The 72,089-nt window shown below is 46.8% G+C and overlaps 1 long non-coding RNA gene across 1 annotated transcript; it reads left to right on the top strand.

Moving 5' to 3' along the window:
• Window positions 1-25,377: 25,377 nt before the first annotated feature.
• On the top strand, window positions 25,378-66,017 carry LOC146870555 (uncharacterized). The gene is made up of 3 exons (XR_014959409.1): window positions 25,378-25,470; window positions 51,780-51,946; window positions 65,399-66,017. It is a non-coding gene; the product is annotated as an uncharacterized LOC146870555 (long non-coding RNA).
• The last annotated feature ends 6,072 nt before the right edge of the window (window positions 66,018-72,089 follow it).

Here is a 72,089-nt window from a genome sequence, read left to right as displayed (position 1 = left end):
CATGGAGACTTTTTGCTCTCCAAGTTATGCTTTTACACAGAAACAGCAACTCCTCATCCTGGTAAGTTTTTAACTCTGTGGGAATAGTTCCTACTATTAACTCTTCTAATACCATTCGTAGTTTGGCTACATCTATTGATTGTGATTCTTTGTCTTTTCTCTGCAGACTTCTCAACCATTCACTCAGTTCTTCTGAAGATGGGCCTACTGGTTTCTCTACATTAGTTTGTTCTAAGTTCCTTTGGTTTTCAAATACTGATTCTATCTTCACATTAGGTTTGTCTGCTATATTTGGGCCAAGAAAAAGGTTATTCGAGACATTTGGCTCGATTGTACCCATTGTCTGTCTCCATTGATTCTCATTTAAGCTCTGCTTTGGCTTTTCAATTTGTTTATTACTGTTATAAGGAACCATTAGACAATGTTCACTATCCTTCTGTTTGTCAAAAATAGGCATCACAGGTCCTATTGTCACCGGAACAGTTACAGCTTCTAAATTTTTGGTCAATTCTCTTATCTTTTCAGTTAATTCTAAGGTTGTTTTTGCTAATTCTGCTGAATTTTCACTATTCGTTTTCTCATCTGATTTCCTCTCTATCTCCCCCATTGTTTTACTTTCCCTTAATTCTTGAGGTACTTGTTCTGTTTTAATGACTCACAAAGTTTCTCTCATTGGGGCACTTGGTGTCAACATTTCAGATTCTGGTTGATACGGAGGTGGATTTTTATAAAACATATCATCAAGAACATCATCCTCTAGTTCGTTCACTCCGTACCCCTTTGGTTCTAAATTATGTCTTTTTTCTGTACATTTTTTCCCTCCTACTCCTTCAATCATTCTTACAGGAAACAACCCATCGGCCATACTCGCACTCCGCCACCTTCTCATTTTCTCATCATGGGTATCATGCCCGTATCTGTCAAACATGTATTTATACCTTCCGCCACTCCTCTGTCTTTCTCTGTCATACATCTCATTTTCCCACTCTGTCAGTGCTTCAAACTGTATTGGTCTAGGTCTTGGTTCTAGATTCATCATTCTTTCTCTCAAATTTCTCAAAACCGCTAAATTAAATGAACCATGCTCTGGAAATGCTAAAATTCCGTCACTCCTGGTATACTTTACCCAATTGTCTAACCAAATACAAGTGTGATATCCGTATTTCGCAACCATAAAGGATGCAGGGGTTTTCGGTGGGGGAAGCAACTTTCCTTCCCTAGTCACAATTGGTTTGTCCTTTTTAAACCACTTCTTGATTTTTCCAAACCAGGACTTTTTCTCTTTTTCAGGTGGATCGTAATACATCATTTGGTCTTTTCGTGTATCACTAGTCTCTCCTTTACGACTATTCTGTTATTTTAGCCAATCGTAGCGCGACTCACACTAACGCACCAATCCAGAGCGTCTACGTCACCTTGTAATTCTCCACTCCTAGCGCGACTCACACTAATGCACCAATCAGGAGCGTTTACGTCACCCTGTAGTTCTCCACTCTTAGCGCGACTCACACTAACGCACCAATCAGGAGCGTTTACGTTTCTAGCTGACTGGCCAATCCCAGCGCGGTCTTTCTGATGTCAGCAGCCGCTGCTCATACTCCGGCTTCCACTGACCCCTCCTTTTAAAAAAAAATTTTTTTAAATCTCGGTAAGCTGTTTTCGCTTTTTCTAACTTACAAATCTGTTAGTAACAACATAAAAACGCCACCATTGTCCGCTTCGCTAACCAAGGATAGTTAATGACCTTTTTCACAAGAATTCCGTCTTTCCCGAGAGCAGCGCTTACCTCTGCCCTACTACGGAATCGTTACTTCCGTTGATAAAGTAGCACATCCCTCTACCTTACCCTTCTAACAAGCATTAGCTAACCGTTTCTCCAGAATTAAGACACCTAGTTGGAGACCCAATGCTCCTGAGAGATAAAACCAGAGTTTCACGAATAACCCGAATGCTTTTTCATTCACGCCCTTTTTATACGGAAAACGTAGTACATTCACACAGAATTCTGTCTTTCCCGAGAACAGTGAACAGTCTGTCCTACTACAGAATTATGACACACGTTAATAAAGTAGCACTTCCCTCTACTTTATCCTTCTTTCAAGCTTAGGGAGCACCTATTACCTTTCTAGTGATAAGCGTTATTGGAGTGCCATCTGGACCCCTGGTACCTTAGACCAAAATTTCACAGGTGACCTTCGCTACCATACACTTTTTTCATAAAGGAGATATCTCTAATGGCAACACACGACGATGTTACCGAATCGAACCCAGACAATGCGTCGTGCAACTTCAATCGTCACACGTTTTTCCCCGTGTACCTACAGGGCAACAACAATTCAGTCTTTCCCGAGAGCAGCGCTTACCTCTGCTCTACTACGGAACCGTTACAAACTTCCGACTTCCTACATCCCAGAAGTCGTGCAAACAACATAGAACTCGACGCGACTCAACATAGAGTGTTAATACATAAACCAATACCTATCCACAATCAATAATCAATAAGCTATTTACAAGCAATAATCACCAAACCAAACAATAAAAATCATCATCCTGCTACCAAGAAAAACTGCTCCAGCGTGGAGTTTCCTATCCTCCCTTTGTCACAGACCATTTATCATACTAACGCTTTCACTCAATACATTAATTGGTGGGGCCCATAACACCAACACACACACACTCTCATTTGGTCTGCTCTTTCTGGAGAGATAGATGTTCCAAACGCTGGCGTGAAAAGAATATCTTATAGTCTCATGAAATTTTATTTACATAAATATACACTAAATATCCTTAATCCAGCACATCTTGAGCCTGAATCTCAAGATATTCCTTCCACTTAGTCGATGGATCAATTTAGTTGAATTTGGAAAAGTGATTCTAATCCTTTTCATTTATACTCAAATGATAATAAATAACCCAACACATTTGCTTGTTAATAAATAATATTTGTATCTAATAAATGCTAATTTTTAGTAAGAATTTTTTAATCAATCCACAGAACATCATAGTAACCTAATCTGGCTATTAGTCGTCCTCTTAAGTCAATCAATTCGAAATGCAGCACGCTACAGTCCCAAAGATTGGGTCTGGACCATAAACGTGCCCGCATCAATCAATGCCCATCAGTATAAGTGTCTTCAGTTCATCAGAAAAAATGGGCAGCAATCTAGTCTGTCAAAGATTCAGGGAAACAGCTGTTCTGCAGTGTCACCGTCCTCTCCGTCAGCATAACGTCAGGAAACAGGAAAAGAGCGACACACTCACTATTCTATTCTCTTTTTATAATGAAATTAATGACAAAATGTAGCAAAAGTCAGTTTTAGGCACTTCTGATTGGATGGTTAAGATCGTCCGTTCCGGTTTCCCATAGTCCATGATGTCACACTGTCAGACATGATCCATCCGGTTTTACAAAGATTGACCATTGTTAAGGCTCTTGGCAGTAATCCAGTCACGACCTTGTCAGTGGCACAGGCTGTGTGAGTCATCTTGAGGCCACTTGTTCAGGAGCCTGGAGCATGCGCATTTAGTCGGAAACCTCGTGGAATGGTAGCTGTTTTGTCGAGTCTGTAGGTCGGCCACTTTAACATAGGCCAAATTGGTCAACTTAAGCAAAACAAACACAAAAAGTAATTAAAACATGGAAATAACGAATAAAATGTTTAACCCTCACTAATTCCCGTATGTGTGTGTAATTATTTAGCATATTGGCAACATTTAAAGCATTTATACTCACCCAATGATGTCATCTGGTGCAACTTACAATTACATCACAAAAGCAACACATACCACGTAATATTCTAGTTTTCTAGTGTTAGTATGCATATGTATATTAGTTTACAAATTATTTTAGCCATGCAAATGCAAATCCCGCGTGTAATTCATACATTAATAGGGTTGATTAGATAGCAAATAAACACATTAATACTTAATATAATTAATAGATTATTCAATTTAGTATGAACATGCGGAATGGGGGGGGTATACAAAATTTTGTTTTACCCGCTCCATCAGTACTAGAGGGCCTGCAGCACTGATTGTGCAACCCACACAAGTAGCACTCTAAAACATGTCTCAGGCCAACCACTGCAGAGCCTGTGGGTACAGTACACACTACCATGTCGACCTGGCTTTCAAAATCCCATACCAAGCCTTAAACACCCATTATATTACATATAAGTCACCCCGAAGGTAGGCCCTAGGCAGCCAATACAGCAGGGTATTGTGTAATTAAAAGGTAGGATATGTACATTTAGGTTTTGCATTTGCTGGTAGTGAAAAGCAACCAAATGTATTTTTCACTACTGTGAGGCCTACCCCTCTCATAGGTTAACCTACAGAATTCCTTATTACATATAAAAGCTATAATTCCTCATTGAGAAGGAGTGGTTCTGTCATGTTTCATATAATTGGGATGGTAATGATAAATCCTCTTTGCAGGCAAAGCTGAATTTATCATCTTTGTTTAGAAATGCCACTCTCAGATGGCATTTCTTAGCTCTGTGTTCCTGCAGCCTGTCTCCAATGCACGTCTTGGGTGGGGGACAGCTGGCCTTTGCGTATTCCCTGTAGCCAGCCACACACAACGCGAGGTTAGGTGTGACTGAGTGACTATATGCTCATGGGGCATCCTGGACAGGATGGGAGGGAGAAGCTGAAACTTACATCTGAATAGGCTGTGCCCTGTCCCCACACAAAGGGCTGCATGCCCCCTTAGTGAGGTTGGAGCCAGAGCTGGGAGGGAGGACCTCTGTGCACTTCCAAGCCCTTCTTTGAAGCCACCTACACTTCAAAGGCACAACTGGGTATAAATACTGGGTCTCTGACCCCACCAAATCAGATGCTACTGGTCCTGTGAAGAAACTTTGTCAGGAGGAACGACTGCTGGGCTGCTGCAAGGACTGCTCCTATCCTGGACTGCTGCTCTGGAAGAACTGCTTTTCTGCTGTGCTGCCCTGCTGCCTTCTACCTCTGCCCTACTGAGAAAGGACTGGACTCTTGCTGTAACGCAGAGTGATCTCCAAGGGCATGCTGGCCTGCCTCCTGTTTTAAGACTAAGGCTATCTTACCCCATGCTCCTGGTTCATTGGAAGTGGATCCAGGTGCTTGCTCCAGTGGAACTGATACATCCTCAGCTGTGTGAAGCAGAATCACCACATCGCCGCTGTTACGGGAACAGAACCAGCACATTACCCTTTAGTCCAGCACATTGCCTTTCGGAAATGATGCATCGGAACCACCGATTCGCCTACACTGCACAGAGACGATCGATGCATCTCCCTGCCTGCTTGGAGGAACTCGGCGCATCAGCTGCAGAACCAACGCATCTTGAATCAGATGTATCGTCTTTGGAACGGGCGCATCAGCCTCATTCTGTGGAGAAAAATCGATGCATCACCTCTACTGCGGGATCGACACTGACTCATCGCTCGGCTGCATCCTAAATTTTGCTGGTAGGACAAGGATCTAGGCACTTTTGTTCCACAGGCCTTGTGTGGCACCTGTATCTGGCCTGTGCTCCTGACTTTGCCCCAGTCCAGTGTGACCCCATAAGCACTTAAGGCTGCTAAGCATTATTTTTACTTGTAATCTTTAAAGTTCATATCTTGAATTCTTTTTATTGTATGTTTATTGTTTTGGTATTGAGTTATTTATAAAATCATAATCTATTTTTCTAAACGGGTGTAGAGGCTTTTTGTGATGTTTTCACTGTTACTGTTTGAAGTGTTGCACAAATACTGCACACATGGCCTGAAAAATGAAGGCTGCCTGCTCTGTGCCAAGCAGCCAAACTGCAAACACAGGTTCATTTATGGCGTGTATCTGACTTAGAATTGTGGTTCCTGCTTGGACAGGGTCCATACCTCTGCCAGTCCCAAACTCAAAGTCTAACAAAGAAGCATATATATTTACATTACAATCTGCTTTGACGCTTTTTGAAACCCAAAAAATGTGTTGGGGCGTATGGTTCCGGTTAATAACATCTCTTCCTGCTGTGCCATTTTTGTTAATTCTCGAGCAAGTTTGGAACCCACGCCTGAGTTTGCGGAAAAGCACAGTTATTTTCGAGCTATTCAAGGGTTAACCAGTCTACACGCTCAGACAAACACATTTGACTTGGCATGCAAAGCTACGTGAATACCAAGGTATACTGAGCTGATCTAATCACAGTAATTACCCTTTTCAAATATTAGCTCAGTGTAGACAGAACCACACATAATGCTCAAAGAATGCATTTTACAAGGAACAAAGTCTACAGTAAAGAAAGTGTGATAGCATGCACGTATTGCTATTGCTCCTATGTAACTGGGTGGACAGCAAGCGGTAGGCCTAGTCATATTTTAGATAACCGATACTGATAAATGATTGTGTATTTCACGTGAATTTACTGTTAATGACTGTCTCCAATCCAAGAGTCTCTCAGGCTCGAAATTTTCAAAGGACACATTTCGAAAGAGCATGATTCCTGCTCACAAAACAAGGCTGTCACATCAATAAGACAACAAAGGAAAACCACCTTATTGCACCCGCCTACAAGAGACAGCAGCACGCACAATATTGCAGCTAGAAGCTGTACATATACTCGTTTTGCTCGGACAGTCCTAAATATGTTTTTTCTATTGAACTGATCAGTTCCTGCAAAAAGTGGCTTGGTAAATTACATGGACGTCGATTCACCAAACTTCCAGAGATAGCTGAAGTGACCTACACTCTCTTTGACATGAATATCAAGGAAACTGACATCATATGACCTTTAACTCTGAAACTTCCTAGGAAGTCATATCAGATTTCCTTAACCCTGAACATATCACAGGAATTGACATCCCTGAAGTTCCATAATAATTGCATGATTAATACCACAACCCAACACAGACATATGTTTATGTTTGATACGGACTGTTTTTGGTGCGGACATGCTACAAGGAGATTATACCTCATTTGATAACATGGAAACAATATGTGTTCCTCTGAAGAGGATAGAGCCACATACATACACTAGCACTGGAATCATAAATTATTTATGCCACAAGCTTCACTGACGCTTCCAAGGAGTAGGACTTTGTAAAAAAGATTCCAAATGTACCCTCCATGGTGCCAGGGCGAGCATTTTGTAATTGGTGCTCCCCATGGGACATATGTTACATACAATATGCCAGTGCCAGAATTTTGCCATTTGTGACGTCCACAAACCATGGATGACCCCTAGGTCAAAAATTACATCTAATAGTGAGGGTCAACATTTTGTCATGGTTGCCACCCTCCCATATGCCACAGTTGTTTTCCCTTATGCCAACATTTCCTCCAATGTGCCAGGACCAGCATTTTGTCATGGGCGCCCTCCATGACAAGAATTCCCTTAAGCGTGCCAGCACCAGCATTTTTTCATACATATCCCTATGCCAGAAATTACCTTCAGTATGGTAGCACTTTCTCATTGGTATCCTATGTCAATAATTACCTCTAGTATGCCAGTGCCAGCATTTTGTAATGGGTGTCCCATATGCCAGGTACTATCTCTAATATGTCAGTGGCATTATTTTGTCAAAGATGCTGCAATGGTAGAACTTTCCTCCAGCTTGCCATTTTTCCATGGTTGCCTCTATCAGTCAGAAACAACCTTCAGTGTGGAAGGGGCAAATGGCAGACCTGCAAGCATAACGCCACATTCTCACTCATGGTCATTTACATTAACTGGTACATCGCGATTCTATGGCAGGACAGGAGGCGAGGATTATGCTCTACTTTCTTTATTTTCCATCAACAGCAGTATTCAACTTTAACAGGAAAAACTCTCTTTCCCATGGAACACCGGGAAAGGTCAGTCACAGAGGTCAACCAATAGGCAGCTGTACACGTCCTGAAAGGTCCGGGCGGCTGGAATACTTGCTCCACCAGCAGTTAAGTTGATTTCTGTATTCATGGCTATTGTGGCTTGATGCTGTTTATTTCTGCTTGCTTGCATTGTGTACTGCCTTTTTCATTGCAGCGCCAGCGCTTTCCTTGTCAGCCGCAATCTCGCCGCACTCTTCGCATGCGGGAGTGTCCCTCATCGCTCCTTTTACGGCCGTGTTCTTGCAGGCTCTGCGGTAGTGCAGACGGCCGCTAGAGGGCGCCCATGTATCGTGTCTCATTGTTCGGCGGGAGCGTGTCTTCCTGTCAGGTTTTTCCTGTCAGTGAGTTCCCCGCCGAGCTGCAGCCCGCGCCTGGAAGCCTTTATGCTCTGTGTTCATGGGTCTGTGTTTAAGCAGCCTGACGCCCATACCGGGTCCGTAGAGGTGACTTTAGAAAACGAGAGTGCCCTTCTGAGGTAAGTACACATTTAAGGCTCGGCCCAGGCACACTATTATCCCCTGATTAGTGGGTGAGAAGCCCCTAGGGTCCTTGTGCCCCATATTCCTGCACGTGCGCAGCCCAAAATAGAGGGTTTTCTGGCCCACCAAAGCTCTAGAACCACTGGTTCGCTAAATTTCTGTGCTGGGTGTATGGCCAGTGTTGGTACATAGTTTGCCATGGAAGAGGATTATGTTACAGGTCCTGCCCCTAGATGATGACTTTTGCGACGCTGTGGATGCCTCTATCCACCAGACAGTCGCAGCGGCCATGAGGCCCTTTGAAAGACGCATTATGCAGATTGCTTACTCCTATGCAGGAGTCTCTGCATCAGGGGAACACCCCCCCTTCCCGCACCCCCCTAAGCAGGAACAGGAGTCTGCTGTGGATCTGGGAGCATTTGAGCGCCTTAAAAAGGCCTTCCATGCGTGCCCTTCTCTGGAGCCACTAGGGACACTAGATGAGGTGGTTCTCTTGTCCCCGCAGGGGGATGATGAAGGTGATGACACCTCTACCGAGGCTACTGAGGAACCGGGCCCTTCCAGGCCCTGGTGTCGAGCCACGAGTGGTGCGGAGCCTCCACCGGACATGCTAGTACCGGAGGATCTCCTGCACCCTCATTCCATGGAGTGAACTCCGGGAGATAAGGTGGCACAGTTTGTGGCGAGCTGCATGAGGAAACCCCTAGAAAAGGAGGTTAGGGCCTGTCTAAGGGGCAGAATGCCCGCATCCCGCGTCACACCTGAAGTAGATGCTAGAATGACCACGTTTCTTCACAAATATATTTGCGATCCCAAAAAAGGGATTGATAGGTCCTGGAAAGCTTGCCAGGACAAGCTTTTGGACACTTGTGACCCCCTCACGAAAATCTTGGATCTTGCGGAGGAGGCCAAAGCTTCCGGTTCCGTGCTTTCTCCTGAATCCGTGTCGGGCTGGGCCCAGCATGCCATTGTGTTCCTGGGCAATGCTAATTGTGCCCTCTCGGCTGAGAGGAGGCACTCCTTGTTGCTGAAAGTGGACCCCAAGCTTGGGGATTTGGCTTCCTCGGAGGTGGATGCTGTGGCTGACAGGGGACTCTTCGGAGAACCTTTTGTCAAGGAACTCACTAAGTTTGTCTCAACCTTCACCACTTTGGATAAAGCGTAGGCTTCCATTAAAAGGGTGTTCCACCCTAAGGTTTTCATTGGGGCCGGTCGTGGCAGTGTGCGCTCGTCCAGTTCTTTCTACACCCAAGCCCCTGCCAGAGGCTTCAAGAAGACGCAATAACAGCCCAGACAGGATTTCTTCCAGTCAAGGAGAAACAACAGGGGCAGAGGCTCCAAAGGCACAATCAGAGGTCATTTCCAGACCCAATCAGGTGAGACTCCCCCTTTACCCCCAGTTGCAGGGAGGGGGTAGGCTGGCACTGTTAAGAAACAATTGGGAGGCTATCACTTCCGACTCATGGGTTTTGCAAACCATCAGGGGTTTTCACATAGAGTTTTACGGGACCCCGGTACAAAAGTCCCGCCCCCATCCCCTGGTCTTTAAGGCAACCCAGAACACCCTTGTAGACAAGGAGATACAGGACGTATTAAACAAAGGGGCGATTGCTTACTCCTTTCTCCATCCAAGGAGCTTTCTAAGCAACATTTTCTTATTGGACAAAACAGATAGGGGTCAATGCCCAGTAATCAATCTAAAGGAGTTCAACAGTTGGTTGGTGTACCGCCATTTCAAAATGGAGGGGATCCACCTGCTGCGCCACCTCATGCGCCCAGACGAATGGATGGTGCGACTAGATCTAAAGGATGCATACCTGGCCTCCCGATTTTTTCACCGCAGGTTTCTTCAGTTTCAGTGGAGAGGGTAAGTTTACGAGTTCACAACACTTCCTTTCGGTCTGTCTTCTGCACCTTGGTGCTTCACCAAGGTACTCAAGCCTGCAATAGAGTACATCAGGGCTCAGGGCTTCCGCCTTATCATATACTTAGATGACCTCGTCCTTTTGGCTCAGTCCACATCATTGCTTAGAGACGACGAACTGTAAATGACTGTTGCTCTGTTGCAGGACCTCGAGTTTGTTATCAATGCGAAGAAGTCCCTTCTCACCCCGGCCAGTCAAACTACGCTCCTGAGCTTTGTCATAGACTCAGTCAACAAGACGTTAAGTCTCCCTTCCAGGAAGGTTTCCAAGATTCATCGGGAGCTCAGGAGAACCCTGGCCAGATCCACCATTTCCCTCTGGCAATTCGCCAGGATTGTAGGCCCCCTATCGTCCTCCATATAGGCCATCTTTCCGGGGCCTCTCCACTACAGAGCACTTCAGAGGCTCAAAGCCACCCACCTCAGGAAGGGCCTGCAGTATGCGGAGCAGGTTCCTCTCATGGACGAGGTAAGGTTAGAGATGCGATGGTGGCTCGACCATCTGGAGACCTGGAACGGGCGGGCCATCTTCGGCTTGGTCCCGGACATGGTCATAGAGTCAGATGCCAGCAAATCAGAATGGGGAGAGCGCTGTGGGGACTCCTTTATAGGAGGAAAGTGGTCCATGGATGAGCAATGGCTTCATATCAATTGCCTAGAACTGTTGGCGGGCTCCTTCGCCATCAAGTGCTGGACGAAAGACCAGGTCAGCTGCAATGTCCTCCTCAAGATGGACAATGTCTCTGCTCTCTGCTACATAAACCACCTGGGTGGCACAAACTCCAAGGTGCTAGCGGATATGGCCAAGGAATTCTGGACCTTTTGCTTTCAGAACAACATCTCTGTGACAGTGGAGTACCTTCCGGGAGCATCCAATGTGGTAGTGGATTGGTACTCCCGGGTATGGACATGCGTGAGCCTTTGGCAACTGGAACCCATAGTTTTCCACAGGTTGCACGCCCTTTGGGGTCCCTTCTTGGTGGATCTTTTCGCATCTCGCCTGGATCACCAGCTTCCCAGGTTTTTCAGGTGGAAGCCGGACCCTCTGGCGGTGGCCACTGACGCCTTCCTTCAGGACTGGTCGACGGAGGTGGGTTACGCCTTTACCCCATTCGCCATGATATAGCGCCCCTCAGCTCATGTCCGCTGGCAGCAAGCGAAGGTGGTGTTGATCACGCCTTCTTGGAGATCGCAAGTATGGTGTCCAGTTCTTCTGGAACTTTCCTGGGATTCTCCGATCCTTCTACCCCGCGATTAAATGATTCTCTGCGATCCCCAGGGGGGCCTCAACCCCTGATCCTGCAGAATCGGATGCCCCTCATGGCCTGGCGGATTTGCGGCAACGTTGGAGACTTCGGGGCTTATCAGGAGAAGCTCAAAACATCCTGGCAGCAGCATGGGTGGACGGCACCAACAAGCGATACAGATTAGCTTGGTCCAGATGGGTGGGTTGGTACCCTGGGACGAATCAGGATCCCATGGGGTGTGAGGTATTCCACATTTTGAACTTCCTAGCCTCCCTGACTTCAGAGCGTTTGGCATACCGCACGATTAATTCTTATAGATCAGCAATCTCAGCGGGCCATGACCCGGTACAGGGTAACACGATAGACGAACATCCATTTGTCTGCAGACTGATGAGAGGCATTCGCTTATCCCTGCCTCCTCTGCCTAAATATTCTAAGTTGTGGGACGTCAACAAAGTGTTATCCCTTTTAAAGTCCTGCCAATTGAATAAGTACCTATCCCGTAAGGAGCTATCGGCGAAGTTGGCCATGCTTCTATGCCTGGTCTCTTGTCGGAAAGTCTCTGACATGAGAGCCCTGGACCTCCACAGGCATGTTTTTACTCTTCAAGGGGTCACCTTCCATATTTCCTGCTGCACTAAGTCGGACTCCAGAGTGATCTTGTACCCGGCTTTTGATAGGCACCCTAAGCTGTGCGTTGCCTGAAGGCCTAGGAGAGTATGATGAACGAACATCGCCCCCATGAAGAGAACGAGTTACTGATATCTCTTAGGAAACCCTTCAAGGCTGTCTCTTCTCCCACCATAGCATGATGTATCAGATGGTACATGCGGGAAGCAGGCATTGACATTTCACACTTCGATGCTCACTCGGTCAGAGGAGCAATGGCCTCCAAGGCCTTTTTTCTCGGGGCACACCTCGAAGATATTATCAAGGCTGCAGACTGGTCATCAGACTCCATGTTTAAAAGGTTCTATTTCAAACCAGTCGTAGACATGGCTTCCCTGGGGGTGGACAAGCTTTGAACGAGCATAATCCTCACCTCCGGTCCTGCCGTAGAATGAAAAATTTCCTAGTAGACACAAAGGAAAGTTTCAATTCTATTAAGGACACGGAGGTGAGGATTATTCCCGCCCGGAGTTTCCTGAGGATTCAGTCATCACCCACCCTTGTACATAGATCAGCACTCTGTATGGTATAAGTATGAATCAGTGTTTATCCTCTCATAAAGTGTTGTATTTAATCAGACAGAAGTTTGCACTTCGACTTGGCATGTGGTTGTTTCCTAATATTCTAATCTTCCTTATGTACTATGTTTCTTCTGTAAGCTTCTTGTAAGATCTAAGCCTGCTAAAACTGACTAGTTGAATTCGACGAAGGCCTGATGGTCGCAGTCAAGAAGGAGGACGTATCCCAGCAGCCCCAGATCTTTCAGGACGTGCACAGCTGCCTTTTGGTTGACCTCTGTGACTAACCTTTCCCAGTGTTCCATGGGAAAGAGAGTCTTTTCTGTTAATGTTGAATACTGCTGGTGATGGAAAGTAAAGAAAGTAGAGCATAATCCTCTCCTCGGTGTACTTAATAGAATTGAACCTTTCCCTTATGTCTACTAGGAAATTTTTCCTTCTCACACACATTCATTCTTGCTCATTATCACTCAGTTGCATTCACTCTTTCATACTCACTTTCTTGCACAATTGTATTCTCAATTATTCACACTCATTCACTCTCACTCACTCGTACTGAGACGTACTTGAACTTTCTCACTCACACATGCGCACATTCTCCTAGTCTCACTCATTCTTACTCATTCAGCTACATTCACTCTTACTCACACTTTATCACTCACCTACTTGTGTCCATTCTTAGTCTGATTCACTCATTCTCACTGATTGTGACTCATTTATTCTAACTCATAATGACATTCAGTGTCACTATCACTCATTCCTAATCATTCGCATTCACTCTCACATGCAGTCCATCTTTCACTCAGTTATTCCCATTCACTCTGATTCACTCATTCTCACTTACTGGCACTCAATCTCACGCATTCACTCTCATTCTCATTCACTTTCACTCACACACAGTTGTTCACGCATACAAACACAGGCTCACCCATTAACAAGCTTTCGCTCAAATAAACACACTTTCACAGACATGCATGCACACAACATACTTATCTTAATGACTTCAGCTGCCAGCAAAGGTCCAGTTCTAACTCCTGGTACTTCATTACTACATACACGGATAGTGAATAATAGACAATTATTATTTATTAGAATAAAGAAATACTAGGGGAGGAAATAAGAAGAGCGCAGCCCTGACACCCAAAAAGGCTGTGTTATTGGAACTGATATTGCCACTTCTGAGGCCACTGGTTGCAAAGTCAGTGCCAGGGGGTGTAAAGGGCAAGGGCAAGCCAGGGATCATAGTTACGTCCCCCCTGGTGAATTCCAAATGATGTCCCCGATAATGCCTAAAATATGGAGCCACAGCATACTTCATCAGTGAGACATGATTTCTTCATGGAAGGTTTCCTTGTCAAGGTCTTCATTTGCTGTTTACTTGGAGATCACTTACTTATAAATTGCAGGGTGCATTACATCAGCACTTTTAAACGTTTTCCTTGCTTTCCATTGATGTGGAGAGAAAAGACCTGTCTTCGCTAGTTAGAACCCTAAACTGAAATGATGTCCATTTGTGCCGTATGTAAGTAGGAAAGTGACTTCTAAAAGCCACCATGCCTTTACATTTTTCGGAGGCTAGGCACATCACAAATCGTGCGCACCCTGAATATCAACCCCAGAATATTGATGAGATACAATATCCAAGAAACATACAACAGGTAAATAAGTGTTGATTTTCTACAACGAATTCCACATATATGGACCTACACTGTACTTATATCTTCAAGGTACATAGATGAGTATGGACAACAATTGAACAAAATGGTTCATAATTCAGCCGAAGAAGAGACGATTGTTCATCCCTTCAAGTTCGTTCAGGAAAACAATTGTCTGCTTAAAAAAGATGATTTCAGCTCTCCCAAGAGAATAAACGTCCCTTTCTCCGTAGGACAGAGTGGCCACTCTTTGGAGTAAATCCAGGCTTCAGTCTGCTAAGTCACAGGACCAGAAACCTACATCCTGGCTATATTCTACTATGAGGAAGACTAGGACATGTTATGATGAATGTGCTATGCAATTCCAGGACAAATGCGCCCTATTGATAATCCGAACATATTATTTAATGGAGCTAAAAACAACTTCCACCAAAATCATTGCTCCGGAAAACATCTGTCCTGGAAAATGATTTTAGAAGGGTATTTCTCCTTCAAGGTGTTACATTTCTGGACCAGAAAGGAATGGTGGTTCTTGTGTCCTACGGTCAGAGAGAAAAGGGCCTCTATTCAATTTTGTGTTTTGTTCCTAAACAAGTCCCGTGTTGGATTGGAAGATACTGAACAGATTTGTCATTTATAAACCATTCAGAATGATTACTCTCCAGTCAGTGATTCCGCTAATGTCCAAAGGAGAATTTTTATTAAAGCTAGATTTGCAAGATGCCTGCTTTCATGTGCCTGTCCACCCAAACAGTCAGTCTTTCTCACCTATGATTTGCAGTGAGGGAGCAGCACTCCCAGTTTCAGGCTCTACCTTTCGTACATTCATCTTCAAAGAGTCTTTACAAAGTTACTAGCTCCAGTAGTTGTGCCTTGCAATTGACAAGGGTTTAGATATTTCCGTACATTGACAACTTGCTTATATCTCCTTCTTGTTTTTTGATGGCAGAAGAAAGTGTGCAGAAGGTTTTCAACTCTTTAGAAGATCTAGTGTTCGTCTTAAATCTTTAAAAGTCCTAGTCAGTCCCTGCCCAGCAGAGACTCTTAATAGTGGTGTTTATTGACATGCAAGTGGATAATATTTATTTGCCAGAAGCAACAATATCAACATTGCAAACTTGCCTTTCAAGTCTTCTATCCATGAAAAGTGCATTGGCCAGTACTTAGTTAAGGAATTAAGAACCTGTGGCGGCAATTAAAACAGTAGAGCCATGGGCTCCACATGCATAAAAAAACTTGAGGTGGCCCCCTTGCAAGGTACAATACGTGCTGTGGATTTAATCCATTCCAGACCTCTCAGGCCAGAATACTGAGCTGAGGGGGCCCCCTGCAGCTCAGGGCTCCCCTGCAGCTTGGGGGGCCCCCTGCACCACAGGGGCTGCGGGGGCCTGTGTTACGCCACTGATGGGCTCGTCCACGTTTGAAGCCCCTTGTAAATCACTTGTCGGGTCATTGATCTCAAAAGAATCAGGACTATGGGAAAATGATACCTGTTTCTCCACAAGTGGTTAACAGCTGGCGGCGTTGGATGATGCAAGTGAATTTAAGCAGATGGCTTCTCCTTCAGAATCCCGCCCTTATAGTACTGACAACAGATGTGAGTGTTTGGGGGTGGTACTCTCCAAGATCTTGAGTGGAAGAGTTTTCGTTCTCCGATCGACAGGCCGTGCTCTTCCAACTGTAAAGAGATGCCAGCAATATGGAATTCTCACCAGAGCTTACATCGTCAGTTGAAGGGCAAGCCTGTCCTGACCAGGACGGACAATGAAGTGGTGAACAGTTATATCAATTGCCAATAGGAAACAAGGAATACAGAGATGCACAGGGTAATGCACAACATCTGCAGTTGGCCGGTGGGATGTTTGTTGTCCATGAAATCAATGTATATTCAGGAAAAGGAAAATGGACGTGCAGACAGCCTGAGTCACACCATTCCCTACATAATGTCATTCTATTTAATGCTGTCTGTGTTCAAACAGATAATGGCTTGATCTACTTGCCTCCCTGCTAAATGCAGCACAAACACTTTGTGCTCTTAGGCTTGAGCAGGGGATGCTCTGACGATCCTTTCGCCTCTGGGAATAGAGTTTGCTTTTCTTCATTACAAGCTTGCTTTGGCCCAAGTGTGCTACAGAAAATGCAGGGAACAAGTTGACAGCAGTTCTGGTAGTGCCCTTTTGGCCACTTCATTAATGGTTCTCTCTATTGGTCCAGCTGGCTTTAGATTACTATTTCCAACTTCAGTGATTCCTAATCCAGTCCCTACCTGGGATCTTTCCATGGTTCTTAGAGGTCTACATGTGAAGCAGTTTGAGCCTTACGAGTATGCAGAAATGTCCTGGTGTTCTGCAAAAGTAGCTTTTCGTAATGAGATTACCTCTGCTAGAAGGTTGGGTGAACTGAGAGCCCTTGTCATTCAATACCCATGTATCAGAATTTTGCTATACAGGGTAAGTCTTCTTCTGGATCGAAAGTTCCAACTGAAAGTACAATAAATGTTTCACTTATCTGAGGAGAAAGTTTTGCCAGTATTTGAAGAATCACCTGTTGATTCTGGTATTTCATCTCTGGATGTTAAGAGGACTTTGTTAATTATTTTAGACAGGTCCAAATGTTTTCATCAGTCAAAATGCACTGTTCGTGTCCTTTGGGGCAGCCAACAGGGGAAATAAGGTTTCTGCTTCCACTTTGAGTAGGTAGGTCCGTCATATTAATCAATGGGAGAACCTATTCCAGACGATAAACAGGGTCGCTCTACATGGACAGTTTCTATATCTTTTGCTGAAGCCTGTTGTGTCTTACTGCAGGAGGTCTGTAGGGTGGACACATGGTCTACACAACATATGTTTGTGAATCATTACAGATTGCCGTTGGATGATTTTACCTCTAAAATATGTGGTGAAGGTGTTAGCAGTGAATAAATCTCACATGATTGTCTTAATAATTGTCAGTGGCTTTGTTGTAAGCTATGATAAATCCTCAAACAGTGACAACTGGGATTATGAGTATGGGCGAAGTGGTAATGAACATATTACTTTTGGGTAATCTTCATTATCCTGAGCCATAGCCCTCATCCCAGTCCTATGCCCTCCTTCCCTTCTTCAAAAACCTCCAATTATTCTAAACAGCTTGTTACTGGCATGCCATCTTATACGTCAGCATGTCATAAATTAAAGGAAAGACTATGCAATGCATAATCAGCTTTTTTTCAATGTGGGGAAAGCTTTCTAGGGGTGGGAGCTCTCCTCTAACAGTGAGGACTGAGAAGAGGAGTACCGTGGCTTGGAGTAATGAAGGTTAATAGGTTCACTCGGTTTGATCAATAGAGGCAAATAGAAAAAAGCACACATGAGAAATGTCAGCATTTCCTGTTTACTGTTATCTATTTAGTATTTTTAGGTGAAAAACACTTTATTTAAAACACTACACTACATAGACCAAGTAAAATGGCCACCAGATCCAACATTAAAAGTGTCATTAAAAATGCTTGACATAATTAGACAAAGCAACTGTCACAACAGACCCAGAGCAGATAGTGGATGCACTAGCGGCCCACTACAAGAAGGTATACACGCCTACAGCTTCATCCAGTATAACTGATAACCTAGCCTTCCTATCCGAATGCCTACATTAACCCATAGTGCAGTACAAGAACTGGAGGCTGAACTGACCTCAGACGAACTAGCATTAGGTGCACTACACACTGGGAAGGCCCTAGGACCCAATGGTATACCTGTTGAATTCTATAAAAAGGCTGCCACACCATTCATGCCATATCTGCCTAATATGTATGAAGATAGCTTGAAAAGAGGAGAATTACCAAGAGACCAGTGTCTAACAACGATCGTAGCAATACACAAACCTGGCAAACTGCTGCAGGACTGTACGTCGTACCGACTGATTTCATTAATGAATGTGGAAGCCAAAATACTGGCACAAGCATTGGCAGTCAGGCTGCAACCACATCTTACAACACTGATACACCCGGACCAGTTGCGGTTTATGCCGGGCCGTAACACGGCACTAAATTTGAGGCGATTATGCGGTGTGATGGCGCGCGTACCCACTATCCGGACTTTGACAAGTGACTGTTAGAAATTGGGATATTAGTTGAGAGGGTTGAGAGTCCCATTCAAATAATAACCACAATCCTTGGCAAGGTGAACCATAAAAAGTCACTGAATAAACCTGTGCTGAACCCACTGGTAGCTTCGCACAAAAGCAGTCAGGCTTAACTTAGAGACCATGTGTAAAGTATTTATGCAGCACCATAACAGTAATAAAGTGAAAACACAAGAAAGATCTCAAACCAATTTAGGAGAACAGAGAAACTTTTAATAAATACAATGACACCAAAATGACAAAACCCAATAAGTAAACCCGGATATATGATTTTTAAAAAGTTTTAAATACAAATTGCTCTTAGAAGCACAAAGTGCCAATCGCTGTTTTCGGGACACAATGGACCAGGTCAAAGTCAAAAGTTCAGGCGACTGAAATGCAGGGTGGATCATATGCAGTGGCAAGCCTGAGACATGGTTTACAGTACTACTTTAGTGGGGGCACGCTGATTGCTGTAGCCCATTTGTAGTATTTAAATTACAGGCCCTGGGTACATGTAGCACAATTTTCTAGGAACTTATGAGTACAATTAAATGTACCGATCAGGTGTATACTAATTTAATGATGTTTGGAAGGAAGAGCATTAGCAATTCGTCTCTGGTTATCAGGAGTTAATTGGGTAGAGTCCTAATGCCAACAATAACGTATTCAGCAAAGGAATGCAAAAATATGGGGGGACCTTGCAGAAACAGCCAGGTCCAACAATGACCCACCAGTTGTGGATTTATCCCATTTACACACATTACAACTGATTCTCAGAAAGCACAAACATAACATTTTATAAATATTTGCTTTATCCACTGTCTGACCTCCACACTCAATGGCAGACAGGAACATAGAATTTAGCTCATAGATTGAAGTTTACACACAAAATCTACATTCTTTCCTGTCCCCATTGATTTATCATAAGCTAGGGGAACCAATATAAATTTAAACTTATGACAATCAGTAACTGAAAGTGAGACGTGGAATCAAGTCAGTAGAACATCATTGGATGCTAGCATATGATCACAATGTGTTTTCATGGCGAATTGTTGAAAATCATACTCAAAACTTTTAATTGCAGGTTCTGCTGTTATCTATTTAACAATTAGAGTTTCTGTCAGGCTGAGCAAAGCTCAAGCTCAGCCTGACAGACACTCTTTGTCTTCAGGTCAGAAACCCACGAGCAAGACATGTGCTAAATGCACAGGCTCCTGGCTGCCAGAGATGTACTTTGCCATGCTGAACATGTCACAGCTCCTGTGGTCATGACCCTTCACCATGGCAAAGCACCTCGAGGCCTTCCTCCCCGCGATGAGGGAAAGCATTACTGACTGCCTTGGACCTGGGCCCTTCAGTTTAATCCCTGAAGAGCCCAGGGCCAAGTGTCAATCACTGAAATCCCATCACAGAGTGGGATGGGGTCAGCAACTCTCACTGAACCCATCCCACTGTGTGATGAGATAGGGACCACTGCCTCTCCCCCCCCCCCAGTCAATGAGAAAAGGCAGCAGCCACAACCCTCCTGGGACCTCTGCAGCAGAACTGCACAGGAATGTGTGATTTTTGTTAATGATTGGTGCCAACGTGGGTGTATGAAAATATTGGGAGTGAGTGTTGTGAATGGATGTGTGTTTGCAAATGCATCGGTGTGAGTGTGTATGTGTTCGTGTTTCGCCACTGCTACTAAGCTATTTTACTATCACTGCAACAAGCTATCTACATATCACTTTAGCTTCCTCAGCCTATCTCTTGGAAATTGTTGGCCTACACAGAGGAGCTGGAGCAATTTTCAGAGTGGGGTGGTGGCCAGTGCTATTAGTTCACTAAAACCGCAGGGAGTTAAAAAAAATCCCTGTGTCCCTGCGTCTATGTAGTAGGGGACGTGGATAGTGATTATCTGATATTCAAAGATAATTTACAAAATCGTTGTCCAATGATGCATTTAAAAGCATATACTCCTGAATATATAAGTAAAGTTTGATAGAAATGTGATTTGACAGCCTATGGTCCTCTAGAGTAAGCACATTGTCCATTGAGATTACGTCTTGGGACTGATACCAGTCATCAAAAACAGCCAGAGCACAATCATCACTGATTCTTATGTGTGGAACAGCCAGGTCGTAGTAATGTTTTCACATTTTCCACCTGTTCATTGTATCTATGCAGGCTAAGATAAAATGCTCAACTTCTCGAATGTTCAACACTGTGACAACCGAATGTACTATTAATCCTTTTTCTAAATTAATATAAAGTTGTTTTATTCTTGCTAATACCTAAATTAACCTTTAGCTTTACACTTGATAATACAGTGACACACTGAAGGTTCTGGTGTTAAAACTACCAGAAACCGTAACGATCTAACATTAACCATAAACAGGAAAATATCTGTCACTGACCTCTTGTACTGACAATACCCAGAGTCACTCAGATCTCTGCTTTTGATATTAGCAGACTCACTGAGGCCTCTCTGCTTTAGGTAAAATCCAGACTCGTATAAGAATTATCCTTCTTACAACACCCATTTTTGTACACTCGATTTTCCTATATATTCCAAAATCTATTCTTAATACTGCCTATAGTACAGCAAACATCTTCTGTTAATATTACCCAGAGTAACTCAAAGCCATATCCTGTGGATTAACTCATAACACTGATATTAATAATCACCAATTTAAAAGTCATTGAGTCTGGAAAATAACAAGGATATTAAATACAACGGTGTCTACCCATTTCCTGGAAACCAGTGGCTCTTAAGGATAATAGGCACCACCATCTGGAGAGCTATTCCGGTCTCCTTCACTAGAAACCACACTTAGGCACATTTACACGTCTGTAGTGATACGACACAAATATCCTCTGTCAATCGCACATAACACAAAACATATTCCACACTTTGTTCCCACAGGTTTCTATTGGAACACAAAGGCCTACAAGCTCAAGCATTGTATCCTTTATTGCTTTTTGAGAACTACAGTGACACATAGTGGCGGCCGGCATGGCTCACAGGTGGCTTGGCAGGGAGGTTGCGGGGGGGTCGTCACGCAGGGGCGAAGTCGCGAATGGGAGGTTGAGTGCACAATATAAAAATAAAAACTTACCTTGCTGCTGGTCCTGCGTCTCTGCTCCTGCTCTCCTCGTCTTCGGACAGGAAGCACAGCTAGGCCCCACTGACCAATCACAACGCTGTAATGCAGCCTGCATGGAGAATAAGGAAAGTGCGCATGACTGGTTTGGGCGGATCGGGGGGTGGGCGACCAAACGGTCATAGCGCACTTAGGAGTGGGCAAACCACTCCTCCCCTGCTCTGAGAGCAGAGCAGCCCCGCCCACCTGCCCACAAAGCAGCACAAAGAATAAAATGATAATAACACAAAGTTCTCATTTTATGTTTCGTGCTTTGCACTGCTCAAAAGCAGTGGGGCGACACTCATCCGCCATAGCGGAGGAGCCGCCACTGGTAACACATAACACGAGTAGAGCACAACTCCGCTCATCATGCACAAATCCAAAACACTCTCACATAGGTAGAACTGCAAACCCACACCCTGCCAACCAAACACCCTCTATACAGTACCATGCTGTAGTGGCGGCTCCTCTATTATGGCAGAAGAGTGTCGCCCCACTGATTTTGAGCCGTGCAAAGCATGAAACATAAAATGATAATAGCTTTGTGTTATAATCATTTTATTCTTCGTGCTGCTTTGCGGGCAGGCGGGTGGGCGGGTCTGCTCTGCTCTCAGAGCAGGGCAGGGGAGGAGGGGTTTGGCCACTCCTAAGTGTGCAATGACTGTTTGGTCGGCCCTCTCGGGCCGCCCAAACCTGTCATGCACACTTTCCATGTAATGCCGCCTGTATGGAGAACATGCTCACCCCTCCAGCCCACACAGTGCTCAGACCAATCACAACGCTGCAATGCAGTGTTGTGATTGGGCAGTGGGGCCTGGCTGTGCTTACTGTCCGAAGACGAGGTCAGCAGGAGTAGAGACTCGGGACCGCAGCATGATAAGTTTATTTTATGTATTGAACAATCAACCCCCTGCGCAACTTATCTTGCACAACTGCCCCCACGACTCCACCCTCACCACCAGCCATGCCAGCTGCCACTGGCATGCTCCCGCCCGCAGTGTATTGATGCGTTGTCAATGTCGGCATTATGAAGTGATATATAATTGCAATTATAAAAGTACATTACAGTGCAACGTTCCTGTCTTTGTAATTGTCCTAATTCAGAAAATCTAAAGTGTGGACGCAGTTTGTTTTGGTAATTTGCAGAAAACCATCAGTCAGGATAGAAGGGCCTCAAGTACATACTGCACAGACGCCAGTATCCCCAAAAGTGAGGAAAAGACAAACACCACTGATGAAAGGGCATGACATAACAAAGAATGATATATTATAGCGCAGCGCAGCACTGTTTAAGATGATATGCTCTGAACATATACAGAAGTTTTTTTAAACTGCTACTTATTCTTTTAGCATTTAGAGTATCTGACAAAGGAAGACATAGCTCTAAACGATGAAAAAGTATTTGCTTTCCAGAAAATGTTTTCCATCCTCTTCTACTTAATTACAATTACAATTGACCTTTGACTGTGTTTCAACACAGAGCTAATACTTACTAAAAAATGTTTTTTAAATGAAACGTGCTCTTCGTTGTCCTTGAGAACTTGTTCCAGGCTATCTGGGGTTCTGCAATTCCTGCTGCTTTCCTCGCTCCAGCGCCACTGGTGGTTTTACTGACAAAGCTACGAGAAGGTTCTGAGACACATATATTCTAGTTCATATATCTATATATATATTTGTGTTGTGTTTTATGTATATTGTGTGACAGTTAATAAGAAGAATGTGACATAAATGTCTAGAAAGTTGGGAATGTCTTTGGGGGAATGTGTCATCGATGATAGTTTGACATTGGAGTGGGGTAATAAGGAGAGTTGATCTGCAAAGAGGTTTTATTCAAAGGTGTAGCTTCAAGGGGGGGTGTTACACCCCCTAATAAATGTATTTTCTGATGAATATTTGGGTACAGGTGCTCTCAGTCGCCCGGGTATGGTGAAGTGTCTGTTGGATTTCACCTTGGATTTTTGCATGAGCACTCTGTCAAAGACACACACACTCTCTCATCTCTGTTTTGAAAGTCCTAAAAAATATTTATTTTACAAAATATTGTGTTTCTCTCACCCAGTACTCCTACTAATCCCGTGCCTCTCCCTTTCCACTGCCCCTTAATCACCTCTCAGGCGCCCTGCTTGTCCTATAATGTATTTAAACATGATATGCCGTGGTGATTGTCAGGAAATCTGATGCTCACACCCCCCAATCTTAATGACCAAGCTACGCCCCTTGCCTTAATGTCAAACCAATTTTCCCATTTCAGCCTACTGTGGTTCTCTAAAGCAAACTGTAGCTAGAAAACGGCAATTTCTCCTGGTCCTTTGTCTCATTGAATGAAAGTCCACAGCATTTCCATTGTTTAAAGACCATATACAAGGGGCTTTATAGCCCAATGCAGAGACAACTGAGGTGTCACTGTTCCTCTGAATTACTTGCCGTGCTTGCACCAGGAAGTGTATGACAATATTAATAAATATCCGGGTTTGAGTAATGAGCTGAAGTTTTCTAGTTCTTCAAAAATTTAGACAAGGGATTCACTGGCAGCATATAAATCACCTCAGGCCTACCAGATGTTCTCCTACTCATGATGCGATGGTGCCAATCCACACATAGAAGGTTTACGTCTGTGCTGAGAAATATGCCCGTGCAAGGGCTGTGCCGAGAGCTTACCAGAAGTCAGAAGTTATACATGTCTTGGAGAAGGAGGATGGCTCTCAGGCTGCATGCTTCCAGACGTCATGCTCTGCGCATGAATAAATGTCCATGCCACTTAGACCGTCCTGTGTCTCCATGTTCGCAGTCAACCAATGCGGTGTTCTGTGAGCTTCATGGAGCACCAGGCATGAACGGCAGTGGTGGGATTCCAGAAGTCAGCACTGGGCAAAAATTAAAAATGTTAGAATTATTTAAGTGTGCCACCGGATGCCATTCGTGTAGCAAAGCCTTATAATTTGCCCTTTAAGATGGTGTTCTATTCATGGAATTTTATCCAAGGTTTCCAATCAAAGAAGAAGGAGAGACTTTTTTGGGATGTTCTGGTTTTATTCATATGTAAGGAAGTTCCAAGTGATGAATGGAGCACACAACATTCATTCCCTTATTTGTAATCACATTCTTCTCCCATTAACATTAACTACTATATTTGTGACTAATTTCTATTACTGGCTGTTGGAACTTCTACTGGGTTGATTTATGAATATTTATGATTGGCTCTTTCCTCGGGTCAGCTTGGTGCCTTGCTATAACTGCAGTGTTAATCTTCATCTTCAATAATGAACTACAAGATTGATAAAGAGGTTTTTTTTATCCCCTTTGTGGTCTTTTCCTCCTTTCTCGGACCCCCAAAAGGAGACCCTTGACTCATGTGTACTAATTAGTTTAGGGTGGCACCATGGATACTGGGAGTAGTTGCTCTTTATGGACAATCAAGGCTGGGACTCAGAGCTTCCTAGTGGCTAGTCCTTGACAGAATACCAACATCAATGCCAATGAGCATCCTCTGGTGTGTGGGTGCCTGTGCAGTAAGAACACTGATAACTTTGCCTGCCTGCCTGCCAGTCCGGGTCAGTGTGACACATGATAATACACTACAAAAAATTGTGTTGTACCTTTCACTACCTCTTCGCACTAAGGTTCCCCTTGCTGAGGTTTGTTAATTAAGTTTTCAGATCGGGTGGGTGCATAATACAACTCTGCATCTGAGCCAGTTTTGGTTGAAAGAACTTGAACATGTGGCTCTCTGCGAAAGACTGCCATTAAACATTGTTGGTATGCGTGGGGGACTTGTACAGTATTCCCGAGCCTTAGCATAGCAATGACATTTATTTTGTCCCATAGGTCAGCTACATCGTGGGTCTTGATGCCAGAACATGGTATGGACAAAGTGGAGTCTTGGCCAATAACGTGCTCCTATTGCCTAATATTAGAGGTGAGGGTAACACTATATTGTTATCATCATTTACTTTGTGCTTTGACTGCTGTTTCAGGTGAATATGGAGAAGGGCCTCTTCCTACCTGCTAATACACCAAAAGACTGTCCAAAAGATATAACTGAATTATTGGGAACATTAGTATGGTATGCAAAGTTCTACTGTCTAAAAATCTGCAAAAGGTCTGCAAAAATTAGATTTTTACAAATGAGCATGGCCAAACAGCTACAGTCACCATCATCGCAAGGTTGACATCAAGAAGACGTACTACAGTATAGTTCAAGTGGTGTTTTTGGATCAAATACTTTGCTGAGGTTGCTTAACTGCCTTACACTTGCCTTGCACCAGTTGCAATGATTAATCGGGGGATGCTACTGCCATATTTTAATGTGTACTGACAGTTTGCAATCTCTGATGTCTTTCATTCAGAGAACAAGTGTTGGTTGGAAGAAGTCACTTGCATGGCTCTGAATAGCACGTACTCCTGCCTCCATTTCCCCATACAGTTAAAAAAAAATTCTCAGTACATTTTAATCATGCGGGTGTATGAGGGTTCAGAATGACATGGAATACGACCCAGAGCAGGGCTTTGCGGTAGGGTGGCACACAGAATGGGTGCCCTCCTGCACTGAGTGGCGGCAGCTACAGAGTATAGAGGGAGGGCAGGTCTTGGAGTAAGCCCCAGAAAGTGATGGGGATTAAGGGCTTCTTTAATGCATTTCTGAGGTATTTTGTAGTGGACCAGACTCTAACATGTGGAGGATAAACTATAGAGCGTTGCTTGGCAGTCTAACGAAAACCCTCTGTGCTCTCTTGCTTCACTGTTCCTCAGATGTGCTACCCCAACAGTTTGAGAGGTATTTAATTGGGAAAGCACTCCCTGTTTTATTCCATTTTTCAGGTCTCCCCTCACAGAGGACTTCGAACTCCACCCCACGTTCCTGCTGAAATGTCAGACAAAGGCTATGGTTGGAGCAGTCTGAGAGAAACACACAAAAGCCAAGAACTGCCTCAAATCGGTCCCAGAGATGGACTTTTGGAATACATAAACTCTGTCTGCAAACTTGGTGTGCGTATTGGGCAGAAATGAGAAATTAGTGTAGCATGACTTCTCTAGCGGAATATGGCATCCCACACCAGTTGAGATTGAGAAACTCTTCTGTGGTCTGGGAATGGAGTTGCTTACTTCCAACCCTGCTTCTCCAGGTTCAGGAACCGGGAAGCTATGCAAACTGTTAGGAGGAGCAGCCTTGAGCTTGCCTTGAGGGAAATAGCTGATTGACTGCTTAGGAGAGGTTCTGACATGCTCTTGCATGAAGAAGATACTACCTAGAAATAGAGAACCTCAAGGAGATGGCAGGGAGTCTAATGCTGCGTGCAGCAGCCTAGAGAAGTGCAGTGAGCCCTCACTGCCAAGCTATGCAGTGAGGCCTTGACACCCTGTGGCATGCCCAGAGGAAGAGCCTAAAGAAGACTGGCACAATTAGAGATCACACCTGCACCAACTGTGTCTTTGTGAACAGACTAAGGGCCTGACTACGAATTTGGCGGTGTGGGAGCGGGTCGCCATGCCACCGCCCTGCTCACACACGGCCAAAGCTGGCCTCTCCACCATGAAAAGGCTGGCAGTGGGGAAACTCATAATATGCTTGGAGGTGCCACAGCGACACTGCTAAGCATATTGCTTCCCTAGACCGATGTGCCAGGGAGTTTGGAACCCTGGCTATTGTCGTGGTTCTCTGGAGGTCCGACCGCTGTATTCGTAATATTGCTGTGGGACCAATGGTGACTGCCACCGCACCTCCACCACGGGTCGGCGGTACTCATAATCAGGCCCTTAGTGCCTGTGACAGAATGGCACCTGAAGAGCCATGATAACATTTAGATCGCATCAACTGAAAAACAAAAGCGCTTTCAGGATTTAGGATCTCATACTGCATTTGGCATCTTCACTGGCCTCAATTAGATCACTTTTGCAAAATGGGGTGGATTCTTCACTTTATTTGGGCAAAGAGTTGATTTTTGGGCCTGAGGTAGAACTACCTGTGCATGTGCAGCAGAAGTGGAGCAGGGGCTCCTGATCTCTTTTGCACATGCTGCGCCACCTCCTGAGCCAAAGTATAACATGTGAGGTAACACCAGCAGCATCTCCTTGGCGGAGGAGTCAAAGCAAACTCTACAAACTGCAACAGTGCAGCATTACAGAAAGGACTGATATTTGGGGCCATTTTCTGTACTACCTAGAAACCTAGAACCCAGCCCTAACTAGATTCGGGGGAGGGGTATGTGGGAACCCAGAGGGGCATTAAGAAAACCATAACAACCCAATTCCTGCAGAGGACAAGTAGTTCCAATTTACACTGATTTTATTCTGACACAATGCCTTCCCATGTGGTAGCCGCCCAAGCTAATACTGGCCAGTCCCCTCTCACCATATTGCCACCTTCAGAATTTTGCATGTATGGCTTTGCCTTGCGTGATAACGTACTTTTTCTTATATGTAAAAGCACTAGATGAACTTTAAGGTATTGGCTAATAATGTGTATTTCAATGAGTTATAAGTTTCTAATCTACACTACCTCCCCGAGTAAGCCATGGACGGCTCGACTTCAAATCCCTGGGTTCACGTGATAAAGGTGTGTACACTTAGACCAAAGCTGTCGGAGCAGTTCTGGGCCCACAGCCTAAAAAACACGAGTGGGAAACGCCTCTCATTCCTGCAATGAGAGTCCAGAAATTCCGACTGCCCTGGAACTCATCAAAAAAGTACAGTGAACAAGAGTTTTATGGTACGTTTGAAAACTGGACTTCTGTAGGTATGGTGGTCAGAGTGTGATATTCTGCTTGATCCACTGTTCCATTGGAGCTCTGTGTTATTCCTGATCTTTGGAGGTGATGAAGACTTCAACCAGTGTGCTCTTATAAGACGGAGGATCATACTCTACATATTGTTCATCATGTAAATTACCACCATCAAATTCTAGTGACAGGACAGCAAGGGGCTTGCTGTTGATTTTAGGAAGTTAAACACTGTGAGAAACATGTGCAGCTCAGAATTCTGAATTCTTTCCATCTCAGTCCTAGCACCAGGATACCCGTAGGGTGACAGCCGCGCTCTATGAGTATACGATTGATACATACATACATACATACATACATACATACATACATACATACATACGTATGCCATAGAGTCAGTCAGTGTACAGATCTCCCCTCTTCAGCACGGGAATGTACACTCTGTCTGATGCAGAATGGGCTCTATTTGTGCCATCAATGCATCATGGCAGCTGTGCTTGGAGATGGCTGCAGTAATTTAGCTGCTATTTTCTTGGGTGATAGTATTTCACTTTGGAGCTTGATCAACTGTACTCTTTGTAGATGGAAGCTTTTTCAGATTACTCAAAACCATACAAGAAGCCCTAAACCCTGATAAGAGACTATGATCGGAACAAGGTTCTCAAGCTGAAGAAACCTAAGGCCAGATTTAGAGTTTGGTGGACAGGTTAACATATCACAAATGTAACAGAGATCACGCACGATTTACTACAAGCTCATTACACTGGGATAAGCTGCCGCTCTTCATTCGCTACTGTTCTAACTTAATTCAGTTTAGAAAACTTCTTAAAACTTGGCTACTTAATCTCTAACCGGACTGTGCTTCATCAACACACAAAGGAGGTTCAGGATGCAATTCACAGCTGGAAGCCCCATACAGACAAGCACACATTTGTTGATTTTAAAAGCGCATCACACCGTAAAGCACCCTCACCCCCCTCACCGCACTACAAGTGGGACTTCTGACCGAAACACAAACCTTGAAAAATAAGTTGCAGTTGAAGCCGACACACACGTTCTCACACCATCCAGAGGCATAGGTTCGAAGAAGGTTATTTGCCCCCTTGCTCCATAGGAAAACTCTTTATCAGAGCTACCTACCACGCTAAGATTACCAGATGACTAGGACAGCGAGCCTCAATACCTCAGTCTTCTAAATACCTTGTCATTTACAACAGTAGTCCAACTAAGGTGAACAGGACTGCAGTAATACATTAGGGTTTTCCATACATGCATTGGACTGCAACATGCTGGCAAGGACTCATTCGGTAATTGTATACAAAAGGAAATCTGGCTAACCATTGAATGACCAGAGGGCCGGGTGGAAGACGATTAATGCTCCATTGGCAAGAAACGCCATTTGCAGACAAGTGATGCAACCGAGACCCACCAATCCCACTAGGAGACAAAATAATTGGAGATCTGCATAAAATAATAAAACAGCCGTTCCCTCTTCCGCTCATGTTTGACCATGGAGAATCTTTTAAGTGAGAGTCTTGTTGCGAAGCCGTGGTTTGTAAAGAAAGAAGTTCCCTCTTTCAAATAATCCAATGCTCCACAAAGCCCTGATGGATTCGAGTGTGTAAAATGTACTAGAGTTAGCAAGTGGCACAAAAAGCCAGAGTCGGGTATAATGAAATCTTCATAATATAACGTTGAAATCACACACCCTCCTGGCACAAACCTGCCTTTCCGATAAATGCATCTAAGAATGCACCTTCAATACAGTCATTTCCAGTAGGTTAAGTAAATCCACGCATTCTGAAAACACGTTAAAAAAACATCACCCTAGCAGCTCCACTCCATAATATCCCAAAAGCATCCACAGCCACCCTGCTCGCCTTGTAAAACGGCGGAAGCTCTGGCCTTTTAGGGACCAGCGAGGCACCCTACCCTCCCCAATCTGCTTTGAAAATGGAGAGCTGGAAGACAGAAGAGCCCTAAATAGTGGGAAGCTTCAAGGAGGGTTCGGCCGAATTAGTACACCCACAAATAATCCGATTCACCTGTATTTAATCCGGACTTTTTTTGTTGTTGCCAAAAACACCTTGAATACTGGGATCTGCGGTTTCATTGTTTCCATTACTTGGGCTTTAATTCCCAACATGTGATGCTTACTGTGACCAAAGTTGTCTATACTGTTATCTGCGCAGAAAGCTTTGAGGAGCAAAGATCGTAGCTAACAAATAGACCCATTCCGCATATCGCATTCTCTGCCAAACCTGGCTTTGTAATCAACAGCACTTTGCATTCGGACCTCAGTGTGCATACAGGCTTGAAATGTATCTTATCACTGTGCGTATGGGCCTATCAGTCCCAGGATACAACGTATTTTTTGCCAAAAAGCCAGGACTGGCCGCATGTGTCACTGGGCCGCAATGAGTGATGTTTGTTACCACAAACATTATATCAAATGCAAGTGCGTTAGCAGACGTACTGCAAGGCTGCCGGGGGGGGGGGGGGGGGGGGGGGTTGCGCAGCTACCCCCCCTTAAAGGGCGGCCGCCTTAGTGCCGCATGATGGCACTGTGTGCAGCCGGTCTAGTTCCTGGCTTGGTCCAGGGAAGACGTCCGGCAAGGGATCTTCCGGCGGAAGGGGGAGGGGGCAGGGGTATATAGGCTGTCCCCGCCCCCTACTCGCCCTCTTGTCCCTCTCGTCTCGCCTTGATGTGCCGCCTCGACTGGTTGTCTGGCGTCGTGGTTTTGTCGTCATCGCGTTCGTGGGTGAGTCCCTCGCTAGGGGGGTGCCGATCTGCCTGTTTGTTCAGGATCGCGTGCCCCTTTTGTTCTCTCGGGGCAGGGGGCGCTTGAGCGTGCATTGGTTCACTTGCGGGCACTGTTTCCTTGTGGGGTGGATGCTCGGTGTCTGGGGGAGGAGGCGGTGCTGTGCGGGGGGGGCGAAATTGCTTCCCTCGTGGTCTGTCTGGGGGCATGCGGACCAACTGCCGCGGGTCGCCGCTCCGAGTTTGGGTTACACTGTTGCCTGCTAAGGGGTTTGGGCGCTGTGATGGCCACAATTGTCGGGTTTGCTGTCTGGAGGGATCACCGGGATGGGTGGCCCTATTGTCAGGTATACTGCAGAGGTCTGGATGCGGGAAGACGTGGATGTGCAGTCGCGCGCGGCTGAAGACGGGGGAGCGTTCCGGGGTGGGACTGCGGCAGCATGATCCCCGGCCCGCGGTTTCTTGGTTTCAGGTGTGGTAGGGTTAGCCTTGGATGGGTACGGCAGGCGGTCGGGCACGTACTGGATGAAGCACTGCCCTGCCTGATGGATAGGACTGTGCATGGTGCACAAGCGTTTCAGTTTTCTGCCTTTGGACGTCATACCTGAAACCAGTGCGTTGTGTTTTAGAGCATTGTTTGGGGGTGGATGCGGGGACGAGACATTGTCGGGTTGGCAGCCCCAGTCTCGGTGCTGTAGAGCCATTTCACTTGGTGGTCGGGCACTCCAAGGAACAAAGGAAATTCTATGGCCTGGTCTATCTCGAGTGCCCTGAAGTGTCCGTTTCGATACTAAACGCTAGTGAATAATCTCGGCTACAGGTAGATGAGTACGGCGCTTGACATGCCACCATGTTCCGATGTCTTTCCTCTGTCGCGGTTCCCTGCCGTCTCCTCCTGCCGGGTTTGGAAGTTTATTATGCTTTGAAGCACCGGATGCTGCGTTTCTTTCCGCTGCAATTCCAGGCCTCACATAAATGTCAAGATAACTTGTGTGAATCGTTATCTTCCTGGAGAGAGATCAGGAATTTGTATAGTTGAGGTTTTGACTTCGGTGTAGTTAGTGCAGAGGGTTAATATGCCCGCTGCAAAGAACGTGTGCCAAGTAGATTTCAGAGTGCGTATGATGTAAATAGGTCAGCAGGTTACTGGGTTCAAAAGAGGCATCCTTTTGTTACTTGCAACGTATATCTTAAAGCCCTAATAGTCAACAGTGAGCTACGAACGCTCATCCTAGAGCTGCATACACACCGCTAAGCATACATTATTAGAACATTGAATAATGTTGCAAAGAGGGTTAATTTGGCTAGAAATCGACTGAGCTGGTGCTTCTCCACACCAAGCAACCTTAAACTATACTGCCTGCCAGTAGGGATGACATGTGTCTCCTACACTTTGAGTCCTTTGGCTCAGGTAACATTTCCTATACACTGATTCACATGCATATGATTGATTGGCTTGGCGGATTGTGTGTCAGATGCAAAGTCACCGGACACCCTACACTGGTAGGAGTGGCGCTATATAACTAATTCAATGCATCTGAGAGTGTGGTTATGGAAACTTGGTCAACTGTTAAAGGGGGCTAGTGAGAGAATCTGTGGTGGAGGCGGCATTGCGGGGGCGCCAACAACATTCTTGCACAGGGCGCCGCGATCGCCAAGGCCGGCATCGCCGTTTTCCGCGAGAGTGCGTGAGTTCTACAACACTTTTAGGGGCGTGCTGAATTACATTAATCATAACCAGCATAGCGCAGTATACAAACCAAATTATTTCCGGCAACTAAGAATAATTTTCTAGGGATACCCAATGAAACTTGTTTATCGGGCGGAAAATAACAGATTTCAAACTTTACCTACTGAAACTTATGCTTTCCATGCACAACTAGCTAGTGCATGGCCCATTACGATATGCTGGAGAGAACCAGGCCCGAAGTCTCAGCGCCTTATCAATATGCAGTGATTCTGGGAAATCACTTAATCTCCCCGTGCCTAATAAGAAATGAGTGTGTCCTTGGTGTAGCGTTATTTGGTGCGCAGGTAAAGCGCGCAAACACTCGATACCTTTCTGGTCGTGCAGCACTACCATAAACTGAAAAATATATATGGTACCAAATAGTCTAGCATGAGGGTGTGTTGCAGACATATTAGGGTAATCGCCAGCTCACTAGTTACTTTTTTAACAAGATAAGCTGTTTTACATAGTGTGGACGTCAGTGACCTGGCTTTGTCATTCGAAATCTGCAGCATGCGCTTTACCTATTTTCTGATATTTGGGGTCCGTAACAAGATATTACTCACACATATTTTCAGTATGAGCATCTCCCCTGTGCCAGCCGGTTAGTTGATAGCCCTAGCCTGGACTGACACAGCTAGATCTCTACAGCAGCCGCCTGTGTCTCCAAAATATCGTAAAATATGTTCCGTTTGACACCATAGGTGTTTGGCGTCAGTATTGTATTTTCGGTGACTTTCTGTGCTGAGCTTGGTTCTTACTAGATCAAAGTTGGAGACGGTTGTGTCAGGGAGGGCCTTGACACACTAAGCTAAGTGTGAGCGGGTGGTTCTGGGTGCGTGGCACCACCTCTTATTGTTCAGCTCCGGCGCTTGTGACAAGCTACCAGTTAGCACGGTCGGTCTAATTTTAGAGTACCACTACAGCATGCATTGAGTAATTCAATCTCATTAAGATTGCTATTGCCTGCTGCCCAGGCCGTTCTATTAGCAGTAAGGGTGGGCGTAGTTCGCGAAGTAGCACTTCGCGAAGCTACGCAAAGTGAAGTTCGCACTACGCGTAGCACTTCGCGAACTGCGTAGTAACATGTTCGCACTGTGCAAGATGTTGTTTTCAATGATTGCACAGTGCGGACAAGCAACCGGCACTGTGCAATCATTGAAAATAGCATCTTGCACAGTGCGAGCTGTAGTTTTCTGCTGCTCGAGTAGATTCTTACTCGAGCGGCAGCTTTCTCAACGCAAACTGGTAGTTTCTCATCGCGAGCGGTCGCGAGCATACGCGACCCCTCGCAATGAGAAACCTGACCTCCTCGCGTTGGGATTCTCGCCGGGAGGTTTATTTTCCATGCTCGCGATCGCCAACTTGATGTTGCTGATCGCGAACAAGGAAAAAGTCTCGCCGGGATGTCATTTTACTTGCTCGCGGTCGCCAACTTGACGTTGAGGACCGCGAGCAAGCAAAAAATGACCGCAGCACTACGCAACACTACGCTACGCGTGTTCGCACTGTGCTACCTACGTGCAGTTCGCGTAGGGCGAAGTAGCGCGAACTTCGCAAACTACGCAAGCGTAGCGTAGTGCTTCGCCCAGGCTTAATTAGCAGTGGGAGTATGGAATAGTCTTTACTGTCACACTTGGTCGGGTGTCAGGGTTAGGAGTTGTGATGTTACTGGGAGTGGCAGTGCAGCGGGAGCCATGTGGGGGGCAAACTGAAGTGGCCGCCTGTCGCCAGTCCGGGCACTTAGTTGCGCAAGTGTAAGGGTCAGTAGTTAGGGTGTGTAGGTTTGGCAGCACGGCAGGAGTATGTTTGGCGCATTATAAGGGGCCGCCTAGTGTCAGTCCTGACAGAGTTATACGAGTTAAGCACTTTACGTGCTGAATTGTGAGGTCTTTTGGACACAGCGGGGCCGGTGTTAGGGCAAGGATATTGGGGCGGTCTCAGTCCTTCCTGCCCGGGTCTCGAAGTATGGGCGCAGTCACATGGGCAGAGCTCCTGGTTGATGCAGATCTTGAACTTATTGCCAGTTGGGAAGGCACGACGTAGTGGGAGGCATACAATATTCGTACATCCTCCAGTTACCTTCAGTAGACCTGCTGCCCACTTCTCGCGCGCTCCTTACCTCACCCAGCCACTCATTTCTCATGCTTTCATTACCTCCCCCAGGTGCCGCACCACCAGATGAGCGGTACCCTTCCTTAAGGTTGGGGTCCCCTTTGTAAGATAGGGTTGCATTGGAATGTTTTAAGGTTTGCTGTGATGCCTTTAAATTTGTTTGCTTTGTCACATTCGGGCTGTCAGCTAGGTGTGTCGACGGTGGCTCGCGTCTGGGTGCGCATTGAAGCAATGCGGTGATAAAGTGTAGTTGGGTAGACAGTTGTAAGGGGGATGTAACTTCAAAGTGACTGATTAGGATTTACACAGCCTCTTCTTTCCAGAACCATTACATGTACAACGGAGCTACAGGCTGCCTAGGCAATGAGGAAACTACCTCCCAACAAGTTTGGCTTGTAGGTATAGTGTCCTTTTGTAGTACGTAGCTTGAGGCAGTGACAGAGGCCACAATATGCCACACAGAAAAATTATGTTGTTAAGAGTAGGATGATAAGGTAAAAGCGCAACAGGTTACGATGATTTGGAATCACATCGTTATTGGTGTTGAGAGTGAGGATTCGGCGGTGCTGGTAGTTCGCCTATTACGGAAAGGGAAGAGCTGGGGGGGCCTTCCTTCCGAGGAGGCCGCCGTGTATCTTGTGCAATTCCTCCATCCACGCCTTTTATTAAGGGCTCCCCCGGGTGTTGTGCAGAATTGGCTGTTGGCAGGTGTGGGAAGGCCAGCCCAGCTTTCGTATTCGCAGGCAGTTTAATCTGAGGTAGAATAGCTCTCGGGGCCATGCAACTGAACTATAATGGGGAATTATTTCACTATATGCAATTAGCAGCACTGATTAACCAATAGAGGGGCTTGTTGCATGTTGTGCCCAGTGTGTAGTAAATATAGGGATGCGATGACGTGCTCAGTATGTTATGTAACTGGAGCTCATGTTCTACGTTTCAACACCTTTGCGTTCACATACTCTTATAAGGAAATGTATTTCTCAATGTGCATAGATTAACGCCATGAATGGTGATCAGTCAGGTTTCAGTGAGCCAGACACCTGGTAAATGTGCGGTGGGCCAGTGGCCGGTCTGCATGCCATAGTCATTGCCTGAGCTAGCTGGGGAGCACTGCAGATTAGTTTTCACTCTTTAACGACACTTGAAGCTTACGCAGGGCTCCCTCGGCACTGGGTGTCTTTTAGAATGGCCGGGTTCTCCGGGGTCTCCTCACCGCTGTGTCCGGGATCAGGGGGAAGGTGTACTCACCGCTTTCAGCACTTATGCTAATCTAGGAGTTAAGCTTAGTGTTGAAGGAGTTGTAATGTTTCCGGGTCGTTCATTGGGGCTCCTTTGGGTAGGATGACAAGGAACAGCTAGGGTGGTTTACGTGTGCTTTAGCGATCTTGAAGACAGCATGCATCGCGGGCCCTGGCTCACACTGAAGTGGGCAATGATCACACACACCACAGGTGCCGAGGCCTGCACTGATGCCTGGCCCTGGGTCCCCAGGTCACTCCTGAAAGGGCTAGGCCGTCAGACGCTAAAAGGATGTCCGTTGTTATTTATTCGAGTGTTATTGGTTATTTCCTGGGTTATCCGCGGGTGTAGAGTGTTAGGCTCTTGTCTTTCCATCGGGTCTGTTTTATGTGGGATGGTGGATTTTGGGGCACAGCCGCGTGGTGGGTCTTTCCGTGTCTTACTGGGGTTAGCCTGCCTTTAATCTCCCTGTTTGTCACACACGGTTTTAAGACGATGATTGAGTTGTTAGTACTGTTCTTAGTATTGAACACACCAGGTACTTGTGGTACTGATATTTGCACCCAAACAATAGGTACTCTAGGACACATGTCCTCCATTACACACATCTCCAGACAGGACTGCCCCTCCCCCCCCCCCCCAATTTTGGAGCAATAGGGGTCCAAATACTGGTGGGGTTGGCAGGCTTTGACAGAGGTTGGCGGCGAGCTCGCACATCATTCGGCTCATAGGATGATTCCGTTGAGTTTTGGGGCAGGTCACAGGCCGCTCTTCACGCTGTGTTTGTTCTTCGAAGTATGGTCGGGTCAAGTGACGGAGTAGAGCAATCATCGCATGGTATATCTGGGCATGGAGGCATGCCAGGCAAGATTGTAGCGTAGGCAGGTAGTGGTACTTATCGGGGATTGGATGTTTGTCTCAATGGCATGCCGCCATGCAAAGGGGCCATGTACCGAGGTCACGTACATCAGGCAGTGACAGGTCAACAGGGACCATTTGTACCAGAAGATACAGGAGCGGTTCCCACCACGGTTGGTCAGATGGGAGGCTGTTGTCTTTATTCTCGCTGGATACCCTTACTCCAACACTCTTATTGTAAGCTTAGGATGCCTGTTGACGCTGTTAGACCTGCTATTAGTTATTAAAACTACCTATGTGCCTTGGCATGGTTTGTCTCGCATCAGGGCCAGTTGGGGGTTACTGTTCAGGACACGGTTAGACTTCTTAAACATAGACTTGTCAACATCCTCCTATGAAACCATGATCAGCATGAAGGTATTGTACCATGGGGAGCCAACGGTTGTGGGTCCGTGCACAACAGTAGCAAGGGAATGACAGTCTGCTTCATCAGGCCACGTGTTCCATCATTGGCACCAGCAGCTGTAGAGCTCCTATTTTCACCCGGGACTGGGACTGGCAATGTCTAACTCTTACAGCCAGACACGGAATAGGCAAAGGACATACCTTGTTGAGGCAGTAGTATTGTCTGTCTCGCTTCCAGGCCAGTTGGGGGTTACCGTTCTGGGTACGGTTCGACTTTCTGGTTGCGTTTTGTTGCTTGGACAGGTGCCCGTGCACCTGTCCAAGAGGACATGCAGCACGGCGATAAGTGGTTCAGTTGCGCCAGTTATTTGTGTTAACGGGCAGGTGAAGCAGCAGAACTTAGAGGGGCTTGGGTCTGACCTCTGGGTCAAGGGCGGAGCCTGGTACGCTCAATTAGTAGCCCGTCCTCGAGTTCGACGAAACAGGTACCATTGATGTGAGTAACGGTAACGGGCAACTTCTCCCGCCCTCCAGCACTGGCTGGCAGCTATGCAGGTTGTGGAAGTGGCCTTCCAAACAGGGGCAACCTGGTCCATATGATTGGGGGACACTCCTGGGAAACATATTTGGGCTACAAAGTAGCAGGAGAACTATTGGCTTTCCCAGTATTCAACATAGAGAGGTATTTATGCTTTGGTTCCCCCCTGGGGCACGCTGCCTCGTCTGCTCCCTGGTATGCTAGCAGAAGTTGGGAGGGCATGGCTTCACATAGGGTGGTGGCTGTCGGAAGGTGATGGCACACTCCGACTAGTGCTAGACTCAGATAACTGAGGAAAGAGGAGGTAGAGCGGGCTTGTCCTCTATTAACTACACTCGCATTGGCACCTCTTGACAGGAGTGGCTTGGAATAGGTTTTGTTCTTCAGCCAGGCAACGGTATCTTTGGACCATCGCCTACTCTTAGGCAGGTTAATTCAGTCATAAATCCATGGGGAGTTTAGAATGGATGGGGGCACCTGTCCTGATGGGGCATGCGGGCCTACGGTCCTGTATTTGTTAAGACTTGTTTTGGCTGGTCCTGGGAGAAGCCCGGCAATAAGAGGTTTTGGCTTCATCAGGCATGGTCTTATACATGCCGAGTCCACAGGGTGCCTGGAGGGAGATGGGGTGCACCTCTCTAGTTTAAGCACGGATCCTTTCCGACTGGACCTAGGCGAAGCTTTGGCTGCAGCAGGTTGTAAGGAAATAGGCTACCTTGGTGGGGGGCCCTGGTAGTGACGGTGGCCACTCCCAAGGCTGTGGAGGAGTTACAGGGCGATCCAGAGTCTGCAGATACCAAGGGGTACTTCATGCAGCAGCACAGCGTGGTGCTAAGCCAGGATACCCAGGGATGTCTAGAGTTGTCCCCTGGAAGAACTACGGCGCCCCGTTAGTCCTACGGGCGGTTGTGGGTCTGAGCAACCGGGGGCTGCCCACCTCTTTCGGGGGGGGGGGCGTGAGTAACCACATGGACTGGTGGTCCACGGATGGGAGGGGTGGCCCCTCCCAAGATTTGGTATGCACCAATCGGCGACTGCCATGGTGTAATTTAGGCTTATAAGAAGGGCAGGCTGCTAGGGGTTGGCCTGCCCTGGGATCGGATCGCCCGTAAGATAACCTACCATGTTTGCATATTGGTTATGCTAATAAACCTGCAGCAATATTTCTCCACTTACAATAAGTGTTGTGTGGTTTATTTATGTAATTACTATGTGTTATGTGACAACAGTTGCCGATATTGGCACTATACTAGCACGCAAACGACTCGTAGTCATTTTATGACCATCAGAAGAACAAAAGGCACAGCCAGCGTTACTAGGATGTTAATTAGAGACACACAAGGCGCACTGTGATCTCAACCACGAGCGCTTGACTCACTGAGCTGTCTTGCCGTATCTCAATCTGTTAATCCGTTTTGTAACCTGTTAGTCGCATTCTTTATATTTAACTAACAACGATTAACATGATGGAAAGCAATAACTCTAGCCCGAGCCATTTCAAGTGTTCAATTACAGGCTGGAAAGAGTTAATAAAATCAATTGTCCCAAATTTCGGCCTTCCCATGAATGCTAAACTTCAAATGTCATGTCAGGAATGCTAATTGTGCCATAAAAGGTCAGGGAGGGGTCACGAAATGCCTGCATGCTTTGAATTAACGAGGCGGTGGAGTCCGCTGAAGCCTAATGTTTGGGTTTTACGTTGGTGCTTTTACCTGAAATAGATGCTCTGATGGCTTCTGGGCGCCAGGTTAATTGATTGAAGTCATCGAGCTTTTGATGCTTCTGTTGGAAGTAACATTTTTACGTCTCGGTCTGACGTAGGCCTCGTCATACGAGGCTTCTTGGAATCCATACGATTCCAAGATGCCTCGTCCAATCTCCGCCTTAAGTGCTGATTGTGCGCGTCGTTTTGCATCACCATTTATGCCAAACACAGTGCAATGATTGCGCTGAAGGCATGCCAATCTAATTGTTGCCACCCTGTCTCCTTCTAGCCACGCCCCTTGGGATTGCATCTTTTACTCGCAGCGCAACACTCTCCCCTTCATTAGTCATTGTAGGCACTTTTTTTCCCCATTAAGGAGAAAGCTTTCCGCAATGGCGACAGCTTGTTTCGCTGGTGTTTGAAGTTGCCGAGGGCAGACAAGGAGAGGTGATCCTGGGGCGGGCGCGGAGAACTATGGTAGCGTTGCAAACCATATTGTTACGCTGGAGATGATTATTGCACTTGATTATTTTTATAACGAATCCCATTGCCTTAGAGGAAGGGGGGATGCTTTACAAATATAGAACTTGGAACGAATCACGTCGGAGAACTTTTCAGACTACTTTGCATTAAACGCATCTTAGACAGTGCCGCTGACCGCGGCCCCCGCAGGGTGCCAATCAGCGGTCGGCGCCTTAGTGCCCCCGGGGCACCGGTCACCCCTCCCCACCCCCTCCCACAGAGGGGGCAGGTACGCCGACCGGAGCCCCCCTCCTCGGGTTAGCCGGAAGTGACGCGCAATGCGTGTCACTTCCTGGCCCTTGTGTGAGGGGGAGGCTATTTAGCCTTCCCCCACCCACAGGGGTCGGGCCGTCCGCCTCAGCCCCACCAAGCATGACCCCGGTGCCGGGGGCGTTCACACAAGTCTGGGGTGAAAGGGGCAGCCAGCCATGTCCCACCGGGGTGGAGGGGGGTCTGCTGGCCGCAGACGTTTCACCCTTGAGTGGCCAGTCTGCTGCAACGGTGGCACCCCCCCCCCCGCTGCCCACCCCCGCAACGAATGTAGTGTCAGGTGCTGTGGCAAGCACACTCAACTTACCAACGGGGGTCCCCCCGGGGGGGCCCCGCCGGCGCAGACTCTGGCTGTGGTACCCAAGCCGCTGGTTACCACTGCTCCGCTAATATCTGGCCGCTGCTCCCTAGCTTGGCAGGTTCCATTAGTGGCCAAAGAAGGTATTTGGCGTAGGGAATTCATAGATATATTCACCCTTCTCATGCATGGGGCAGAGGGGGTAGATACCAGAAGGATGGGCACCAAGGAGGAAGACAGGAAGGTGCGTTTCCATGCCTGGCCTGAGAAAAACATTGTGACCTGGGGTCAGGCTTTCGCCATCATGGCAGCTGTGATAGTGGAGAAATTCCCGGATGAAGGGCCAGGTCTCTTCCACTACGCGAGCGTCATCACAGAGGAGGCTGCCAAGTGCGGGGGCATGGGGTGGTACCATTATGATTGTGACTTCCGGAAGAAGAGGGCTATTTGTCCAGAACTTGAGTGGGATCAGTTGGAAGTCAGATTATGGGTGAAGCACATGGGCAAGCACACGGTAGAGGCATCAACAAAATCAGGCACAACGATTAGCGAGAAGAGCAAGGAAAACAAGCAGGAAGGGAAAGTGCAGAACAGGAAGCCCTTTCGAGGCGGCTGAGGGGGGGGGCCGCAAGCCGGGCTTTAGGGTACAGTCCTCCGGCACCTGCAGGCTTTTTAACGCAGGGTCTTGCTCCTGGGGCAAAGCGTGCTGGTTCGCTCACAACTGCAACAAATGCGGGGCCCCCCACGCCGCTACCTCATGCTTCAAGCGCGACAGCCCAGGCCAGCCCTCTTCCAGCAAGTAGCCGGTGGCGGGCACAGGCCCCACATCCGCCCCGCCCCCCTGCCCACTGGCCCCTGGCTAATGTGACTAACAGCGCGCTTGTCCTCGCACCGCACGACTTCGCGAGAGGACCCTCCCCAATCAGCATAACTAACCTTCTTACCAGCCCCCGCGGATACCACAACACCAGCGAGGGGACCCTCATTGCAGAGGGCTTTGTAGAGGGATTCCGCATCCCTTACCAAGGCCCCTTAGTGAGCAGGGATGCGGAGAACCTTAAATCTGCTAGGGACCACGTGGAGATAGTGCAGGCCAAAATAGCAAAGGAGGTGTCCTTGGGCAGGGTGGCGGGCCCGTTTACCAGCCCCCCATTGCCGCATTTTGTGATCTCCCCCTTGGGGGTGGTGCCAAAAAAGGAGCCTGGAGCATTTCGTTTGATTCACAACTTGTCACACCCAGAAGGGGACTCTGTGAATTCTTGGCTTGACGAAGGGAGGTGCTCGGTGTCCTACTGCTCCTTAGACCTGGCTATAGACATGGTCAGGAGGGCGGGGGAGGGAGCCTGGCTAGCTAAATCGGATATGGAATCGGCTTTCAGGCTGCTGCCGGTACACCCAGATAGCCAACACCTTTTGGGCTTCAGGTGGGAGGACAAAGTATTTTACGACAGATGTATGTCCATGGGTTGCTCAGTGTCATGCGCGTACTTCGAGGCGTTCAGCTCCTTCCTCCAGTGGGCCCTAACGAGCAGGTATGGGGTAGAGGGAGTGACCCACTACCTGGACGATTTCCTGTTCATCGGGGGAGCTGACTCACAGGAGTGCGCAAGGGCATTGCAGTGTTTCCAGGAATTGGCAGGACACTTAGGCGTGCCTTTAGCTCCAGGTAAGACCGAGGGTCCAGAGCAGGTTTTGGTATTCTTGGGCATCGAGTTGGACACAGTCAAGGGCGAGTCCAGACTCCCTGCGGATAAGGTACAGGCCTTGCGTCAGGATATTCACGGTCTGCTGGGTAGAGACAAGGGTACACTGGGTGAAATCCAATGCTTGTTAGGGAAACTGAACTTTGCGGTAAAGGTTATACCCATGGCCAGGGTCTTCGCCCGCAGGCTAGCCAGGGCCACAGCGGGGATAAGGAAGAAGCATCACTGGGTCAAGCTGGGGTCAGGGTTGAAACAAGACCTGGTTGTTTGGGACGAGGTTCTTAGCCTGTTTCAATGGATCAGTAATATGGAAGCAGCCATGGGTGGACAGTCAGGAGCTGTGTCTATTCACGGATGCCTCGGGTAGGGAGGGCTTCGGGGCTATCCTGGGTGAGGACTGGTGTGCTCAGGAATGGCCCACCGTCTCGCGCAGGCGCAGGATCACGAAAAACGTTACTGTACTTGAGCTCTTCCCCATCGTTGTTGCCCTGTACCTTTGGCCTGCTGCGTTGTCAGATAGAAAGGTATTATTCTGGTCGGACAACATGGCGGTCGTCCATGCAATCAACAGCCAGACTGCCAGGTGCCGGCTGGTGCTATGCTTGCTAAGGAAACTGGTTAGGGCCTGCCTGCGCATCAATGTAGTGTTTAAGGCCAGGCACATTGAAGGCGTGAAAAATGTGGCAGCTGATGCTCTTTCTCGTTTTCAGTGGCTCCGATTCAAGGAGGCCTGGCCGCGGGCGAGAGCACAGATGACCCCATTCCCGGAACATCTATGGAGGATCCTGCAGTGGGACAGCGCCTGAAAGCAATGGGAGAGAGAGCGTTGGCCCCAGGTACCAAGAAACGTTATGGCGCGCACATGGCAACCTTTAAAGCGGCATCCTTGGCGCTGGGCACTTCAGGGGCCACAATGGTGATCCAAGTCCGAGCGTTTATAGTATGGGCAAGGGAACAGGGAAAAAGCCACTCTTGGGTGGGTAGCCACTTGGCGGCTGTGAGCCACGACACCAGGTTGTCCGGTGGGGCGGACCCCACCAATTCCTTTGCCATCCGGGCCGCCATGAAGGGTTGGGCTAGGGAGGAGCCCAGGGTACCAGACAAACTAGCACCCATCGAGTTCGAGATTCTGAAGGGCATGCTGGGCGCTCTCGGGGTGGTCACCCACTCACCTTATGAGGCCACGCTGTTTTCAGTAGCATTTTGCCTAGCCTTTTTCGGGGCATTCAGAATTAGCGAGCTAGTGGCCAGGTCTAAGGACGACTGTTCAGGGGATGCCCTGGCTATTTCGGATGTGTCCGTCTCTGACTCCCTGTCCATTCACCTACGGAAGTCCAAGACTGATTAGGCAGGGCGGGGGATTAATGTGGTTCTTCAGCCCCTCGGCGACCACAGGTTCTGCCCAGTGCATTGGGTAAAGGTGTTTTTGGAGTGCAGACCACACGCCCCCGGATACCTGCTGTTGCATAGGGACCTTGCCCCGGTAACTAGATACCAGTTTGAGCAGATAATCAGGGCCAGTCTGTCCAGAGCGGGACTCCACCAGCCGGGGAAGAGGTACTATAGCCACTCTTTCCGCATTGGCGCCGCCACAGCCGCCCACCTGGCGGGTTTAGCGCCTGCCCAGGTAAAGAAAGTAGGGCGCTGGGAATCTGACTGCTATAAAAGATATGTTCGCCTGTGATGTTGGCTTTCCAGTGATTTGTGTGTTGCAGTGATTTATCGTGATTTGTCATTAATTAAATAACCCACTATGATTAAATAACCCTGTGTGTACACCATGTCTCCTGTTTCATTAGGGCGCTTGGTGTGGGTGATCGGGCATTCATTTGTCGCCCGGGCGGCCCAATGGGCGTCGCACCGAAACTGGATGCGGCACTTCCCACAGACTCAGGTGGAGTGGATGGGTTTCCCTGGCATGAGATGGTTTGAGCTAAGGAACAAGCTTGAGCAGAGATTAAGATCGCAAGGCTCCACCCTCCCTCACACGTTGGTGATTCACCTTGGGGGGAATTACCTCATTACCCTGGGAAGGAGACTGTTGCTGCTAGCCATGAAAAGGGACTTAGGGGAAATTTGCAAGCGACTAGGCCAATGCGAGGTTGTTTGGTCGGAGATCATCCCACGAAGGTCCTGGCGGGGGGCTAAATCATTAGACGCGGTCGAACATTCGAGAAGGCGTATTAACGGAGCAATGCGAAAGTTTACGGCACATAGGGGATTAGGTTTTATTCGCCACGAGACGATTAGGGGGAATGTGAAGGGGTACTTCGATTTAGATGGGGTACACCTGTCCCAAGTAGGCATGGACCTGTTTCTATTAGATTTAAGCGACGCATTAGAGATGAGAGGATGCAGGTAAGAACAAGGTTTGGTGGGGGGCCCTGGCTGCGACAGTGAGCCGCCTCCAGGGCTGTGGCGGAGTTACAGGGCAATCTGGAAGCAGGCCGGTACAAAGCGTACCATAGGGGGTGCCTGAGCCAAAACCGAGGAGCCTCATGGGAGGGTCCCGGAAGCCGTGTCGGCGCCCCACTAGTCCTGCGGGCGGTTGTGGGCCTGAACAACCGGGGGCTTGCTAAGCGACGCTTCGCCCCGAGAGGGGGGCGTGAGTAGAAGTTACCAACGGCACGTGATCGTAGAAAGAATCACATGGATGGCAGCATCAGCGGGCATCGCTCCCGCGCAGCCCGGCTCATCAGGCGGGCAGGCGACCCCGTTGGTTGCCTGCCCTTGGATCGCCCGTAAGATAACCCACCCATTACATATTCTGGAATTATGTAATAAACCTGCAGCATTGTTACCCAACACCAACTGTCTTGTGTGTGTCATTTGGGTAACCTACCATGGGGGAGGGGGAACAGCGGGGTGCCCCTGGGGGTACTATGCCGCTGACCGCGGCCCCCGAAGGGGGCCAATCAGCGGTCGGCGCCTTAGTGCCCCCGGGGCACCGGTCACCCCTCCCCACCCCCTCCCACAGAGGGGGTGGGGACGCCGACCGGAGCCCCCCTCCTCGGGTTAGCCGGAAGTGACGCGCAATGCGTGTCACTTCCTGGCCCTGGTGTGAGGGGGAGGCTATTTAGCCTTCCCCCACCCTCCTGGCGACCTCTTTGTCGCCCACCTCGCCATCATCCCTCCCTACCGCTTACCCGGCGTAGGCGTTGGGTGGGGGGGGGGGGTTTGAGCGTTGTAATGTTTTCTTTTTTCGTTGCAGGCGGAGTTACAGGGCGATCTGGAAGCAGGCCGGTACAAAGGGTACCTCTGCGCGGCACCATAGGGGGTGCCTGAGCCAAAACCGAGGAGCCTCATAGGAGGGTCCCGGAAGCCGTGTCGGCGCCCCACTAGTCCTGCGGGCGGTTGTGGGCCTGAACAACCGGGGGCTTGCTAAGCGACGCTCTGCCCCGAGAGGGGGGCGTGAGTAGAAGTTACCAACGGCACGTGATCGTAGAAAGAATCACATGGATGGCAGCATCAGCGGGCATCGCTCCCGCGCTGCCCGGCTCATCAGGCGGGCAGGCGACCCCGTTGGTTGCCTGCCCTTGGATCGCCCGTAAGATAACCCACCCATTACATATTCTGGAATTATGTAATAAACCTGCAGCATTGTTACCCAACACCAACTGTCTTGTGTGTGTCATTTGGGTAACCTACCATGGGGGAGGGGGGACAGCGGGGTGCCCCTGGGGGTACTATGCAGGCTGTCTGTAGGGTATAGTGGCTTTCCTTATGAAGCCTGCTTGTTTTGGTCTGTAATGGTGCAGAGGTTAAATGTTGTTTTATTCGTGCACAGACATAGCTGTCGATCCGACCCATATCGTGACAGCTTCACCCTGTCCTGGTTATCTGTCAACATCTCGTTTCTTACGTACATTTTCGGCACTTTTTTCTCCCATTAAGGAGATGTGGCTGCCCTCGCGCCCGTAGGGTGCCCTAAGGAGGGCGGGCCTCTAGTGCCAGCAAGGCACCAGCCCACTTCCCTTCTTCTAAGAGTCCCCCTACTCTGGCAGCCAGGAGCTGCGGCGCGCAGGGCATGTCATTTCCGGGGCACGAGGAATGGGGGGGGTATATAGGCCTCCCCCACCCACTGGCCTTCCTCTTTTGCGCCCTGGACACGCCGTCTCGCGTCGGCTGGCGTTGGTGCGGCTTCTTTACCCCCCGCTGGATGCGCTGTCTGCCGCGCGCCCCAGGCTTCAGGTACCTGGGACCAAGGGGTCGGCGGCGTGCGCGGTCCGTTGCACCAGCCACGCCATCTAGTTTCCGCTGGCCTTCACGTGTTCAGATGGGCCTGGTGATCCTGGGAGCTGCAAGTGGTGAGTTGCCCAGCCCTCTGCCTCCCTCCGCTTTAGGTCCCTTGGCGGCGGAGTGAAGGCTCCTCAGCCCGGCCACTGCCGAGGCTGCGGCCGCCGGGGTGGGGAGAGGGGGTTAGGACAGCTCCTGGGGGCACATGGCAGCATCGCCTCCAACGTTGTGGCCAGTGCTCTGCCACTTGCTCAGCGCTGGCTAGGACCAGGCCCCGCAGGGGTCCTGTGGGTGTCGGTAGGGCTTGGGGCGGGGGGACCAGGAGTAATTCCTGACCGTGGCATGGGGAGAGAAGGCAGCGAGCGTAGGAGTAGGGGCTCTGGGGATATGGTGCCCTCTGCCGGGCTTGCGACCCGCTCCTGCCCTCGGTCTGTGCTCTCCCAGTGCAGGGGGGGTGATCATGCGCCGCCTCTGGTGGCTTGATGGGCAGACACGCCATCTGTTCGAGCTGTCCATCTTGTGGATGCATCGTCCCTGTAATGCACCCACCCTCCCCTGGGGGGGCTTGGGGTGTTGTGGGCGGGCCGGGTTGAGCGACGGGGGTTGGGCTTCCCCTACGGTCTATGTGGCGAGTTTGGTTGGCCAGGTGGTCTGGGCCGTGAGAACTGAGCGCAGTCTATGGGGCTGGGCGCTGTGGCTAGGTTTGTCGGGCGTCTGTCCCAGTGGAGGGCTGGTTGTCTTGTCGGCGTGCCCGGCCTCTGCCGCGTGCTGTGCTTGGGGGTCGGAGGCCCTGGCATGGCATAAGTGTTCCATTCACGGGATTTCCAGGCGAGGAGCGGCCTGTTGCTGAGGACCGGGGAACCATTGGGTGTGTTTGCCTTCGCTGTGCCACGTCGCGATGTTTGACGGGGATTTCTCGTTTAGCAGTGGCAGGTTGGTGGGGCCCACGCAGTTCGGCCTTGTCCCGCACGCCTGTGGGGACTGAGCGCATCAATGTGCGGGGAGCATGTGCCCAGTGTGTCTGGTTGGCTGCTTGGCCTCCCCTGGCCGGACAGGTTTCGATATAGCCCTGCGGTGCGGGGGCTGGCCTGGGGCGCTCTGGCCTAGGTCGCTCAGATGCCCTTGGGTCAGTCCGCACTGGTTTGAGGTCCAAATTCAAGGGAAGGGCATCAGCGCGAGTGTTGAGCGCAGGATTAGAGCGACATATAAATGCGTGGTTTCTAGTGAAGGGGCGGCAATGCAAGTATGCACAGCCCTAGGAAAAGTTGTATTGTGGATCATCTGTACAAGCGGGGCATAGTTTACACAGTGGTCGAAGTGGGGAAAAAAAAGTAGGGGAACTGTGGGCGGAGACTCAGGGGGTGGGAATAACCCAAGGATTGGATTAGTGGGCGGAGTCGGAGGTGTGGCTAGAAATAGCAAAACATACCAATTTTTGAACGTTTGGCATTTCACTGACCAGTTACAGCTTATAACATTATTTAATTCAAAGAATCAATAAACATGTTTATTTGAGGTTTAATATATAAGTTGTTTATATTTAATTCATTTACAATGTGGGACATGTTTCCAATCACAGAATATTCCAAATACGCTTATAAGTGGAATCATAAGCCATTTGTCTCCGAGCCATGCAGTTTCTTACATCTGCACTTCTCCTCCCTTTTTCTAATCATTTCTGAACATAAAATTCAGGTTTAAATTCTATGACAGGTGGCCCCACGATATTTATGAACATTGTAGAAGACAGAAGATTGATTGATATTCTGTTCCGCAGTGGTGTGAGCACATCATTCATTACACTAAAGCCCCGTTCACATTCAGCAGTTGAGGTACAAAAGGTGTTTATAATGTGCATTAATGGTTTCAGGCTTTCAGAGATGCAATTTTTATTTTGTTTGTACTCTCTGAAACCAAGGATGTACTGCCTGGTATCAAATACATGCAACCTGCTACAAAGGTTTTGTAATTCTCCCTCACCGTATAAGATGTCTACTGGATCTGGCCAATAGACTGGTTGTAGGAGTTTCATTCTATGTACTAACTCTTTGTATTCTATTTCATCATTGTTTGTGGTTGTGCATCTAGAAACATTTGATGCATTAGACATTTTCATCCGTTTTCGCAGGTTATTTGCTAAGCTCCTAAAGAACTGTGCCCTATTGATGCTAACACAGCCTTTGTCCTGTTGCAGTCCTACACCAGCAAACTGCATCCGTTCAGCAGCATCTAATGCAGTTGTAGCAAACAAAGGGCCCAGGTGCATCAGCCATTGATTCAAACACTAAAATCTGCATCTGTATTGAACGATCGGCCTCATATATGGTCATATCACGCCGCTGCAGCCTTCTGGATAGGTCACCCAATTCTGTGAGAGCATCATATAAAATGCCCATATTTTCAACAAACACCAGGGAGGTTAATAAACGGTTTAAACCAGCATATTTCCTCTGCTCAATGTCACTCCTCGTTGAGTCTTCGGAAGATTCCATAAAATGTTTAATAAGTCCCTTGTAGTTATTCCAAACTACTCTCACAGATCTTTCACTTGAGGACACCCAACGTACATCTAGCACCTTTCCAATTGCCAGAAGTCTTACTTCTACCTCCAGAGCACATTCCCCAAGCTCTCTCTGATTTTTCGGAGAGGCATGGTAGGTGGTATATAGTTTATCAAAAAAAAATTTGAGCTGATTAATGCCTGCGACTTCTTTACAAACATCACCCACAGCAAGCTCCAGCTTGTGGTTAGCACAGTGCCATACACTCAACTGTGGATATTTCAGTTTCAGAAGAGTTGCCACACCGGATTTCCTACCTATCATATTGGAAGCACCATCTGTTACAAGCTGAACCAAATGACTTTTTAAATACTCATCAGTAAAACCGTGTCTCTCTAAGCATGCAAGTAAGGCATCTAAGATTAGATTTGCTGCAAATGAAAGTGAGAGAAAGTGAGTGAGAAGGAGTCACGTAGAGTAAGTGAAACTGTAAGTTAGAATGAGGTAATCAGAGTAGGAAAAAGTGGTGAGACTGAGTGAGTGAGAATGTGATACCGAATGCTGAAGAGTGAGTGCAAGTGAGCAATTTTGAGTAAAAGGGAAAGTGAATGAGAATGAATAATGGGGGTAGTGAGCCTGAGTAAGATAACATGTGAGCAAGCAGGACAAAACACAGGCCTTGGCAAAGTGGAGGTAAATATTTACTTATGGGAGGAACATATTGTGCATCTTGAAAAAAAATGTGGTCAACTCCTGGGGATGTTGTCTTGGCACAGTAATGGCTTTTGAGAGAATTTGTGTAAAAATGGGGTGTTGAAAATAAAAAGCAGTATTTGACCCTATAGTTCTTTTTTTCAAAATTATCTTGGGAGTAGCAACACCCTCCGGCCCTCCTTTATCTCTTCTTAGTCTTACAAGGCCCAGTAAATCGCACTCTTTTCCAAATCTCTTTCTAAATATTATCACTCTCAAAAACTGTTTTTTCTATGTAATTTTCCTTTGATGGGAAGAGGAGGTTTCTGAGGTGGTAGTATCAGGCAAGTGACACTACTTGGGCTCCCTCTGTTCGAGCCTTCATGGAGGATCCCTCTTCATTGCTACCTCCACCTGACCCCAGACTCTGCAACGCACTCCCTTACAGGCTTGATTATCCACTACTCCTCTCCAGTGCACCTTATCTCACAGCTGTCCTTGGGCCCCAGCCCCATATCAGGCACCATCGGGCTCCACTTTCATTTTTCCCGGTAAAAACATTAGTAAAATCACCTTCAAACTTAAAACATTGAATATAGCAGTAAATATAATTAGCACACACTTTAAAGTATGTACCACAGTAGCCCTTATGACCCGACTGCTAATTAAATAAACCAAAACAGAAAGGCCATGACAAGGCCGGCTTTAGCGCTGACGCGAAAGTTTTTTTTGGCGCCACACCAATAATCACTGCCATACGCCACAAGTGCTCCTCATCTCCCCATAGCCCCGCCCCCTCATGACCTCCTCCTCGGATTCCCTCACTGCCACCCTCCACCAGTGCCCCTCATTTTGCTGTAGCCCCTCCCCCTCATGACCTTCTCCTCAGAATCCCTCACTACCATCCTCCAGCAGTGCCCCTCATCTCTCCCTAGCTCCCCCCTCCCCCCCATGACCTCTTCCTCGGATTCCCTCACTGCCACCCTCCAACAGTGCCCCTCATCGCTCCATAGCCACTCCCACTACCTCCTCCTCAGATTCCCTCACTACCACCCTCCAACAGTGCCCCTCATCTTTATGTAGCCCCTCTCTCATATGCATTTCATTTGTTGTGTAGCGCTACTCATATCAGTGTAGTGTGTGTCAGTACTTTACACCACGCACACATTATACAGAGACAACGAATCATACAAGTATGTAAATCAGCCTACAGGGAATGTCACATAAGCCAATGAGGATTACAAGGTGTAAGAATCACATGTCATCCATACTGGTGGGCAGTTATTTTAAGAGGGTTTGGTCTGGAGAAGCACAAACTCAAGATTTAAAGAGTACTCCAGTGGTTAGGGGTTGGCTTTACTGATAAAAATGTATATCTGCCCAAAGATACTCATTTTAGCAACATTAGAATAATGAAAGACTGGGGAAGTTCTAACTATATCACAAAACAAAAAACGCGAAGTTCTAACTATATCATTCAGGTTTGCAAACAGCTCTTTGATGACAGTTCATTGGTCACTGTCCGATGTTAGGATTGTAACTTCTGAACTGCAAGTAACACAAGGATCTCTGTCACAATGACAGTAACCCACTGAGCTTCCACATAAAATACAGTTCATCTGCACTTAACTACTAACAGAGAAATGATTGCTCTCCAGCAGGATCATTAATCCCCAGCGTTATCTGGGCATCTTTTTATTGTCCTATTGTTGTCCTGCATCAGCCATGATAATGATAACAACGGATTAAATGAAGCACACACGAAGTACATGTCCTGCTGCGCCTGTGCAAATTTAAAAAGAAAAACAAATACACATTCTCCTACCTACTCCATTAGTCAATCTTAGTGTCGCAGCCTGAAGTGATAAGCAGCTGCAGGGGTTGGGAAAGGTGAATTAAAATAAACAAACTTCTTTTCTCCTGCACTGCATAGAAAAAGAAATATCCACGCAGCACAGAGGACAGTCGGCAAAGGTTACCGCGGCCAAAGAAAGGATTTGTCGCCTGTCGCCATGCCCCTGTTGGAGATGAAGGGGTGAAAAAATAAACAAAGCCTCGTTAACATGTAAATGGTCTTTTAAAGACCTGTGAAGTACTCAGGTAAGGCTGCGATAATCTCAAAAACTGTCTGTGACACACGACGGGGGAGTTGGGGGGGGCTTTGAAGCACTTTGAGCCCCATGGCGTTTCGCGCCTGCCTTCAAGCCCTTACTAGAACCGGGAATTAGGGCAGTCCCGGGACGCTTTTTTTAAATCAAGAAGTAGGGGAACGGACTAGCATAATTTTTAAAAGTAAGGGCACACCGTGCCCTTCCGTTCCCCCCCACTTCTAACACTGAGTTTACACCATGCGGAGAGTAGTGGAATGCTAAAGTCGACCCCTGAATTCATAGTTACCCCGGACGTTTGGCTGGAAAAAGTAGGAGTGGCAGAACAGCGCACAGTCGTTGTCCCTAGGTGCAAGTCATTGCAGGGATGTGTAGGTGCGGCCAGCGCTATCCGCCAGTGTGCTAAACAAGGACACGAGGTCCGAGGCTTGGCTTGCCTGGTGGCAAAAAAAAACCAAGCATTTGCAATGCAATAGGTCTCGCAGTTACACGAGTTAAAGCTATTGGCATTGTAAATGACAATGCCAATAGGCATTGTTATTTGCAATGTCAATAGCTCAAACTCGCGTAAATGCGAGACCTAATGCATTGCAAATGCTTGTTTAGTTTGCTTTATGAACCATGGCCTCCTTCTCTGTCACTGCTAAGACTGTATACATTGTTTATTCCGAGCATACACGTGTAGGTGTGTGTACACCTGGCATAGGGTCTGCTATAATTTTTTATGAATCCAGATTTTGGGGGAACACATAATGTACAAGCCCACATCAATCATAAATTCTTATTTTAAGGGCACTGTTCACAAGGGTTTTGCTGTACGTAGGCGTGCCTTATTTTAATGGCGCCCAGGCTCACTGCGGGACTTCAGAAGCCAGGAGTAAATGACAGCAAATTCTTTGTGAAGCAGGACATAGCTATTTGTTTGTGTATCGTGTCTCCATTCAAATATTTTCTAGAAAATGAAAAGACCAAATGCGAATTAATTTTTCTAGTGCTTTTTTAACATAATATGTTGGCAGAAACAATGGCGACACATGTTTCTGCTGGTTGAAAGATGTGTGTAGTCATTACTAGAAATGTTTTCCTAATACAGTCATGACAGCAGCACTAAAGCAGCCGCGTTTTTTTAAAAACTAACTTTAGTGTATTGTAACAGCTGTACTCCGTTTCTTTACCATCACTTTGGATTAGCAAGCAAGTTTGCCATCAATAGTTTGAAGACCATAAGATGGATTTTTCACCCAAGCTGCACTACAGCTGCTTTCTTTCACCAGACAGCTGGGTGACACCGTTTTTTTCACTCAAAGTGTGAACGGGCCGGTGGAGAACTCCTTCCTCTGAGCGCGCCCTGATGTGTCCTTGTGAGTCGGGAAAGTTTAGAGTGATGTGCAGTGATGACATCATCACCTGGGCCTTCTCAGCCGCTGTAGCTAGGATTACCGAGAGCAGGGGAAGGGAGCAGGAAGTCTGACAGTCCAGCCTGCAGTGGGACTGCTGGTGTTTTTCTTACTCCGTGTCCTGGCATGGTTCCTGTAAAATACAAACACACACAGAGCGCTATTGTTTCTAGCCCTCTTACCGACCCACTGATCCTAATATGGAATTCAGCAGGAAACGCATGATTTCCTGACACGCACAACACGCCGGAGAAAGAGAAAAATCCCTACTGCCGACTAATGCTCCATGCCACGCGAGACCCCGAACCTCTGAGGCTAATTTGGTGGGGTTAGCAGCAAGAGGCTTCGGTTTCTCTAGCCGGGTTGGAGGAAAGTGGGAAAGTCAAAAAAGTCTTACACGGTTTTTAACTGTATTTCTGTGTTGCAACACATACCAAGCTATCTCTGTCAGAATGAAGTAAGCTTCCTGACTCAAACCAGTAAGGGAATCTGTATTTTAGAAATACGTGGACAAAACGGCCAATTACCCCGTTTTTTGCAAAATGTGATGATTGTTCGAGGATATTGCAACAGCATGGGGGCACTGGCGTGATTTCGTGAGCTTTCAAAAAAGACAAGGAATACACAAGTTCGCGCCCCTGCCGCTATATTTAGCTCTGTTGAAAAAAAGCATTCACACTGTTCAACAAGAAGGGCTGGGCGAGAAGGGAGGGGGGAATGCCAGCAACAGAGGAGCCCGCGAAAGAGAAAGTGATCGTGATTACGATCCCTACGGAGGAAAGACACATGGCGCTGCGCGCGTGCACGTTCACGTGCACTGTAGCTTTAGGCCACGGCAGCACTTTGAAAAGCCCACATATAAAATGTCTCTTCGAGCCTTTGGCTCACGAGACCTAAAAAAGGGCCCGATTTCTCCAGCATTTCCAGGCTAGGTGCCCACATGTAATGCAACGTCGCGGCGCTCTGCAACCCAGGGACCGTACAAATATATATATATAAAAATATATATATATATATATATATATATACAACCTGGCATGCAGCGGAGTGCTTTTGAACCCCCCCCCCTATGCCTCGCTCTGCGGCTCGCTCGAGCGTGGTGGTCTTGCCTGCTAAGTGAATGCCTGCAGTTCTAAACAAAGCACGATCCGCATCAAATTAATATTGTGTTTGCCCGACTCTAACACAGTTTTACTTATATATATATATATATATATATATATATATATATATACATATATAACACCTACTGGCGGTCGCCAGTAGGTAGTTATAGTTAGGACCCCTTTTCCATAGGAAATCCGCAACATTCTATTTTGAATAACTTTGGCGCCGGTCGATGAATCCTCGCGAATTTCTCAAAATAGGTGGGGCGCTCCGCTCCGCTCCTACCCTGAAAGTCTCGGGGGGATTCGTCAAGCGGGGGCTGAGATAAAAGGGGGGTCCCAAAACACGTTTTTCCCATGCATTTTTCCATAGGACCTTTAGAACGAGCTACAGCCCGAACGGCTGAACAGAATTACTAGAAATTTGGCAGAGAGGTAGTCCGTAGGTCAAGGAAGTGCCTTTTGTAGGTTTGGTGTAAATCTGTTCAGTAGATTCTGAGAAAATAGCCTTTAAATCAATATATATATCTGAGCCCGCTTACGGTACGCTTACCGTACGCTTACCGTACGCGTACGGTGGCGTGCGCGAGCGCGATTCTGATTGGCTCTTAGATCTTAGTAAACATTCGAATCGGCCGAAACCAGGAAGCGGCGTCCGCCATTTTGTCTCTCGCACTGAGTGTTATTTATCAAACATGATGCCCAAAAACATGTTACGGGGCTGTTTTGAAAACTCCCTCCCACATAGTCATGTTGAGGGAGTCCCCAAACATCCCCCTAGAGCAAAAACGGTTTTATTTTTTTTTCGGCAATTTCGCCGAGTACGCTTACCGTACGCTTACCGTAAGCGTACGGTAAAAAATAGAAATAAAAAAAACACTATCCACACTTACCCCACCCCCTGTGCTTTTGGTGGCCGTAGGCCACCAAATGTACAGGGCTTATTACATCAGTAAAAAAACTATATTTTGGCAACATGAAATTATAAAATCGAAATAAAAAAAACACTATCCACATTGACCCCACCCCCTGTGCTTTTGGTGGCCGAAGGCCACCAAATGTACAGGGCTTATTAAAGTTGATAAAAACCGTGCACGGAACGCACTGCGTTAAGTGGGCGCGCACGCCTCGAATGGCGTAAAGTAACTTAGCATTTAAAAAACCGTACAAATTCACTGAAAAAACCATAGGTTTCACACACGTTATAGTTAGGAATTAGCATTTAAAAAACCTTGCAAATTGACTGAAAAAACCATAGGTTTCACACATGTTATAGTTAGCGGAAATTTTACTGATAAAAAACCAATGAAATTGCCCCGTTATAGTTAGTGCTGGCAACTATAACTCACGCGACCGCAATCTTCTGCTGATGACATATGTGTCTTTATAAAAAAAATATTTGTAATATATGTATAGCTAAAAATGTATGGAAGAAGACATGGGCAAATAAGTGTCTAAATACAGTATTAGCATCAGCAGAGGATTGCGGTCGCGTGAGTTATAGTTGCCAGCACTAACTATAACGGGGCAATTTCATTGGTTTTTTATCAGTAAAATTTCCGCTAACTATAACATGTGTGAAACCTATGGTTTTTTCAGTGAATATATATATATCGGGCAAACACAATATTAATTTGATGCGGATCGTGCTTTGTTTAGAACTGCAGGCATTCACTTAGCAGGCAAGACCACCACGCTCGAGCGAGCCGCAGAGCGAGGCATAGGGGGGGTTTCAAAAGCACTCCGCTGCATGCCAGGTTGCATCTACAGGCTAACGAAGTTATTACACTAGCCCGCACTTTGAGAACAATAGGAGCATGAACGGGACAATGTAACTAACATACGCGACATGCCATGGCCCTGAGGGATAGTCGATGCATGCAATGGCAAACCAAGGTAAACCCATGATAATCCCAAGAAAGCTGAAAGCCCTAACCCGCTGACCCTTAGCCCACCCTTCCTGTATCCCTATTAGCTGTCATTTTTGGTAGTACTGATAATATGTGCTCCCAAGGCAACCGAACCGTTTTGACAGGGCTGGCTATGCCAAAGTTTCCTGAAGACTGCCAGAATAAAGTAAACAAACACTCATTATTTCAGGGGCTTTGAGCTGAATGAACTAATACATGGTGTACTACTGATGCGGATGGAGTGAATATATGAATATATTCTGGGCAAATCACTTGATCAGTGATAAGCTGCGCTAAGTAAACCTGCCAACTCCACGAGGCCAACATGATGGCACAGCACGTTGAGCAATCGATGCAGAAACAGGCGGCGATCGATTGCCTGCAATACCGACGTACCCTGCCACCTGTCAGAGGCCGGTAATTCGGGTGGCATTAAATTAGGAAATAGCACAATATGTTAGGGGATTCGGCTGGTAGATAAATCTGACTCGAGCCACCCAAAGTGATGATTGTGTGGTACAGGTGTTGAAAAATAATGGGCTAGTAACGGAGCAGTAAACAACACTTAAAAAGGCAAATCGCTGTTAGAATCAGCCCCTTTCGCTTAAAACTCGACTTTGGGCTTGAAGCCTGAAGCTACAGAGGATTTAACTGGAAACATTCACTAACCAGAGGTCCATGGTTTCCCAGCCATTTTTAATACATATAGGTGCACGTAGGGCAGCGAAGGGCTCTGGGGGGTTACCATCTGAACTTGTGAGGCCTCTGTAAAAAGAGCCCTGGTTCTGCCATTTGGGCACTGAAGATACACAAACCCAAATAATTAGCAGGTCAATGGAATGAGGCGATTGTGTTGCAGTGGCATCTCCTTCAGAAGTATTGGTTTCCTGCCTCTGCCTTATGATCCGCCATCTGTAACAATAAACATCTGTTATTCAGCGCAAATATATCCGGGGGAACATGTGCCTTACAAATATGACTGTTAGGTTTCCGGCTACCCCGGTGGTGCCAACCCGTGATTCCTTCCTTCCAAGTAAAGAAATAAGTACAGTTGAGTGGGGTGGTAGAGAAGACGTGCTTGAGGTTTCCTGGGCGCACATTGATTTGTTAAGTCCTTTTCTCTGTTGGCAATTCACAGCCTTCTTCAGGATGCGTGGGGCGGCTGTGGGGGCGGCTTTGGCGCGTTTAACACGGCATTTGGAAGGTTTGAGGTCAGGGGGGCATACTTGTGCACGACAGCACATGCGGTAGTATTAGCAGCTGCCCTTGGTAGAAACGTATTCGGGGGCCCTCGTTTGGAACAGCTTTGAATGGGAACAGTCCAGCCCTTTGTTGCCCATCTTGGGGTAAGTTACAGACGGTGCACAGACATACTCTTCCAATTTCTAAATGTGTTTGCATACAATATTGGGGGATGGTGACGTATTTTAACACAGTAACACAGCAACAGCTCACTAATATCACTGGAAATAATAGGTGACTCTACCACTTAGCAGATAGGAGGTTCTGTCTCGATCTAAAAGATTTTTACGAGAGTAGGGATGCACACCATTTCTTTGCTGATCATTTTCAATCTATATGCGTGCGGCTTGGTGGATGCCATGCCCCAACAGCATCCGGGTCATCAACAATCGGTGTTTGGGGGCACCTTCTCCCCCGTCCAATCGCACAGCTTAGGTGACCCACTGGGCCCTTATCTGATCTTGCCAACTTTCACCTGGTGATCCATATTAATCCAGATTTGGAGCTTATGCATGCATCTTAATTTGCACTTCTTCCTTCACACATGGAGTAGTTATGCCAATTTCCACAGTTTCTAGTGTTAAAGTCGGGCCATTCGAACCTCTTACAAAAACACGACTAATGCAAATTCGTCTGAGGCAGTGCTGTTTATTTAAAAAACCCATTGCATTTCGGGCCACTGGTGCCCTTCGTCAGGGGTCACTACAATAACAAATAAAACAGAACAATCATTAGATTTTCATCAATTAACAGAATCACTATTTTACAGTTAATTGTATGTTGATTCAAGCAAGAACGTTATTTTTATATATATACGGTGTGCCATACTTCCTAATCTGGCGCTGTGGAGCCTAAAGATGCCAAAATGTTCCACGAACTAGCACTTTGTGCTATTCACTCCCTAATGTTTCCCAAAACCCATAGTATAACTTCTCCTCGTGTCCCTGTGTGAAAAAGATCTTGATATAGCGTCTAGTTCGTTCACAAGTACCTCAAAATATTGTCGTTTGCGCCTGGCATATTCATCTGCAGCTCGCACTTCCCATGAACCAAATGTGCCCTCACCTCTGTTCTACAAACATCAACACGTACACCCTCCAAACCTTACCGATCATTCCCACTATTTATCTGTTTGATCCATGCTGTACTAGCCCGTATGACCATTTATATTCTTGCTCACATTCACCTCAAAAGCCCCGCTGTTGCGTTTGCTACTCTACAACCTTCGGAAAGCACCAATATTATCCTATCTACGCTGCAGCGTTGGTGTTCCATACCTGCCACTGCCGTTGTAAAACCGCCGGCTCCATGTTTGTCATTAAGCAGATACAGGAACCCACCCTAGATCCGCCTCTTATTTAAACATTACGTCCCTCCCTTTTTGGTCTACAATACTTAACATTTCCCGCCAGAAATACCGCATTCCCAAAAGGCTGTTGCATGAATTGAACTCCATTCCCCACAATCCATTGCTATAGCAATAAAATGAATATATAACGTCCAAACGTCGGAATCACATATCTCTGTTAAAACTGTCAATAATTATTCTTCGTGTCCACAAGATACGCTGTTATAAAGTACTCCTGAGAGTTTCCAATGTTCTTGTGTATACAGCACTTTCTAAACAGACGAACTACGTTGTATCGCCTCTGTGTGAAGTGGAATGTAGTTCATGAAGATTCGTTTTTTCGTTTTTATCATTTTTATTGATGCGGGTGCAATCCCATACAGGAGCATAATTTTCAACATTTTTACGAGAGTAGGGATGCACACCATTTCTTTGCTGATCATTTTCAATCTATATGCGTGCGGCTTGGTGGATGCCATGCCCCAACAGCATCCGGGTCATCAACAATCGGTGTTTGGGGGCACCTTCTCCCCCCTCCAATCGCACAGCTTAGGTGACCCACTGGGCCCTTATCTGATCTTGCCAACTTTCACCTGGTGATCTAAAAGAAACATTTTAGTGATGTTGTAAGTGTGGAACACATGGCCCTAGCGGCGCAGGGGAAACTTTGCAGGTAGGAATACCAGGGTCGGTAAGCGGAGTGCTGTCGGTCGGTAGTACGACCGTTGGATAGTTTTGCTCTCACACTGGGAAGAATAAAAGGAATTTGCACCTGTGCACTTCACTTAACTGTCACACCGGCACTTATGACAGCCTGCCACGAGTTGGCGCTGTCTGTCTATTTTAGAGATGACCGCAACAGGCATTGTTTAATTCAATTTACATTAAAATCACTATGGCCTGCTGCCCAAGCCATTCTTATAGCTTTGAGGGCCTTGGAATAGGCGGACTGGTCACGCTTGCACGGGTGTCAGGGTTAGTAGTTGTGGTGACAATAGGATGGGCAGCACGGCAGGAGCAAGGTATGGTGCAAAGGAAGTGGCCGCCTGATGTGAGTCAAGGCATATAGTGGCACTAGTGTCAGGTTGTCTGTTGCACTGCCTTGCGGTAAGGTAGCGCAAGCGTATGCTGATTATAGTTTCGCTCAATATTGGGCGTCTATGTAGGCATCACCGCGAACAGCTCTAGGTCAGAACCTGTTATGCTGCCTTCAGTTGGCGTTGCGGTGCGTCCAGGGACATCTTAAGGATGTTGGGGGCCCTGGGCCAAACATATTTTGGGGGCCCGTGTTCGGAACAGCTCTGAATTGATGATCCATGCCCCCTGCGGCCAGGACACTGACAGTGCACAGGCACACTTGTCCAAATTCCGAATGTGTCTACAGCTAATATCCAGGCATAGTGAGATGAGTTTTCAATTTGGAAACACCAGCAGCACCCCAATATTACTGCAAAAAATTTCTTTGACACCCTCCTATGTTTCAAATGTGAGGTCCTGTTTTGACCAGAAAAATAAAAGAATTATGGATGTTGCATGAAACAAACACATTTCTCTGAACAAAGTCTAAGTCTGCCTTCAATTGGCGTTGCGGTGCACCTTCCTTGGCGGTAATTGGACAGGGTGCCCGGGGTGTGGCTAATTCATTTATTTAGCTTTCTTGGCTGCAGTCCAGAGATTTTTTATTTTCCGTTCGGTTCAGGTATAGCACGCCACTAGCCAAGGTCGCATGACCACAGATGATGCATAGGCAGGTAAAGAAAGCACCTTATTTGAGGTTCCCTCTTATAGCATGAGCCTTTGCACCGAAGGGAGCTGTCACAGTGATATGCCTCTTTTAGGTCACAAGGCATTCTGTTAATGATTATCGATTCTCAGATGGAAGGGACAGGTTGCCTGGTATCGGTTACGTCTCTACAATGCCCCAGACAAACTATGTCTATGGTTTCGTCTGGCCATGGCTGGGTTTCACACACATTTTACCTGTTTTACAGGGGGGGTATGGTTGATTTCCGTTGATTGGTGGTGTTGCTTAGTGTAATGGTCCCTTTTGCGGTTGAGATTGCTATTCATCGAAGGCGTTGTTCAGGGGTGGATCCTTCAGCGGTGCCTCGGTGAGTGACTCGCGCAGGGGTTTGGGTTTGGGGTGCCTTTTCTTTGGAGTTGTGATGTTAGGTGTAAACCTCGATGTTCTGCTTGGCGCCTGGGTGGCGTGCACCGTGAGAAGTCTGTTTCGTATTGTTGCATTGAACAAAGATTTCGTCGCTTGGCCAGCAAGGTCCTTTAGGATGACAAATGGTAAAATGGTTTTCGGTTCTGACCGGGGCTCGGCATGTATGGTTTCATCTTCCACACCTAACACTTGTGCATTACCGGCCTAGAAGCCAAGTATACTTCACGGGGCTCTGGTCACACCAAAGTGGGCCAAGATCACACAAAGCACAGGCTGAGAGTGCGGTGTCAGTCATATATGGCGAATTATGAGAAACATGACAGAGGTAGCGAAGAGGACATCACAGAATTGGTCAGTGATAATAGCATGGTTCATCTTTTGTCCCTATATAGGCAAAAGATACGGACAGGCTCTGTTTTGCTAAGAATAGTTATTTTGTCTCCGCATGTGCCTTGTTCGCAGTACAACGAGGTCAATTTTGTCTCCAACGCAGGGATTGTGTGCCGCTATTCCGTTTCCAAAGGGCTCACGCTTTCGGTACCTGGCTTACGTGCAGGTGACCTGTCTGGCTGTTGCGGAAGTTGATTGGTGGAATGGTCCCAATTGCGGTTAAGCTCACTACTCTTTGTAGGGAGAAAATTCCCGCTATGTTCAACACGTTAAGGTGACAGTGCCACCAGTTCTGAATGGAGGCATGTTCTATATGCTACGCAGTGAAGCCGGAATTGTGACTTCAGTTATCTTATGCAACTAACAAGCATTGTTAAAGCCAATGGTATTGGCGTGTTGTAGGTGGACTGTGGTTTTGTGGTAGTTACACAGCGGCCATGTCAGAAGCCACAAATTAACAGTCTACCTTTGCCACTGGTTTTCTGACCAATGGTGGGAAAGTATAATTTTACACTTACTCAGGAAATTTCAACGCAGAGAGAGGCACTGCAAAATAATGACTGCATTGTGCAATTGGCTACAAGGGCCTTCATGGGGAACACCTGCGGGCACCTTATAGAATCGTGTACCATGTTCACGGGTGGGCATTCGTCTGCAACCAAGGGCAGGTATCAGGTCGCTTCAGTTAAGATATATTCACCTGCACATTAACCTGGGCAGCAGGCGGGTGGTGGTAGTTGTCAGCTACCTAGTGTGCTGTGGCGCAGTAAGTTTGGTTAACACTGCGTTAGTGCCATAGGGCGACAGGGTATCATATACCTTTTGGTGTCCCAATATTCAGGAAAGGGCAGGTTTTTGCACAGTTGTCCCCCCCGTTTCCCACAGACTTGTCCACTCCCTGGTTATCCTTCTATGGGCTAGAACCTGAGACTAGAAGGGGAATCTTCTGCGACCGGTGTCCCAAATATGTTGATAGTCATTGCTGGGGTAGATGTACCTTGAAGGGCGTGATTACTTCTTGGCCTGTCCCAAGTTTTGGGGTCAAACTGGGTTGGATTATTAAGTCCACAGTCCGTAGGAATCATCCAACTTTCCTTCAGTCCAAATAAGGGCAGTTAGCGATACATCAGCGAGTGGGTAACATACCCGGTTATCAGCGACTTCAAGCCCCGGGGGCACACGCGCTTCACATAAACACAGAGCTGCAACCAGTAGAGTACCAAGTGGCAGAATCCAGTAAATCGGTCGAATATTGTGTCTCTCTGGCCTACAGCTGTGTGGAGCCGGTGTCATTGAGGGGTACGCCCAGGTGGTAATTGTGGGCTTCTTAAGGTTCTTATTACCAATACGGCTTGTGGCAGCACACCACGCGGATTGTTTAAGGGTCATCCTGGGCCGCATTTACTCAGCCCAGTAGGAGCGTCACAGCTGGGTGGAGCCAGTCTCATTTAGTGGTACACCTGTGGGAAAATGGTGTGCTCCTATAGGTTCCCATGAACTAGGCAGTGTGTGGCACCTCCCACATCAAGTGTTAGGCACTGGATTACAGACAGGGCGCCCTGTATCGAATCGGACAGATTCTCTGAGCGGGTATGCCTAGGGAGCTCCACCAGAGGGAGCTGAGCGTTCGAAATTCCCATAAGGAATAAGGGATGCAGGGCAAGTGCTGGAGGGCAGCCGTGCTCATTGTCTCACACACGCCTGTTATGGACATTCCTGTGCGCATGGATTTAGCAAGTATAGGGACAGTGCCAGGGTTAAGCATAATCCCCCTCGCCCGTATAGCCTAAGCTGGCAAGCGGGGGTTGGAACGGTCTTCTAACATGTGAGCTGCTGTCCCAGAGATGGCAGACACATGTGTCCAGTCACACACGGTGCTAGATGGGCGGCTGCCAGTGTGATCAGCAAATAGGTGGGGCATCGTGTGCCAGGGTGTCTGAAACTGTCCCGCCCAGAGTGGGACGGGCTGAGTCATGTGACGCATTGGAACTTTGCGGCGTGAGGTGAATAGTGCTTGGCACAACTTCACAGGCATAAAGGGTGTTTTTGTTTCATCAGACACTAGCTGATCCAAGCTAACGTCTAGGACTATTGGGATATAGATGGGGCATCGATAACCAGTAGGGATGTTCTTTCATCTAGATTTGCAGGAGGCTCTAGACAGGAGAGTTAGCGGGCAAGACTATAGCTGTTTCGGTGGGGGACTCTGGCGGCGAAGGTGGCCACCTCCAGAGCTGTGGCGGAGTTACAGGGTGATCTGGAAGCACATGGGTACCGAAGGGTACCTCTGAGCGGCACCATAGGGGGTGCCAGAGCCCAGGAGCCTCATGGGAGGTTCCTGGAAAACCGTGTCGGCGCCCCGTTAGTCCTTCGGGCGGTTCTGGGCCTGAACAACCTGGGGCTTGCCTTGCTTCGCTCCGCCCTGAAAGGGTCGTGAGTAATAAGGGACCGTGATCCGGGAAGAGGATCAACGAAGGGGTAGCACAGATAGGGTTCGCCCCAGTGCTGCTTGGCTCATCAGGCGGGCAGGCGGCCCAGATGGTTGCCTGCCCTTGGATCGCCCGTAAGATAACCCACCATATTACATAACGGTGTATGTAATAAACCTGCAGCGGTTTTTACCCAAATAAAATTTGTGTGGTGTTTTATATATGCGTAGAACATGCATGCTATTGTTGGGGGGTGGGGAGTGTTGCCTACTGCTGATGCTATGCGGCTGCCCTAGCGCCGGTAGGGTGCCCTAAGGAGGGCGGGCCTCTAGTGCCAGCAAGGCACCAGCCCACCCCTCTTCTAAGTGTGGGGACCCCTCGGGGAGGAGTCCCCCTACTCTGGCAGCCAGGGGCTGCGGCACGCAGGGCGCGTCATTTCCGGGGCGCGAGGAACGGGGGTATATAGGCCTCCCCCACCCACTGGCCTTCCTCTTTTGCGCCCTGGACACACCGTCTCCCACCCTACAGCTTACCCGGCGTGGAAGCAGCTGGGGAGGCATAGAATGTTGTTCTTTTTCGTTGCAGGCGGAGTTACAGGGCGATCTGGAAGCAAATGGGTACCGAAGGGTACCTTTGCGCGGCACCATAGGGGGTGCGAGACCCAGAGCCCAGGAGCCTCATGGGATGTTCCTGGAAACCTGTGTCAGCGCCCCGTTAGACCTTCGGGCGGTTGTGGGCCAGAACAACCAGGGGCTTGCCTTGCTACGCTCCGCCCTGAAAGGGGCGTGAATAATAAGGGACCGTGATCCAGGAAGAGGATCACCGAAGGGGCAGCACAGATGGGGTTCGCCCCAGTACTGCTTGGCTCATCAGGCGGGCAGGCGGCCCAGATGGTTGCCTGCCCTTGGATCGCCCGTAAGATAACCCACCATATTACATAACGGTGTATTTAATAAACCTGCAGCAGTTTTTACCCCCAAAAAATGTGTGTGGTGTGTTTTATTTATGTGTAGAACATGCATGCTATTGTGGGGGGGTGGGGAGTGTTGCCTACTGCTGGTGCTAATGCTGGAGCAGAATTTTCAGTTTGAAAATTCTGGGGCTTTTGAAGCTCTGGCATGTCTATTCGTTGTACTAATTTATTAATAATTAATAATTAATTATTTGTCTTGTGCAAGTGCGTTTATATTAATCAATCCGTTTGTTTTAACAAGAGAGAGTTACACGTGAGTGTGCTTAAATGTGCTGACTGATAATAACACGCGAGTTAAATGTGTTTTCATGTTTAAACGTTGCTATGTGCTGTTTATTTTTGAGCACAAAACGCTTTTGAATTAATGCTTTTCCATGTTGCAAGTGCTAGATAAATGCATACACATAAGGGTATTAGTGGGGTTAACACTGTTTAATCACTATGCTGTAGTAACGTTGTTTTTGTCTCTTTTAATTAAGATGGTCTATTAAGGCCTATGTTGGCCTGAGAAAGAAGGCTGAATAGTGAGCCTGACTGTGATTATAATTTGAAAACTGAGACGAGGGAGACCCCTGCTGGAAATGGTCCTGAAGCTAACTGACCATGGTCCTTGTCGAAAACTTTCCATGAGGACGGCAGCAGTTTTTGGGAGGTCTCCAAGAGAAGTGAAAGTGTCCTTGGCAGCCTTGGGAAACAAAGGAGCCTTAGAGAGAAGCTCTGAACTGTGGCTCGATGGCCGAGGAGAAGCAGGATAATTGTGATACATGTTTTATTTTCTTGGTTCCTGTTCCGTAGTTTTCGCTATGTGTATTTTTCTTGAGCGGAGATTCTCAAATGTAGCAATGTTACATCCTTTCCTTCTCGCTCTGCTCAGCAAGTCCGGCGGACATTATGGTTTTTTCTATGTTCCCAATGTATCTTTCTATTGTTTAGAGTATTATAAGATGTTAGCCTAGAGAGGGTCTTTTGCCACTTGCCATTTTGCCTTTGCCGCGTATCGAATTTGCGTTGCTGAGGATTGATGCTGAAGGGACTTCGTCTTGAGAGACATTTACCGAGAGACTTGTCCTGACCCGTTCTGACATTTAGCTAGAATAGGTAACTATGAGAAATGATTTACTCTGATTGATTTTCTTTGACTAATTTTAGATAAAGCAATATAATTTTAAACATGGTGTTGGATATTCTTTCTTGTCAATTATTGGGTTTACATTATTGATTATTGTTGTGTATATTGTATAGGTTATGCTTAGGGACAGTCACAAAAACCAGGTCTTATCGACCTCGATATAGATGCAGGGTGTTTAGGAGTGTTTTCCTTCCACAGGTTTATTGCTGGTAGAGTATTTGAGCGTATGTTAGTGAAATGGGCCCTAGCGTATGATGTATGCATGTGCGTGTAACTGTGAGATTACTTTATCCGTGGTAGTGGGAATATTGTACACACCCTGATCTCTATCAATTTCCTGGTAGCAGAGATTGATGGTTTTTGATGATTGTCTTGATTAGATAAGATTGTTTTATTGATTATTGATTATTGGTTCATGTTGGTATATGTACTAATACTATATGTTGGAGTCGTAATGTTGAGTTATATGTAGTGCTTCTGGAACTTGGAAGCTGTAGCAGTTCCGTAGTAGGGCAGAGGTAAGTAAATGCTGCTCTCGGGAAAGACGGAATTGTAAGGAATAACGTGTGACAATTGAAGTTGCGCGTCACATTGTCTGGGTTCGGAATCAGTGACATCGTTGTATGTTACTATTAGATATTTCTGGTATATAAGGAGTGTGAATGATAGTGAAGGTTATCTGTGAAACTCTGGTCTTAAGTCCCAGGGATCCGTAAGGATTTCCGTTAAAGCTTATCGCGGGAGGAGTAATAGGTATTCTCTGAGCTTATTTGAAGAACTGGGCAAAGAAAGCTTGCTTAGTTAATGTGTGTTATAATTCTGTAGTGGAGCAGATTGTCTGTTCTCGGGAAGCAGGATTCTGTGTGTATGTACTATATTTCCTTTGTATAAATGTGCGTGAATGTTTGTACATTTAGTTGATTGTAAGACTCTTTGGACAAGTCCTAGAGGAAACAGTTAATGAATGTATGTTACTAGGGCAGAGTAGAAGTGCTACTGTGTCAATGAAAGGTTTCTTATGAAATAGACTCTTTTTACTATTCTGTGGTTAGCGAAGCAGACAATGGAGATGTTTTTATGTTGTAACTAATAGATTTTGTAGAAATTTTGACACGAAGTCTACTGAAAAGATTTTGTAAAGGAGGGGTAGACGAGTGACAGAAGACAGAGACAAACTGCAGCGACTGTTGACGTCAGAAGACCGCTCTCTGATTGGGTGGTAGATCAGAATAATGCTCGCGCTAGAATTGGTGCGTTAGTGTGAGCCGCGCAAGGATTGGAAGAGCTATCTAGTGACGTAGACGTTCCAGGATTGGTGCGTTAGTGTGAGTCGCGCTGCAATTGGTTGAAAATTCGTATTGTATACATATAATACGGAAAAAGTAGAGAGTACTTTGTAAACGTTAAAATGTATTATCAAGAAGAGAAGAAGAAGAAAACATTTTTTGGTAAAGTTAAAAAGTGGTTTAGCAAGGATAAAGATGTTAAAACAAGAGAGGGCGAGTTGTTACCTCCACCGAAAACACCTGCATCCTTCATGGCTGCGAGACATGGGTTTCATACTTGTATATGGTTGGAGAATTGGGTTAGGTATACTAAAGAAGATGGTGTTCTAGCATTTACAGAACATGGTTCATTTAATCTGGCCGTGTTGAGAAATTTACGGGAAAAGATGTTATGTCTTGACCCGAAACCGAGACCTACACAGTTCGAGGCTTTAGTGGAATGGGAAGAAGAAGTACATGAGAGAGAGAAACAAAGATCTGGGGGGTACTATAGGTACAGGTTTGGGAGGAGACATGATCGAATGAAAAGGTGGCGAGATGTTAGTATGTCAGAGGGATTATATCCGATGAGAACAGTTGAAGGAGGAGCAGAAAGGGTTCCTGAGTCAGAAATAAGAAAATATGGAGTTAATGAGTATGAGGATGAGGTCTTAAATGACATGATTTACAAAAGACCACCTCCATATAGACCAGAACCGGACAAAAGTACACCAGTTGTTTCTCCGATAAGAGATACAGTTTGTGTTAGTGAGAGGGAAAATGAGACACCTGAGGTAAGAAGTGATCATTACCTTGATAAGAATGCCAGACAATTAGCCAGAACTACAACAGAGTTGACTGAGAAGATTAGGGAGTTAACGAAAAATCTAGAAGCTGTTACGGTGCCTGTAACAATAGGTCCAGTTATGCCTGTGTTTGACAAACAGAGAGCAGGTGAGAATGGACTGGTGATTCCATATGTTGGGAATAATCTGACAAATTCAGTTGGTCCTTCAGGAGATTCAGGCAAAAGAGCAGAAAGAAATGACCTGAGACAATCAAGACATGACACATGTAGTGAAATATTGGATGCTAGTGAAGCTAGTTGTTCAGGGATGCCGATTTTAGAACCGCAAAAGAGAGTGGTTCCAGTGAGAAAAACTGCTGAAATAACAGTTGATGATTTGAATGATTGGATGAAGGTTCTACAGAAAAAAGATAAAGATTCACAAGTAATTGATGTAGCTAAGTTACGTGTAGAACTAGAAGAGCTTGTCACAGGGACAGTTCCAACAGAGATTCTGAAGAGTCATCATGATGGTGAACTAATGTTTATGTGTAAGAGTGTTACCTGGAGAGCAAGGAATACACATGACAGGCTAAGAGCAATAGCAAATGAACAAGGAGTTGACATTGATAAAGTGAAGGCTTTACAAAGAACTTACAGGATGGATTTTACAGAGAAGGATATTGAAAATTTGAATGCTACTGGTAGAACAGGACAGATTAAGGAGATGGTAGCATTATTGCGAAGATGGGGTGATGTTGAAAAGTGGAAGGATAGGTGGTATAAGAAAAGAGATGAGACTGAAGATAGAACAACTTATTCAGCATTTCCAGTAAGAGAAAAGGAGAAACCAGTGGATAATTATCCTATGAGAGAAATACCTGGAGGAGGATATGTACATGTTCCATGGACCAGACAGGATATTTTATCATTTACGAATGATTTCCCTCAATTGAGAGAAAAGCCCGTCGAGTGGTATAGGCAGGTAGATAGGTTTGTGAAATTGTCAAAAGTGCTGTGGGTTGACCTGAATAGTCTGTTTGATATAATTGTTCCAGCAGACTTGTGGACTGAGTGTAAAATAGTTGTGAGTTGGCCTACTGAGGAATATCCAAGAGACCCAAGAACAGGGGCACCAGATCCAGAGGTAATGAGGAAGTATGATCAGGTGATGGTATACCTGAAGAGTAAAGTACCTGCAAAAGAGACAGACTGGGTAAAGATAGATCGAACACAACAGGAAGCGAAAGAATCAGTTCATGCTTTTTACGAGAGGCTGATACTGGCATTTAAACAATTCAGTGGAGATGAACACCTGGGTGACAAAGATTTGAGTCACTTTGTATACAGATTTGTATATGGCCTTAGACCTGAAATTGGTGAGAGAATTCGTGAGCACACAGTGGATTGGCAGAGTAAGAAAGTAGATGAGATCCTGAGACATGCAAAATACTTCAGTGATGAAATTGAAGCAAAACAAAGAAAGCTGCAAGAGAAAGCAATGTGGGCACAAGTGAAAGTTGCGGAGAGACAGGAAGCACAGTTAGTGGAACAAGCGAATAATCCAGGAAATAATGCAGGGAATAGACCAAGATATGCAGGAAAAGGAAAAGGAAGTCTTGAGGAAGCAAAGAAAAAGTTCCCTTGTCACAACTGTGGCCAATTGGGGCATTGGAGATCGGAGTGTCCTAATCCACCATTAGTGAATAATGAGAGTAAACCTTTAAATCAACAGGTGCAGAACCAGAACGAAGGAAATAATCAACAGCAGCAACAACAGAAAGTTGTGAGACAGCAGAGTCAAGAGCCAAAACCGCCCTTGCCGCAGAATAGAGGGTTACAAAAGTATAATCAGGATTCAGGATTCTACAATGATGAGCAGGTAAACGAACCAAGACGTTCTAACAAGGTACAGCAGTACTTGTTAAAGAGTGAAGGGAGTGAGTCTGAGGGTGATTATTGACGGTGCCGAGGAGAGGAAGAAGAGTGCATACTTGGTGCAACTCTAGAAATAGACCAGGCAGGACCATTTGTGGATGGGAAAATAAATGAGGAGAGTGTTACTTTTTTGGTAGACACAGGTGCGACAAGATCAACTGTCAGGTCAACAGATGTTAGAAATCTTCCTCTCTCGGATGAAGCAATCCAAGTAGTTGGTGTAGCCAATACACAAATCAAAACACGTCTTACTGAACCGGTAAGAGTACAGATAGGGAAATTTTCAGACATGCACAGATTCATTGTCTGTGACACGAGTCCAGTGAACCTATTGGGTAGGGACTTGTTGTGCAAGATGAACTGCACAATTTTTTGTACACCGGATGGAATAGCCTTTGAGACACCAGATGAAGATGTTTTGTACCGAGTGACTCTAGAAAATAGAGAAAGTGAGTTAATTGGTGCATTTGCTGTGTTTAATCCGGAGGATTTGCCTCAAGAGCTGAGAGACACAGTGAAAAGGACAGTTTGGGATTTTACTGGAGAGGATGTGGGATTGATGAATAATGTAGATCCAGTGAAAATTGCAGTAAAAGAGGGAATCACATATCCTAACATTCCTCAATACAAAATGACACCAGAAATAATTGAAGGGATAACTCCTATAATTGAGAAAATGATTCAGCAAGGAGTCCTGAGAGAACTACTGAGTAGTCCGTGTAATTCACCGATAATGGGACTAAAAAAGCCCAATGGGAAATTTAGGATCGTACAGGATTTGAGAAAAGTTAATCAAATTGTGGTGGCATGTTGTCCTATTGTGCCAAATCCATCCGTGATCCTGTATCAAATTCCACATGATGCTGAGTGGTATACAGTGATTGATTTGTGTCATGCGTTCTTTTCAATTCCATTGCATCATGATAGCCAGCCGATTTTTGCATTTAGGTTTGGCCAGCGTATCTTAGCATGGTGTCGAATCCCACAGGGGTATACGGAGAGTCCTTCGATATTCAATCAGTTATTGAAAAAATCGTTGGAGAGTTTGATCATGCCCGAGAGTTCAGTGTTAGTGCAGTACATTGATGACCTATTGGTGGCATCGAAGACACGTGAAGCTTGTGAAGTAGATACCATAGCTTTACTTAATCATCTGGCAGATGGAGGGTTAAAGGTATCTCCAGCCAAATTACAGTTTTGCAAGAAAGAGGTGCATTATCTTGGACACAATATTGAAAAGGGTCTGAGAAAAGTGACTACTGACAGGATCAGAATAATCAGAGAAATGAAAGCTCCAAAAACCCAGAGAGAAGTGAGAATGTTCCTGGGTATGGTGGGTTATTGTCGTCAGTGGATAATTAATTTTTCCCTAATAGCAAAGCCACTGATTAAACTGACAAAAAGTGAAATGACGGATCCATTGGATCTAGAAGCAGAACAAATGGCAGCATTTGAAGAGCTCAAAAGTAAAATGTGTGAGGCTCCAGCTTTGGGTATGCCTGACTATGAGAAAGAATTTGAGCTATACTGCAGTGAAAGAAATGGATGTGCACTTTCAGTGTTAATTCAGAAACATGGATTACTGAGAAGGCCTATTGCGTACTTCTCATCGACACTTGACCCTGTAGCTGTGGGTTTACCAGGTTGTCTGAAATCTGTGGCTGCAACATGCAGGAGTCTGGAACAAAGTGAAGGAATCATAATGGGATATCCTGTAAGGGTATTCGTACCTCACAATGTGGCAATTCTTTTGACAAGAAGCAGAACTCAGTACATGTCACATAGTCGATTGACCAAATATGAAAAAGTGATTCTGGGAGCATCAAATGTGACTCTCGAGAGATGTGTGAATGTGAATCCAGCGACGCTTTTGCCAGACATTGAAAATGTGGGTGTGAAAATGGAAGATGATCATGACTGTTTGGATGTGCTTGAGTACTGTACAAAACCAAGACCAGACATAAGAGATTTACCATTGAATGAGAGTGATCATGTGTTGTTTGTGGATGGATCATGCCTAAGAAATGATGATGGTGTGCTATGTGCAGCAT

This window comes from Triturus cristatus, chromosome 1_1 (genome assembly GCF_964204655.1).
Source record: "Triturus cristatus chromosome 1_1, aTriCri1.1, whole genome shotgun sequence".
Lineage (NCBI taxonomy): Eukaryota > Metazoa > Chordata > Amphibia > Caudata > Salamandridae > Triturus > Triturus cristatus.
This window is presented reverse-complemented; position numbering and strand designations above follow the sequence as displayed.